The sequence below is a fragment of the Dendrobates tinctorius genome, unplaced genomic scaffold, assembly GCF_039654945.1.
Source record: "Dendrobates tinctorius isolate UK_male_01 unplaced genomic scaffold, ASM3965494v1 ptg000223l, whole genome shotgun sequence".
NCBI lineage: Eukaryota > Metazoa > Chordata > Amphibia > Anura > Dendrobatidae > Dendrobates > Dendrobates tinctorius.
In genome coordinates, this window is record NW_027361890.1 from 5,882,297 (window position 1) to 5,954,385 (window position 72,089).

The following is a 72,089-nucleotide window of genomic DNA, read 5'->3' on the forward strand; positions in this document are numbered from 1 at the left end:
ATGCTTGTCACTATTGACATTATAGTGAGGAGAGAGCATTTATTTAGGGACAGTGTATCTCCAGAATCACAAGCTGGGCACAATATATGAGGGTGTTACAATTTATGGGGGCTCTATACTGTATGGGGACACAATGTATTAAACTGGCATATTTGCAATTCTCCAGATAAAAGCACAGCGTGGATGTTACAAAATAGTCACTGCAGCCGTAGATGAATTCATTGAGAGGTGCAATTTCTACAATGGGGTCACTTTTAGGATTTTTTTCTGCTGCTCTGACACCTTCAGGGCTCTGCAAATGTAACCCGTAAACTACTATAGCAACATCTGTGATCCAAAAGCCAAATAGCGCTCCTTCCTTCTCAGCCCTAATTTGTGATCTAACAGTAGTTTCTGACGACAAGTGCAAAATCAACGTGTTTGGGAGAAACTGCATAATTAATTATGGGGTCTAGGTACACTTATTAATCCTTGTGTGCCTGACAAATTGGCAGCAAGTACAAAAATTACATTTTTATGACTAAAATGTCACATTTCCACGTCTCAATGTTATAAAATTCTGTGAGGCACCTATGGATTCAAAATACTGACTACACCCATAAATGAATTCCTTAAGCAGTGAAGTTTCCAATATGCGATCACCTGGGGGGGGGTTCTGCAGTTCTGGGACCTCAGGTCAGCTAATGGAGCCCATAATCTATTTAAATGAAATCTGCATTGTGAAAGCCAAGTAGCACTCCTTCCCATCCGATCCCTGCCATGTGCTCCAACAGTAGTGTTCATCCACATATGTGGTACTGCCACATTTGGGAGAAACTGCAGAAAAAATTGTGGGGTCAAATTTCTCCCATTACCCCAAATGTAAATTATACATTTGCTGCTAAAACAGCATTTTAGTGGAAAACAATAATTACCGTATTTGTTCTCACATTTTAATGTTATAAAATGTTATGAATCACCTGTAAGTAAAAATGCTCATTACACCCCTAGCTGAATTCCTTGCGGGGTCTAGTTTCCAAAATGGGGTTACTTGTGGGGGGGTCTCTGCATGTCAAGGGCTCTCCAAATGCGACATGGCATTCACAATCTATTCCAGACAAATGGCACTCTTTCCTTTCCTAGCCCTGCCATGTGCCCAAAGAGAAATTTTTGACCACATATGGGGTATCATCGCCTTTGGAAGAAATTGCGTAACAAATTATAGGGTCAGTTTTCACCTATTCATTGTGAAAATTACAAATTTGGGCCTAAAACAACATTTTTGTGAAAAAAATGAAAATTTTCTATATGAAGACCTAATATCAAATTATGTGTAGTACCAGTGAGTTCAAAATGCTCACTATACCACTGGATAAAATCCTTGAGGGGTGTACTTTCCAAAATGGGGTAATTTGTTAGGGGTTTCCACTGCTTAGGCATATCAGGGGCTCTCCAAATGCGACATAATGACCGCAGACCATTCCATCAAAATGCGTTCCAAAGCATCACTCCTTCCTTTCTGAGCCCTGCCATGTGCTCAAACAGTAGTATTCCCTCACATGTGTATTGATATACTCAGAAAAAATTTCACAACAAATTTTTGGCTCCATTTTCTCCTATTACCCATTTGAAAATAAAAAATTGGGGGCTAAAAGTACATTTTTGTGGGAAAAATTAGATTTTTTTTATTTTCATGGCTCTGTTTTATAAACTTCTGTGAAGCACCTGGAGGTTCAAGGTATTCAACACACACCTAGATACATTCCTTCAGGGGTCTAGTTTCCAAATTGGGGTCAGTTGTGGGGGGTTTCCAATGTATAGGCACATCAGGGGCTCTACAAATACGACATTCGGACCGCTTTCAATTTCAGCCATGTTTGCGTTCAAAAAGTCAAATGGTGCTCCTACCCTTTCGAGCCCTGCCGTGCAACCAAACAATGGCTTTCCTCCACATATGTGGTATTGGCGTATTGAGGAGAAATTGCACAATAATTTTTGGGGTCCATGTTCTCCTGTTACCCTTGAGAAAATAAAAAATTAGATTTTTTTATTTTGACAACTTTAGGCTAGTTTCACACTAGCGTTTATGAGCGCAGCGACGGCCTGCGCACGGCCGCCGCTAAGCCCCGCCCCCTGCCGCGCCTCTGCCGGTAGCTCCGCCCACCGGCGCATGACGCTGCATGCGCCCTGCGTCCCCTATCTTTATCACTGGGGGCGCAGGCCGTGCGCAGTATGCGTTTGGCGGCGCATGCGTCCTTTTGACGGTGCGCCGACCTGCGGCAAACGCAACCTGCTGCAGTTTGGTTGCGTCGGCGCACCGTCAAAAAGGCGCATGCACCGCCAAACGCATACTGCGCACGGCCTGCGCCCCCTGTGATAAAGATAGGGGACGCAGGGCACATGCAGCGTCATGCGCCGGTGGGCGGAGCTACCGGTGGGGGCGCGGCAGGGGCGGGGCTTAGCGGCCGTGCGCAGGCCGTCGCTGCGCTCATAAACGCTAGTGTGAAACTAGCCTAACATTGTAAACTACTGTTAAACACCTGGGGGTTCAAGGCGCTCACCACATATCTCAGTAGAAACTGCAAAACTTTTAAATTTTGTTACCCTTGTGAAAATTTCCGAACACCAACAAAAATTGTGTTTAAAAAATGATGCAGATGTAAAGTAGACACGTGGGGAATGTTATTTTTTAACTATTTTTGCATGACAAAACTCTCTTTAAGGGAATAAGAATTAAATGTTTGAAAGTTGTGATATTTTTGCCAAATTTCCGATATTTTCACAAATAAACGCAAGTCATATTGAACAAATTTTTTTTACCTGGTCAGAGCCAAAATTAGCTCGGTCACTAAGGAGATAAATTTCTTTTAACATTGTGATATATGTGTAAGAAGACTACATATATTAACTGCAGTAATAATGCAAATAAGCATGTTGAAACATAGACCATACAGGTCAGATAAAAAACATGGAATCCCTGCAGATTGATGGCTCTGAGTGATGCTCTGCAGTACTAGCAGCCATGGAATAATAGCGGAGGTGTGTTACTTTTTCCAATAAAGGAAGCGATGATCTGTGGCATACTGTATCCATACAATGTTCTTCTGTAGGTCTCCTTGGATATATTTAGCTCTGTTCTGTGAAGGTCTCTTTAGCAATGAATCTGTCAGAGCGACAAAGAAAATGGAGGAGGGGGGTCATTAGCGCCTAGTGCTCGTCACATATAGGAGGGGGTGGAGGTTATTAGGACAATGAATTAGACACTGCATTGGCCTATGTGAATGAGTGGCGTCGTGCCTAGAAGGGCACAAAGCTGGCACTGCATGTAACCCTGCACAAGAAAGATAAGAGAACAGAAAGCAATGCACCAAAATGTCATATGTGCTCCTTTCCCATTTCATTGACAGTATGGCCTATAAAAGCTTCGGAAAGAATAGCTTCCACATACTAAACTATAGCTTCCCCTCCCAACACCTCAGACCTTTCGCACCTGCAACTTCCTTACTTTCCTCTTCTAATCTTCTAACCATGTCCACCAGGGATGATGTGCTTCTAATGAGTGGAACAGACTCTTCGTTCATGCATGCTTGTCAATTAAAGGCTGCCTTGGAAACATGGGGAGCCGCTCAAATAACCGCCCTTCGAAGAGGGTGCAGCGTGAGAAAAGGGGCAAAGGACAACAATGAGATGGAAATTTCAACATGAAAAATACAATTTTTCTCTTTTTCCTTGATACAGTAAATCAAGATTAATGCATGCAGACAATATGAATATTATGCAGCAAGTGGCTGGAGATAATGACTGTAACCTACATTTGAATGCCTGAAAGGTTTTGTCTCATTTTCCAGTTGCAGAAGTGAATCCCTTTATTTCTGAATATTTTGCTATATTAGTCCTTATACAAAATAATTGTAACGTGACTGCCAGGCGCTTAAAAAGAAAACCATTTGGATTAAATAATTGTTTTCCTATAGAAAAATATACAGGCAAGGTTGCGATTATGTTAGAACTTGTGGTATGGCCTTATTATGTGTGAGTCGAATGATACTATTGTATTTAAAATTGTTTACATATGATATGGCTGTAGTTTGGGCAGGATTGGGCTATATTCACATTCACGATGAACATTTAGCATGTGCGTCCAATGGCGGGCCAATGGTTTTGGCTTTCATATACACGAGCCTATGATTTCCAAAGAAAATCCGAAGTGTCCATTTATTTATAGCCTTCATGAATATAGGTGTACAGTGCATAAATGTAGACGTTTCTTACACATTAGCAAATAGCAAAACACCCAGCTTAGTTATGCCCCTCAGCAAGTCCTTGTCTCAGCATGTTCTCATGAGAATTACAATACACTATGAAATTTAGCAAGGCTGAAGACATTAAATAACCTACAAAAACAGAACAATTTTAAAATAAACACCCATAAAATTAATGAGCCTACAGTACGGTAATCTAAATTATGTTTATTAAATCATATAAACGTAAAAATTGCAATTGTTAATGATTGAATTTAAAATCTCTTAAAAACAAATGGAACAGTGGTCACAGCAAAAAAAATTAATAAATATTTGCAATAAACAGGTAACAGTAATGTATGAAATAAATAGATATATAGACAAAGAAATAAAGTGCAAGTGCATCCAAAATAAATCGTTTAAAAATAAATCACCCACCAAACTGAGACATAATGTCATGAAAAACGGACCACCATCCCAACCTTGATGCATGTTTTGCGGTCAGCTTTCTCAAGGGGTTTGAGAATCTGAAGTGTTCTTTAATCATGTCCTTCATAAATATAGGGGTCTCGTACATATATTTAGGCGTTTCTTACATGATAGCCAATACCAGGATACTCAGCTTAGGGCCCCGTCACACAGTGACTCACCAGCGATCCCGACAACGATATCAACGTGTCAGGATCGCTGGTGAGCTGCTACATGATCGCTGGTGAGCTGTCAAACAGACAGCTTCACCAGCGATCAGCACAGCGACGCTGAGCACCCGGCATCACTGTGTACTTTAGTTACCAGCACGCTGATGCAGGGAGCTGGTAACTAAGGTACACATTGGGTTTCTAAGGGGCATGCGTCACTTAGAAACCCGATGGGTACCTTGGTTACCAGCTCCCTGCATCAGCGTGCTGGTAACTAAGGTACACATCGGGTTTCTAGGCACAGCGCGCCCACTTAGAAACCCCATGTGTACCTTAGTTACCAGCTCCTGCTCGCTGGTCTCCCGCCTGTCACACGCAGCAATGCGTGCTGACCAGCGGGAGACCAGCGACCCCAAAAATGTCCAGGGCTTTCCCTCAACGATCAGGGATACCGGAAGGGGGGCCGGTTGCTGATAGCTGTCACACACAGCGATCTCGCTGGTGAGATCGCTGTTGCGTCACAAAACTAGTGACTCAGCAGCGATCTCGCTAGTGAGATTGCTGTGTGTGACGGAGGCTTTAGTCATGCCCCTCAGCAAGTCTTTGTCTCAGTGTGTTCTCTGAAAACCACCACATCCTATGAAATTTGGCAGGCCTGAAGACATTCCATTAATTTCTTCCAGTGCACATCTTAATGAATGGTTCCACAAAATCTTATTGGGGATAATTGATCAAAATTAGTGTGAGAGAAAAGTGGATTTATACACAGCAACCAATTTAATTGTTGCATCTGCATCACAAGACTGTGGGGTCAATTTGTTACTTGACTGTTTCTATTTAAGGAGCCCTATAAAAATTGGATACAGGACCTGCAGGCCCTACTACGGGCATTTTACTCATAGTTAGGCTACATTTGAAAATCCAATTTTATTTTCACATCTATTAAGAATGGGACATTTTCCTAACTAACATATGCCATCTGTTTTAAAGAACTTAGAGGCAAACTATCTGCACTTTTTTTTCCATTGACACTTAGCACTGGGTCAGTTAAAAATGGATGAAAAATAAATGGAAAGCTGAAGTAAAATAGATGTATACCATTTTTCATCCATTTTTATGGATTCCCGTAGACTTAAATGGCTGAGCACAGAAAGGGATTAGAATAGGGCATGCAATGAGTTCAATGGAACAGTCACAAGGATCCGTTAAAAATAAAGTGATGTGTGAATAGTTCTATTAAATTCTATGGGTCAGTGTGCTCTGTATTCAAGAAAGGGCAGAAAACAGAAGAGAAAAATGAATGTGTGAATGTAGCCTTATCCTGTAGCTAATGGAACATGTGTGGTAAGGAAGCAAGTTGTGCCAGAAGAGTGGTAAGGAATATTCTAAAAAGTGCGTGAGGAACAATGGAAGTAATTTTCTATGGATATTCGTAGAATGTCCCATCAATAACAAGAAAAATTGTTGAGAGAAATGTGGCTGGGAGGAGGTTTTCTGGTTCCTGCTAAATTGTCCTTTGGTCAGTTTGGAGAATTAACGGGTTTAATGATAATTCATAATACATGGATTCTATAAGGGTGACCATTACCACCTACACTACAGCAACGTATTACATTGCAATCTCTTTATTGAACATATACTCACATAGGACCCTTATAGAAAAAGCAGAGAGTACCTAGTGATGGATAATGACTTCTGGGGGCACCTAATAATGGATAATGACTTCTGGGGGCACCCAATAATGGAACATGATTCTGGGTGCACCTAAAAATGGATATTAACTTCTGGGGGCACCCAATAATGGATCATGACTTCTGGGGGCACCTAATAATGGATCATGACTTCTGGGGGCACCCAATAATGGATCATGACTTCTGGGGGCACCTAATAATGGATCATGACTTCTGGGGGCACCTAATAATGGAAAATGATTCTGGGTGCACCTAAAAATGGATAATAACTTCTGGGGGCACCCAATAATGGATCATCGCTTCCGGGAAGAGGGTAATTGGAGTCAAATGCAATGAGGTCCAGATCAAAAGACTGAAAGGTCCTCAGAAAAAGGATTGTTAAGATTTCCAAGGAACAAATTACAGGCAGGCAGTGAGTGGGAAATTAGATCAGCATTTTGTTGCGTTTCTTTTAGAGTGAGTATCCTGACAAAATTAGTGCACTGGCGAGCGAGTTAAGTTGGCTATACATATGTAATGAGTGAAAGTCAGTCAAAATAGCCAATATAGCCAGTTTTGGCAAATTATTGTTTTGAAATGGCTAGCGACTGACAAAAATCAAACAAAAATAAGACTGGTCAGGACAGGACAGATTGTTAAGAGCTGAAATTATACGTGTGTGGCATGATCAGCCAACTATGGTCGACCTTTTACCAATTTGTGACCATAGTCTAATACAAGAACACCTAGATTCATACAAATGAACAGAAAGTCCATTTAGTGACAATAGATATAATTGCAGAAAATAGGCAGTCCTTTTATGCAGGACTGATAAAGAAAATAAATGCACTTTCCATGCATATGATGTGCAAACTCACAAATGTTCGCTCAAGCCTAATAGAGCCATGAACATGCACATTTCCCGTCACGAAGCTGTTGGGTGGGTCTAATTGACCGGCTCAGTCTTCATTTATTCAATTGACTCGACCGTAAGCGCCAATCTTAATCAGAAAGTAAAGGTTTTCCTTCTTCTTCCTGCCAGCATCCATTCTTGTTCTCTGTATACAAAGACACCACAGAAGTGTACACACCCTGCAGAACTTGGCTTTGTCAAGGATACCCGTGCAGATTAGTAAGCGGTAGACTGCAGCTTATAGCAGTATGTTGTGCACCTATGGAGCAGATTACTGAATGCTTACAGGCAATGTGACTTCCCTGCTGTGAGCCATCCTGATTTATGATACTTGCTTATGTGGCACCACCATATTCCGAAACGCTTTATATATAGTTATTATTCACTTGTTCCCTGCCCCCAGTAATATACTTACCAGTCTTCTGCTCTATCTGCTGGCGCCGCTCTTGTCCCACACTGCCATCATGTAACCGCACCGCTCGACTAACCGTAAGTCAGAACCAACAGTCACAAGCAGAAGATGGCTGATGGTAAGTATATGACTAGGGAAACTGAAAACAAATGCAAGAGCGCAATAGGGTCGTATCTCTGTTACAAGGATTAAGAATAAAAGTACCTTGTGTGGTTGTGTGAGATACACACTTAAAGAGGTTGTCCGACCCCAAAATCACATTTTTTAAGCTAATCTGTGCTGTATTGTGATATCACACCCCTATACATTTTGTTTTTTGTTTCCCTGTTTCGTTCCACCTGAATTTCACTTCATTCCGTGCATCTAATTTGTTTACCTGTGGTCTACCAAACATGACAGCTCTCTGTGCTTTATTATCTAACCTCACAGCCAGAGCTGGCACCGCCAGACCTCAGTGTCCGGCCTCGCCCTCTGCACACTCATTGGCTGCCAGTAATCTGCCCCTGTGCTGACCTCTGTCATCACTCCAGGATTGGAACTAACAGAGCAGTGATTCTGTGTCCTCATCTGTGGAAAGCAGCACAATCACTGCACTCCACATCACATCCACAGTGTTGACAGAGCCTCACATGTCCCCACATCACATCCACAGTGGTGACAGAGCATCACATGACCCCACATAACATCCACAGTGGTGACGAAGCATCACACATCCCCACAGCACATCCACAGTGGTAATAGAGCGTCACGTCTCAACATCAAATCCACATACACAGTGGTGATAGAGATTCACATGTCTCCACATCACAGTCACAAGGCGGGGCACCCGAATAGTCCACATGGGCTCTAGGCCCAGGACGCCACAATAGCCACGTAATGTTCTAAGAAGAGCAGCTTAGCCATTTGGAGTCTATAGGACAGAAGTATGGTGTCAAGCATTAGGATTGCAGCAGTTCATAGGAAGCAGTCCAGAATAGTACAGGGAGCAGATTGTTCAACATGTGGCAGATAGTTGCATGGGCCGATGCTTTCAGGACTGGGGCGAAACGGGCCAGAGAAACCCCAAGCACAGGAAGTCTGAACAGGGAGAACGCCACGGTACCACCTAAGGCACTATTACCCCGTAATGTACTGAAGGATGTGGAACTATTTACAGGGAAAGGACAGAATGAGAACTGCATGGTACTTGCTGTTGATGTTGTAACTGGCATGAATGTGCTGCCAAGTTGTTCAACTAAAGTTTCACATGTTGCATTTGAACCGGACTGTGTCTCAATTCTTGCGAAACGAAATTTAGAAAGGCGTCAGCCCCACAGTGGAATTCCTGATGGCGCAGTGAGAGAAGACACAGGTATGCTGGTGAAAGAATGCTGTTTTCATGTAAGAGGAGGTCAGAGATCAGATACACCAGAGTGCTCGGCCATGACTACGGTCCTGGACCTCCCTTACATGTATATCTTCATATATCCCACATAATACACCTCAGCTGCTGCAGAACCCGTCTATAGGGATATGTGTATGGAATTGTGTGCGAATGGGTGGATGGATGGATACACACAACACATTATACACACCTATGTAAAAGCCTTTTCCTTCCTGGGTCATTCAATCCAGCTTAGTCATCCCCCTGGTGCCTCACAACAACCCTTTTAAGGAGCTAAGGCTACTTTCACACTTGCTTTTTTTTGCAGCGCGTTTTTCCCGCAAAAAAACGCATTGAAAAAACGCATACAAATGCTGCGTTTTTTTCAAGCATTTTTATGAGCATGCATGAAAAAACGCAGCGTTTTTATGCGTTTGTATGCGTCTTTAGTGCGTTTTTACCGCGTTTGCGGTTTTTTCCAACATTAGGTGGCCCCTCACACTAACCCAAACCATGACTTTACTAACCCTAACCCTTAACCAAACCATACCCTGATCCTAACCCTGACCCTAACCCTTAACCAAACCATACTAACCCTAACCCTTAACTAAACCCTACTAACCCTAACCCAAACCCTAACCCTAAACCCTAGCTAACCCTAAACCTAAACCCCCTTAACTAACCCTAACTCTAACCCAAACCCCTAAATTCCATTGTCTAACTAATGGTAAAAAAAAAACACATGCGCAAAAAAACGCATACATAAGCATGCCAATGCGCACCCATAGACTTATAATGGGTGTCTTGCTGTAAAAAAAACGCATTGCGCGCGCATGCGTTTTTTTGAGGCAAGTCGGACGCCCATAAAATGCAACAGGATCCATTTTGTGCGCCCGAGCGCATACCGCGGAAAAACGCATACAAACGCATGTATATGCGCACATAAGCGCATCCCATGCAAAATATAGGGAAAAAAACGCATGCGTTTTTTAGCGCTAAAATCCAGCGCAAAAAAACGCAAGTGTGAAACCAGCCTAAAAAAAGATACATCAGCTTCCATGAAGAGAGTAGATTATATTGACAGGATTGGAAATATTTCTGCATTCTGGATCACGACACAGATAATATTGAATTAAATTTATAGGTTTACTATCAACGTATTTCAGAGTCCAACAATGCCTTCTTCAGGACAGGACACCCATACAAAAATAACCAGAAGATATATGATTATGCTATCATTGTGGTTTGTAGTATTGCAGAGGGGGTGGTTTTCAAAGTCATACCTCCAATAATCGGAATAATGAAATGTTTACCAAGGCAGAGCATGCCTTTATCCTGCTGAGCTCAGCCACTTTCAAGGAGTTTTCCTGGAAATGCTTTACCTCCCCAAGACCACTTTAAGCGGCTGGCCTCATGCAGCCCATTCTCCGCCATGACAATGTTTTGCAGTAATTGGCCTTTATTTCACCATCATGTGGCCATTGGCCTGCAGTGGGTGAACAGTGCTTCACGGTCAGGCTCTGTTTGGGGAAGCACCCTAAGGCCAGATTCACCTGAGTACTGACCCTGATGTAAGGTCCGGGCACTGGGCTTCTGACCTAGGCACGCAAGTGTCAAGTTCAGGTGGTCAGTAGACCCACAACCAGTCCGTGCATCGTGGTCAGAGTATCAAATCAGATTGACTTATCTCTGTGGGAACAACATGGATGGAGAAGCATATTTGGTTTAAAAAGATCCTAGTGCTTACTGGGCTGTTTCCATATGTGGCATACATGACAGAACTATACATGAATTCCTCAGATCACTTTTCTAAGCAGGTGTTGAGTTGAGTAGGAACTGGCTTCTCTTGGCATGACACACATTGGTCACTGAAATACTCCTTCAAGTAAAATCATTGTAAACCTGAATTTCCAGGCTTTAAAGGGGTTGTACCAAATTTGGAAGCTATCCCCTATCCCCCACCAATTCTGAGAACAGGACTTTAAAGAGACTTGTGTGAATGAAGTGGTGGTCGATCGCGCACACTTCTGATCCATTCATTCTCTATGAAAACACAGCGTTCGGCTGGTCTTCGGCACCCCCATAAATGGAACAGACATGTGCATGATTGACCGTTACTCTATTCACACATGGGTCTTCGGAGTCCCAGTTCTCGGGATCGGTGGGGGTTCCAGCCATCAGGACGTTATTCCCTATTCAAAAGCATAGCAGATTACTTCTAAAGTGAACGCGTCACAACTTTTATATTAATAATTATTGATTAATAATGTTTTAAAAACTGAAAAATGTAAATGTTTTAACATATTTTTTTTTCTGCAGATGCTGGGGGGTGTTTGTTGTATAAGGTGCGCAGTGGCGCTTGTATGTATGCAACCAGCTAGGAGCGGTTAAATCAAAATCCACAGATTGGTCTAGTGAAGTGTAACAATACAATGATTAGTCGCGCTTAGCCACCCGACAATACTTGGCATTACAGATGTAGAATACACATACATTCTAGCCGCAGTGGATACTTTGTGTATATGTTGGAGATAAGGCACAAAGCATCTCGGTGTACTGGGTATTGTGGTACACCTAAGGATATGGGGTACTTAATGGTTAATCTTGGTAATGACCCAATGTCACACTGATTAAAGCTGGTAAGAGTCTCTGCAAGGACCAAACTATATATCCTACGCGTTTTGGAAAATCTACAGTTTCCTTCATCAGGGATGGTCCTTAGATGATGCCCTATAGTTGCCAATACCTAATCCCATGTGGCACGGCATGCTGAGCTATGTATCTAATCTCATATGTCACAGCATGCTGAGCCATGTATCTAATCTCATATGTCACAGCATGCTGAGCCATGTATCTAATCTCATGTGGCACGGCATGCTGAGCCATGTATCTAATCCCATGTGGCACGGCATGCTGAGCCATGTATCTAATCTCATGTCACGGCATGCTGAGCCATGTATCTAATCTCATATGTCACAGCATGCTGAGCCATGTATCTAATCTCATGTGGCACAGCATGCTGAGCCATGTATCTAATCTCATGTGGCACGGCATGCTGAGCCATGTATCTAATCTCATGTGGCACGGCATGCTGAGCCATGTATCTAATCCCATGTGGCACGGCATGCTGAGCCATGTATCTAATCTCATGTCACGGCATGCTGAGCCATGTATCTAATCTCATGTCACAGCATGCTGAGCCATGTATCTAATCTCATGTCACGGCATGCTGAGCCATGTATCTAATCTCATGTCACGGCATGCTGAGCCATGTATCTAATCTCATGTCACAGCATGCTGAGCCATGTATCTAATCTCATATGTCACAGCATGCTGAGCCATGTATCTAATCTCATGTGGCACAGCATGCTGAGCCATGTATCTAATCTTATGTGGCACAGCATGCTGAGCCATGTATCTAATCTCATGTGGCACGGCATGCTGAGCCATGTATCTAATCCCATGTGGCACGGCATGCTGAGCCATGTATCTAATCCCATGTGGCACGGCATGCTGAGCCATGTATCTAATCTCATGTCATGGCATGCTGAGTCATGTATCTAATCTCATGTCACAGCATGCTGAGCCATGTATCTAATCTCATATGTCACAGCATGCTGAGCCATGTATCTAATCTCATGTCACGGCATGCTGAGCCATGTATCTAATCTCATGTCACGGCATGCTGAGCCATGTATCTAATCTCATGTCACAGCATGCTGAGCCATGTATCTAATCTCATATGTCACAGCATGCTGAGCCATGTATCTAATCTCATGTGGCACAGCATGCTGAGCCATGTATCTAATCTCATGTGGCACAGCATGCTGAGCCATGTATCTAATCTCATGTGGCACGGCATGCTGAGCCATGTATCTAATCCCATGTGGCACGGCATGCTGAGCCATGTATCTAATCTCATGTCACGGCATGCTGAGCCATGTATCTAATCTCATGTCACGGCATGCTGAGCCATGTATCTAATCTCATATGTCACAGCATGCTGAGCCATGTATCTAATCTCATGTCACGGCATGCTGAGCCATGTATCTAATCTCATGTCACGGCATGCTGAGCCATGTATCTAATCTCATGTCACAGCATGCTGAGCCATGTATCTAATCTCATATGTCACAGCATGCTGAGCCATGTATCTAATCTCATGTCACAGCATGCTGAGCCATGTATCTAATCTCATGTGGCACAGCATGCTGAGCCATGTATCTAATCTCATGTGGCACAGCATGCTGAGCCATGTATCTAATCCCATGTGGCACGGCCTGCTGAGCTATGTATCTAATCCCATGTGGCACGGCCTGCTGAGCTATGTATCTAATCCCATGTGGCATGGCCTGCTGAGCTATGTATCTAATCTCATGTGGCAGAGCATGCTGAGCTATGTATCTAATCTCATGTGGCACGGCATGCTGAGCCATGTATCTAATCCCATGTGGCACGGCATGCTGAGCCATGTATCTAATCCCATGTGGCACGGCCTGCTGAGCCATGTATCTAATCCCATGTGGCACAGCCTGCTGAGCTATGTATCTAATCCCATGTGGTACGGCATGCTGAGCCATGTATCTAATCCCATGTGGCACGGCCTGCTGAGCCATGTATCTAATCCCATGTGGCACGGCATGCTGAGCCATGTATCTAATCTCATGTGGCACTGCCTGCTGAGCTATGTATCTAATCATGTCATGCGACACAGCCTGCTGAGCTATGTATCTAATCCCATGTGGCACGGCATGCTGAGCCATGTATCTAATCTCATGTCACGGCATGCTGAGCCATGTATCTAATCTCATGTCACAGCATGCTGAGCCATGTATCTAATCTCATGTCACGGCATGCTGAGCCATGTATCTAATCTCATGTGGCACAGCATGCTGAGCCATGTATCTAATCTCATGTGGCACAGCATGCTGAGCCATGTATCTAATCTCATGTGGCACAGCATGCTGAGCCATGTATCTAATCTCATGTGGCACAGCATGCTGAGCCATGTATCTAATCTCATGTGGCACAGCATGCTGAGCCATGTATCTAATCTCATGTGGCACAGCATGCTGAGCCATGTATCTAATCTCATGTGGCACAGCATGCTGAGCCATGTATCTAATCTCATGTGGCACAGCATGCTGAGCCATGTATCTAATCCCATGTGGCACGGCCTGCTGAGCTATGTATCTAATCCCATGTGGCACGGCCTGCTGAGCTATGTATCTAATCCCATGTGGCATGGCCTGCTGAGCTATGTATCTAATCTCATGTGGCAGAGCATGCTGAGCTATGTATCTAATCTCATGTGGCACGGCATGCTGAGCCATGTATCTAATCCCATGTGGCACGGCATGCTGAGCCATGTATCTAATCCCATGTGGCACAGCCTGCTGAGCTATGTATCTAATCCCATGTGGTACGGCATGCTGAGCCATGTATCTAATCCCATGTGGCACGGCCTGCTGAGCCATGTATCTAATCCCATGTGGCACGGCATGCTGAGCCATGTATCTAATCCCATGTGGCACAGCCTGCTGAGCTATGTATCTAATCCCATGTGGTACGGCCTGCTGAGCCATGTATCTAATCCCATGTGGCACGGCCTGCTGAGCCATGTATCTAATCCCATGTGGCACAGCATGCTGAGCCATGTATCTAATCTCATGTGGCACTGCCTGCTGAGCCATGTATCTAATCCCATGTGGCACGGCCTGCTGAGCCATGTATCTAATCCCATGTGGCACGGCCTGCTGAGCTATGTATCTAATCCCATGTGGCACTGCCTGCTGAGCTATGTATCTAATCTCATGTGGCACAGCATGCTGAGCCATGTATCTAATCTCATGTGGCACAGCATGCTGAGCCATGTATCTAATCTCATGTGGCACAGCATGCTGAGCCATGTATCCAATCTCATGTGGCACTGCCTGCTGAGCTATGTATCTAATCTCATGTGGCACTGCCTGCTGAGCTATGTATCTAATCATGTCACGCGACACAATCTGATCATCGAATCTGAACATGTGACAGTGGGTAGCGCAGCACCAGCTAACAGAATGAGCGCTGCCAGCCATCCACGTCAGACTCTCTTTGCAGTTTCCAATGAAATATCTCTGCACTGTGATCCTAAACTTAATTCTCACTTTACTTAACATTTTGCAAACACCCAGAAGGAGGAGGAGTGACACGAAACACATGGAGAAGACCCCGCCCACATTTACTGCAGTCATCATGCGAGCTAACAGTGCACCAGGTTTTCATTGCAATTGTCAACAGCTGCTCCCCCTAGTGTTTAAAAGTGGAAAATATCAAAACTAATTATTTTTGTTTACCAAAATATTAACACTTATTTTTTTCTGTTGTTAGAATAAGTTTTTTATGATACAGTCCCTTAAATCACACATATGGTGAGATGTTGTAAGTCTTTCTATTTAGCAAGGTTTTGGTAATGCAACAATGCTAACAAAATATAGTGAAGCCTAGAAACAATATGGCATTTATATGTGAAGACTTTGAAATCCGCACGCCGTTTAAATATGAAATGTATTCTGGGAATTAACATATAAAATAACTTTGTCATTAAGGGATTAGGAATAAAGCCTATGTCACTCGGGTGCTTTGTGTGTCTGCATATTCCCGCCTCATTACAGGAGCTGATACTCTGCATTTTGCAGCACATGCCCAGCAGCTATTGTTACACCAGTGATGATACGCAGTAGGAATACTGTCTGCAGCGGCTGAGAAATCACAGCTTTGTTACAGCGCTAATCCTAAGGGAGAAATAACCACTGCCCCCGCCATAATGAGCGCGTTCACTAGGGCACGCACGCTGCCTTTACCAGCCGAGACAGCACTAGATTACTAGCGTCTAATAACCCACCAAGTTCAATACCATTGCATTTTATACACGAATCAACTGTTCATTATTAATAAAACACTATAAAGAGAGACCATAGTTAAGGGGAGGTCCATCTAAATAATATTTTTCTGGTTTGTAATGAGAAAAAAACAAAACAACTCAAATAAGTGAAGGTCCGTCAGATTGGACAGTTACCCTATTCAAAAGACCGTAGATCATTGTGCTCGATCACAAGTGGCAGATGTCTCCAAGAGTCAAGTTCGCCAATTTTAAGGCTTGATCGTTGACCAAACTCACAGTCAGCTAAGAATTCGCCAAACTCGCCGATTCCCAAGGGACAGTCCGACTATGATGTGTGTGGGGATTTGTGACTCTCTCCCCAGGAGATAATGTTGGAGGATACAAGAATTTAGCACTTTGATCTCCTGATCTTTCCCTTCTTTCTGAGATAAGATGCTGCTGACAGAAGTGTTCAGCATTGGCTTAAGCCCCCGTTACACATAGCGACATCGCTAGCAATATCGCTGTAACGTCACCGATTTTGTGACGTTAGAGCGATATCGCTGTGTGTGATACTTGCCTCCGACCGGCTCCCCCGCTGCTCATCACTGGTCGCGAGAGAATGTCCTGGACCGTTTCTCGTCGGGCGCTTCCTGCTGTGACGACGAGCGATGCGTGGACGCGGGGCGGGCGTCAGGATCGCCGCGTCTGAAAGGTAAGTAGCGACCCCCGACCCCTGCTATGTCGCTGGTGAGATCTGCCTGTGTGGCAGCTCACTAGCGACCACTTAGCGATGCACCAGCGATCCATATCGTTGTCGGGATCGCTGGTACATCGCTAAGTGTAACGGCACCCTTCTGCTCTTCTCCCCGTATAGATTAGGAAATAAAGAGAACCATTGGCTGACAATGATCTGATACAATAGAATTTCTTTTTAAGAATGTAAACCACCAGACTCAATATGACCCAACCTGAAATAACTAGGAATACACCGAGCTGAATATTTAATGATGGACTTTTTATAAAAATAAGACACACAGAAGTGATTCTCAATATAGTTCCCACTATTCACAGAGAGCGGGCAGAAACCCGATGTCTAATACATCTGATCCCAAATCAGTATATACAAAAACGCGGATATCTGATGTCCTGAAATTGTGCAACGCTCTGCAGACTCCGGATTGTTACAGGAATGAATGACGGCCAATCTTTTACAATGTCTCTATCAGCTCCAGGATTCGCTTTTGCTCGCTCTCCCGGAAATCTGCACTCTTCCCGTCACCGATGTTCTCGGAATATTCTGCAACAGATAAAAACATTTTAACAATTATTAATTAATTGCTACACATCAGAACTCGGGAGTTTTACAGCCACATCTAATAAACCATAATGGCCCAGTAATCGGAGGAGAACTGGTGTTTGTAGGAAATGGCTGTCCCCGGCTAAACAACCCATCTAAAGAGCAATCACTAGTTGAATGAACAAGAAGCTTGTTCGTCGGGTGCAATGATTTTTATGCCGGCAGCTCATCGCCCCATACAAACATATGTTCTACAAACAACATGATATGCTGTGTGCAAGAAATTTTAGGTTAGTAAATGACCACCAATCAGCTTATATAGCCTATCAGCATCAGCGGTTATATACTTCACAAATGATCTGTTGTGTACATATATATTGAGTATATGTACAAGCTGAAATTCTTCAAAAAGTCCACCTCTTCGGGGGACTTTCAGATCTATATTATTCCCTGTACTTTCCTTGAGAAATTCAGCAATATTTAATTTTTGGAACAAATCCACAAAAAAAAAAAAAAAAATGTTTTCTTCTAAGGAAAATGCCCTTTACCTGCATAGTTTATGACATAGTCTGTTAAAGGGGTTGAAGGGGTTGCAGACATTTCTAGCTATAACCTATTGGCAGAGAAAGCTGCAAGTAGTGTGAATGAACTGGTGACCATGTAATTCATGAAACCAAGCTACAAAGAGAGACCCTAATTAACGGTTGCTATAAGGGGGGCCTTTACAATAGGGCACATGGACATAAGTGGAATGAATACGACAAGCTGAAACACTGTTTCATACTCACCCTTCAGTATATGTCGAATGATTTTGATGGAGCTGCCCCTCATAGTCAAAATCTGCATTACTCTCTGTCGTACCTACAGCCAAGGAGATAGGACATAAGTATGAAGGCAGGGAGCACACAGTATAAGCTTCAATCACAAAAGTCAGCATCTAGAAAATCACTGCGGACAATAAAGGAAGGCACCATCCTTTATGTACAAGGTGCACGGGTTTCTCACGTGAATAGGCAATAACTTTGCATTGGAGACAAGCCGTGCAGCATGTCCCCAATGGGCCGGGCGCTGCAGTCACCTGTGGCATACTACTGTTGCAGAGCTCTGCAGTGATGTAGCACAGCAGCTGAAGCAGGAACAGCCCGGCATCCAGTCTGCGCAGGTAAAATTCGTCTTCCAAATCATCATCTAGTATTTCACCACGCCGCACCATGTCCTAGTTAGAGAAAGAAAAAGTGATGAATGGTGGCTCGACAACAGCATACTGTTTTCCCACTTCACAGGATGGGCCATTACTATTGTTGCAAAACTTTAATATCAGATTTTCTTTTTTTCATTAAAAAAATAAATAAATAAATACGGCTTGTTAAGGGTCTGTCACACATAGCGATATCACTAGCAATATCGCTATAACATCACTGGTTTTTGTGACGTTATAGTGATATTGCTAGTGATATCGCTATGTCTGATACTTACCTCCGACCGGCTCCCCCGCTGGTTATCGCTGATCGCGCGAGAACGTCCTGGACTGTTTCTCGTCGTCAGCTTCCTGCTGAGCTTCCTGCTGTGGAGACGAGCGACGCATGGACGCGGGCGGGAGGACGCAGGATCACCTGGTGTGACAGGTAAGTAGCGACCCCCGTCCCCTGCTATGTCGCTGGTGAGATCTGCCTGTGTGGCAGCTCACTAGCGACCACTTAGCGATGTACCAGCGATCCTGACTGCGTCATATCGCTGGTCGGGATCGCTGGTGCATCGCTAAGTGTGACACTACCTTAACCCTGTAAACTTTAATCTGAAATATCAAGAAAGCCCTTAAAGGGATCCTTTCATGTCCCCAACACTATTATCCTGCAGGTAAGAGGTTAATCTGCAGGTTAATAGAGTTATAATGGTGTCTGGCAGCTGCACTGAAAGAGCTGATACTGGGAGAAAATGTACCTTATTCCTCCGGTGAGCCGCCGGCAATCACTTTCAGTTATAGAAGTGTGCACGGAGAGGGTACAGTCACTGCTCAGTACACACTGAGCGGCGGCTGTAAGCATGCTTCTGTACCTGAGGGGTTTAGTTTTAAAATACGTACAATTGTGGGGTATGTGTGACTTTTTGTTTGCTTTTTATTCTAGTTCCGATGCCAGCAGCTGCATTGGAGGGGCAATCACATGTGCCCACTACGTAAGGGAACGAATATTCTCTGCACTGCATGCTCATGGTTGTGGATTTCTCTATAGCAGTGGGCACAGGTTTTAGCCGCTGCAGCCACTCCTGCCTCCTTTGACCTGCTGCTCGGCCGCTGCAGCTCCCGCTTCCATCTTCTGGGACCCTCTCTGTAGTATAAGCCGAAAGGGCCTTTTTACAGCACAAAAAATGTGCTGAAAATCTCAACTTATACTCGAGTATATACGGTAATTCATTTTTTTCCTTAATTTCCCTAAATATTTTTTCTTATTTTGCTGGTGTGAAACACAGAAAATCTGGTCTTACAAAGGGATGGGAGAAGGATTATATAATTGACCTCCCTTTTGTCCTTGCCGCCTGTCGGCTACCCCTCCACGCTAGGTGAAGTCAGAAGGGTGGGAGCATTTAATAGGCTGTATCTTAGCCTGGATCGCCGTCACAACAGCTAAGGCTGCAGTTTCAACCCAGATCAAGAGATCACAAGATTAAATGCAGTCAGGATCATATTCCTCGCCAACTGTTACACCGATGCCTCTACCGTGTGCCAGTCGTTGCACTGGTTGCCTAACCAATATAGAGTTCAATATGAACCTATCACTCTCACCTACAAAGCTCTCCCCGCTTCAACACCATCCTACATCTCTTCCCTCACCTTAGTCTACCACCCTACCCATGCCTTCCGTTCTGACCCAAGATTAACATCCTTAATAATCCAAGCCTCATATTCTTGTCTCCAACACTTCTCGAGTGTTGTGCCAATTCTTTGGAATGCACTAGCCAGGACACTTTGATTAATCCCCAATACCCATAGTTTTAAGCGTGCCCAAAAATGCATTTCTTCAGACTGGCCTATCGCCTCAACATACGTATCTGACTACCACTGTGCTGACCATTCAAAATTTTCTTCAAAACCAGAACCCTAATATCATCTGTTCTCACACCCTCCATGGACTTAATAGCCCCTCTGTGTCTGTACTTTTACACATACTGGTTGGTAACCGGTTCATGCAGCAACAGGAACACCCGATTCTTACACTATGGCTGGTCCAAACAATTAAAGCTATTGTTACCACCCACCTTTCGTGTCTCCCTTTGCCTCATACATTGTAAGCTTGTGAGCAGGACCCTCATTCCTCTTGGTATCTGTTATGATCTATGTGATTATTGTTATGCTGTAATGTCTGTCTGTACAAATCTCCTCTGAAATGTAAAGTTCTGCGGAATATGTCGGCGCTATAGAAATAAAATGTATTATTATGTGAGAATCAAGAGTGAGAGCTGCAGATAGACATGGAGGTGTCACTTTACGCTGTGATATCTGGTGCTGAATTGTGGGAACAGCGGCGATTCTAGTGTAACTGTAAAGCTCACAATATTAGCTTTAAAATGAGTCCTGGATGGCGGCTGTGATATGGCCAATAGTAGCCAGGACGTATCTCATCTCATCTATGGCTTCTGAGCTGTCACCCTACAATGATGTATAAGATATGTGCTTGGCAGGTAAAGGGTTTGCCTGGTTTAGGAGGGCAGTTCTCAAATACCCTATAAAGTATCAATAGAGGAAGGAAGACAAAGTTTAGGACCATCATTTAACAGCAAGACCAGAGATCAGTTACAGAGAGTGTGTCGCTGGCATGTTTGGCATCTGCCGTACAATCAATGCAGCCCTTTACAGCCATTCAGTGTGATGTGAGCACTAAAGTGGCATCGGTTCAGCAGGTGAGGTTTTTCCCCCACCTCCATGGGCACATTAATTGTCCATGGGTTGTCCCTTAGTCGATTGGTATTGGTTAATGCACTGATTTATCACACGCTTTGCCTTTTGAGAGATAAAAATTTAGATATCATTAGATCTTTATAAGGTAAAATAAAAAGCACTGCTAAATAGATTCTCCTCCATTTGCAGGGTGCTGATGACTACACAGCCCCCGTCAGTGGTGGGCAACTAGAAGAGCTGCCTCACAGACTAAACTAATACTATACTTGCCGATCTGCATAGTAGAGGTAGACTGGACGACGTGTCCTATGTGCAACATTAAGTGCCTTTAGAAATGTAGGCCTTCACGATACTAACGTGTTTCTCGCCTTCAATCTTCTTGTCAGCCACCCGCACAGCTTCTAAATACTTGAAATACAGCTCCATAAGGCGGTCCACCTGGTAAATGGTAATGAGGTCCCGAGTCACACAGCAAATCTCCGTATCATACTATGGGGACAAGTCTTTGTGAGCGACACTCACCTTCTCGCTGTCATTCTCGGTGAACTTGTTGAGTAGTCTGGTTCTTTGCTGCCCTTTCAGATTCCGCAGTAATGAAGCCAAGATGGAGCAGATATGTTCTGTATAGTAAAAAAAAGACAAGTTACAATAGAGACGCTGATATCAAAATGTATAGAATGCTTCTTAATGACATACAAGTGATGCTAAACTGCCCATTATGGAATGCAGCACAGGCCCTGAACAAGAGTATCAGGATGTGAGCAGGCCTCCAGCTGCCCTGGTAATCCACCGGTGCCGTGCGATCATGTTGGTAAGGAGCAATGCAAGCCGATGTGTCCGCTCCATTTTAATACGTTGTAAGAGTTTGACAGCGGCATCTATATGGTTAACAGCAGCGATCAGCGCTCAGCTATCTGCTGGTAGACACAGATACCAGCGATGTTATATAGCAGACATCTACTGACAACAGCATGGACAAACATGTGCATCTTTTTATGCCAAGGGGTAAAAGGGGTTGGCAAGTTTCTATTTTCCCCCACAAACAGTGACACTCTTGTGCAGGGCCTGGTATAACAGATCATACCCATGTACGAGAAGAGGACCGAACGGCACTGGCAGACACAGCCCTGCAGCACATGTGGGACGGAATCTAAAGTATTAAGAATTATTTTCCACGTTTTATTTGTTTGCTTAACCAATATAACCGCTACTTCATTTCCCGTTGATTATGGTCAGCACATCTGCTTGCTTATGCCAACTGTTATAGCGTTAGCCAATACTGCCCTTCAGTATGCCAGTAAAGCTGGATATAAACAAGTCATATTTACTGGTGATTTCTTTACACTTAATGGAAGAACTATATCTGCATCACTAAAATAAAAAAATAGCCTTTATATATTTATAGTAATTATACTGCAGTGTGGATCATCTCACAAAAAATGAATGGCAACGTTATCTACATGAAAGCCAAGATGGAGGAGCCAGTGAGAAGGTCAGAGCCGGAACGACAGTGACATTTCCTACTGGGAAAATAACGGCAGCACTCCGGTCCTTAGTTTCCTGAGTCACAAACAGACTAACAGTGTCACATGGGAACACGGTCTAAGATCAACGCATGCTGTGTGCTCCAGGGTAATCAGATGGATTAGTGCAAACTCTGGAAACGACTCCTCGGAACGTCTACAAGGACTTCCTGGGGAAGAGAATAGCTATCCAGCTTGGCATCCGAGAGCAGTATATTTACTGCATACGAGGCGTAATTTACACCCTGCTTATAACCTTGTGCAGTGTCAGTGCTCTCCGAGCCGTGGCGGGCTGCACTGCTGAGGCTCGGAGCCTTGTGGGTGCTTGCGGAGGTGAGCGTGAAGAGCCACAATTCATCATGCAATGCACAGCGCCAGCTCCTTGGCGGCCTCACCCTCGTGTTCCTTCTCGGAAACACCGCTTTTCTTCATCTTTTTGGGCGACTTCATGAAGAGTGGGAAGATGGTCCTGAGGCCGAGGATGTCTACAAACTTGTGGCAGTTGTCACTGCCTTCAGGGCCAATCATGGCGTGGTCCAGCACACGAAGAGCGCTACAGCGGGACATTTTCTTCTCTCTGCAAAGGATCAAGGATTACAGGACATTGTTGCAACTCATCCATGCAGCCTAACATCAGCAATGCATGTTCATAAAGCCGCACATGAATTACACTTCTTGCTTTCAGAAGCCTTTACAATGGGGAGCACCTCACCTAAGCATAAGGTTCATGAGCTGCAGGCCTTCACCTTTCAGGAATCGGTCTCTGTTGCTGCTCAACATTAGGCATGAGCAAAGGGCATCAAACAGGTTTTCCATCATTTCCTGCTCCTCTGCGGTGCTGGGATCATGCCGCTTAAACACCTAAGAGGAAGCAACATGCTCAGCGATACACTATGTTCAATGAACAACTTCACCCAAAATACAAAAACCTAAGAGCTTCCACAAAGGCGTATACAGCAAGAGCCAAAATATCATGCAGGCACTATATCTGGCATGTTTATTATGTAAAAGGAAGAGAAGACGTGTCTTTAAAGGGAATCCATCAGCAGGTTTTTGAAGTGTAATCTGAGAGCAACATGATGTAGAGACCAAGACCCTGATTACAGTGATGTATCACTTACTGAGCAGCTTGCTGTAGAGCTTTGATAAAATCAAGTTTTATTTCCTCAGACCTACGAGTTCTCTGAATGCTGTGCTTTGTATAACCTTACCCACACTACTGTGGCTACTTTCTTATTACACCATGCATAGGCAGAAAGCTGCCAACCAGTGCTGCGGCACGGTTATACAAAGCTCATGAACATGGAGTACTACATGGCAACAGGTTTACTAGTCCTGTAGTGATAACCTGCTGATAAGTGATTTTATTGAAACTGCAACAAGTAGCTAAGTGACATATCGCTGGTATCACGGTCTCTGATCTCAGATTAAGCAGCACAAACCTTGTGACAGATACCCTTTAAGGGTAAGTTCACACAGGACTTTTTTGCCGCTTTTTTTCTGCAGCAAAACCTGATCTTCTTGGCAGGAAAGAAGCTGCGGCAAAAATGCAGGTTTAGGTGCGTTTTTTTCTGCGTTTTTTTTTGTCTCTTTGTCCATGCTATTGTCCACGACTTTTCTGCAGCAAAAACGCTGAAAATAATGACACCTGCATTTTTGGTGCGTTTTTTTCAACACCCATTCAAGTCAATGGGTGAAAAACGCTAAAAAACCAGAGCAAAAACGCTGACAGAAGTGACATGCTCTATGTCCAAAAAACACAGCAGAGCACAAAATCCTGATCACACAAAAAAACAATATGTGTGCATGAGATTTCTGAAATATCATAGGCTTTGATGGTAATGGAAAAAGCAGCTGAAAATAAGCAAAAAAAAAAAAATTAAAAAAAACGCAGCAAAAAAGTCCTGTGTGAACTTACCCTAAATCTGTATTTAGCTGACACCAGAGTGGGCAGGCAAGAAGCTGATGTTCTCAATTGTGAAACGGTCCATACAGATTACGATAATATGTGGAATATCTCAGTACCAGCTCTAAGCAATATACACGGCATTATTCGTGTACCTAAAGAGCAATTCGATTTAAACTGGATTGCAAAGGAAATTTAGCAGAGACTCAAGCTGGAATATCTTCATGGAAATGTATATAGTATATATCTTTAGCACTGATATATCTCTCTATCACATCTGTCTAACCACACCTGTCCAGATGCTAATGAATGTACGATTCCTGATCAAAGCTGTATCCCCACGGGCGCATGCCACACTGGCAATTGGTGGAAAGATAAAAAGGTAGCTATGAGAAAATGATGTGAAGAAGAGCAATAATCAATACTTCAGCAGAGTCTGGGTGGCATGGGGTTTGGCATTAGACAGTATCACAGGCAGGTGCGTAGTAATATTCTCTTGTAAAAGCTGAGACAGCAGTCTACCACCATATGCTCGGAGAGATGCCAAGGTGTAAGCGGGCAGCGAGTGGGAGGCTCTCACCGATAACTGCTGAAGCAGCACGTCTATTCCATCCAGCTCCCCCAGGAGCTCCCGAGTGTCTGAGAGAAAGGAAGATAATGTCAGCAGAGAAGAATAAATCCATCAGCAAAGAGGATCAATACACAGTGACAGGGGGCAAGACGGTGCATGAGACTGAGGAGGGAGGAGAGGAACGGAGAGAGCGTTGTCAGGAGCAGGGGAGGACTGGGGAGAGCGGGAGAGGGGTGTCATGAGTAGGAGAGGACTGGGGAGAGCAGGAGAAAGGTGTCAGGAGTAGGAGAGGACTGAGGAGAGCGTGAGAGGGGTGTCAGGAGTAGGAGAGGACGCTTAAGAGGGATGTCAGGAGCAGGGGAGGACTGGGGAGAGCGAGAGAGGGGTGTCAGGAGGAGGAGAGGACTGGGGAGAGCGGGAGAGGGGTGTCAGGAGTAGGAGAGTACTGGGGAGAGCAGGAGAAAGGTGTCAGGAGTAGGAGAGGACTGGGGAGAGCGTGAGAGGGGTGTCAGGAGTAGGGGAGGACTGGGGAGAGCGGGAGAGGGGTGTCAGGAGTAGGAGAGTACTGGGGAGAGCAGGAGAAAGGTGTCAGGAGTAGGAGAGGACTGGGGAGAGCGTGAGAGGGGTGTCAGGAGTAGGGGAGGACTGGGGAGAGCGGGAGAGGGGTGTCAGGAGTAGGAGAGGACTGGGGAGAGCGGGAGAGGGGTGTCAGGAGTAGGAGAGTACTGGGGAGAGCAGGAGAAAGGTGTCAGGAGTAGGAGAGGACTGGGGAGAGCGTGAGAGGGGTGTCAGGAGTAGGGGAGGACTGGGGAGAGCGGGAGAGGGGTGTCAGGAGTAGGAGAGGACTGGGGAGAGCGGGAGAGAGTTCTTAGGAGTAGGATAGGACAGGAGAGAGCATTGTCAAGAGCAGGGGAGGACTGTGGAGAGCTGGAGCGGGGTGTCAGGAGTAGGAGAGGACTGGGGAGAGCGGGAGAGGGGTGTCAGGAGTAGGAGAGGACTGGGGAGAGCGGGAAAGGGGTGTCAGGAGTAGGAGAGGACTGGGGAGAGCGGGAGAGGGGTGTCAGGAGTAGGAGAGGACTGGGGAGAGGGGCGTCAGGAGTAGGAGAGGCCTGGGGAGAGCAGGAGAAAGGTGTCAGGAGTAGGAGAGGACTGGGGAGAGCGGGAGAGGGGTCTTAAGAGTAGGATAGGACAGGAGAGAGGTGTCAGGAGTAGGAGGACTGGGGAGAGCTGGAGCGGTGTGTCAGGAGTAGGAGAGGACTGGGGAGAGCGGGAGAGGGGTGTCAGGAGTAGGAGAGGACTGGGGAGAGCGGGAGAGGGGTGTCAGGAGTAGGAGAGGACTGGGGTGAGCGGGAGAGGGGTGTCAGGAGTAGGAGAGGACTGGGGAGAGCGGGAGAGGGGTGTCAGGAGTAGGAGAGGACTGGGGAGAGCGGGAGAGGACTGGGGAGAGCGGGAGAGGACTGGGGAGAGCGGGAGAGGACTGGGGAGAGCGGGAGAGGACTGGGGAGAGCGGGAGAGGACTGGGGAGAGCGGGAGAGGACTGGGGAGAGCGGGAGAGGACTGGGGAGAGCGGGAGAGGACTGGGGAGAGCGGGAGAGGACTGGGGAGAGCGGGAGAGGACTGGGGAGAGCGGGAGAGGACTGGGGAGAGCGGGAGAGGACTGGGGAGAGCGGGAGAGGACTGGGGAGAGCGGGAGAGGACTGGGGAGAGCGGGAGAGGACTGGGGAGAGCGGGAGAGGACTGGGGAGAGCGGGAGAGGACTGGGGAGAGCGGGAGAGGACTGGGGAGAGCGGGAGAGGACTGGGGAGAGCGGGAGAGGACTGGGGAGAGCGGGAGAGGACTGGGGAGAGCGGGAGAGGACTGGGGAGAGCGGGAGAGGACTGGGGAGAGCGGGAGAGGACTGGGGAGAGCGGGAGAGGACTGGGGAGAGCGGGAGAGGACTGGGGAGAGCGGGAGAGGACTGGGGAGAGCGGGAGAGGACTGGGGAGAGCGGGAGAGGACTGGGGAGAGCGGGAGAGGACTGGGGAGAGCGGGAGAGGACTGGGGAGAGCGGGAGAGGACTGGGGAGAGCGGGAGAGGACTGGGGAGAGCGGGAGAGGACTGGGGAGAGCGGGAGAGGGGTGTCAGGAGTAGGAGAGGCCTGGGGAGAGCAGGAGAAAGGTGTCAGGAGCAGGGGAGGTCTGGGGAGAGCTGGAGAGAGGGGTCAGGAGTAGGAGAAGACTGGGGAGAGTGGGAGAGGGGTGTCAGGAGTAGGAGAGGCCTGGGGAGAGCAGGAGAGGGGTGTCAGGAGTAGGAGAGGCCTGGGGAGAGCAGGAGAGGGGTGTCAGGAGTAGGAGAGGCCTGGGGAGAGCAGGAGAGGGGTGTCAGGAGTAGGAGAGGCCTGGGGAGAGCAGGAGAGGGGTGTCAGGAGTAGGAGAGGACTGGGGAGAGTGGGAGAGGGTTGTCAGGAGTAGGAGAGGACTGGGGAGAGTGGGAGAGGGTTGTCAGGAGTAGGAGAGGACTGGGGAGAGTGGGAGAGGGTTGTCAGGAGTAGGAGAGGCCTGTCAGGAGTAGGAGAGGACTGGGGAGAGAGGGAAAGGGGTGTCAGGAGTAGGAGAGGACTGGGGAGAGCGGGAGAGGGGTGTCGGGAGTAGGAGAGGACTGGAGAGAGAGGGGGAGGGGTGTCAGGAGTAGGAGAGGACTGAGGAAAGCGGGAGAGGGGGTGTGATGAGTGGGAGAGGACTGGGGAGAACGGGAAAGGGGTGTCAGGAGTAGGAGAGGACTGGGGAAAGGGGTGTCAGGAGTAGGAGAGGACTGGGGAAAGGGGTGTCAGGAGTAGGAGAGGACTGGGGAAAGGGGTGTCAGGAGTAGGAGAGGACTGGGGAAAGGGGTGTCAGGAGTAGGAGAGGACTGGGAAGAGGTGACAGGAGGCGGAGAGGACTGGGAAGAGCGGGAGAGGGGTTTCAGGAGTAGGAGAGGACTGGGGAGAGCGGGAGAGGGGTGTCAGGTGTAGGAGAGGACTGGGGAGAGCAAGAGAGAGGTGTCAGGAGTAGGAGAGGCCTGAGGAGAGCGGGAGAGGGGTGTCAAGAGTAGGAATGGATGTGAGGACGGCTAGGGAACACTTAGGCGCAGTCAGCTGAACAATATATCCAATCCACAAATGACAGAAGGCATAAACAATACAGTAAGACCCTAATCCTCTTACCATCGTTATTCTGGAGAAGAATGGCCAGAATTTCACTGCAGTACAGTTTGTTGGCATCAAACGGTAGCTTGGCCTACATGCCAGAAAAAATTCAGGAATTAGCTTGTTGGCAGTCACAAAACACACAGAGCAGCGAGGAGGGAATATATGAAATTATAATGCAGGAAGAACGCTGGGTATCTACACTACACGGAGACTGCGGCCAGGGAGCATCGCATCCATCACAGCAGCCAATGATTGGCAAATGGGTCGCATGGCTTGTGTTAGATTTATCATTACAGAATACAAGATGCTTGTGACTTTGCTGCCACAAACTTAAAGGGGTATTCCCATCTCCAAGATCCTATTCCAATATATAATAGGTGTAATAATATTAGCAAATCCCTCCAATTAGAAATGTAGTATAGTTCTTCTGATTCCATATGTCTCTTTCCTCATCTGTGGGCCTTGCAGGACCTCAGGAGAAATTGCACAACACATTTTGGGGTCCATTTTCTACTGTTACCCTTGTGAAAGTAAAAAAAAATTGTGGCTAACTTTTTGTGAAAAAAAGCAAAATGTTCATTTTTTCATTCCACAGTCCACTAATTCCCGTGAAGCCCCTGAAGGGTTAATAAACTTCTTGAATATGGTTTTGAACACCTTTGGGGGTGCAGTTTTTATAATGGTGTCACTTTTGGGTATTTTCTGTCATATAGACCCCTCAAAGTGACTTCAAATGTGATGTAGTCACACAAAAAATGGATTTGTAAATTTTTTTGGAAAAATGAGAAATCGCTGGTCAACTTTTAACACTTATATCTTTCTAACAAAAAATATGTTTAAAAAATGATGCAGATGTAACGTAGACAAGTGGGAAATGTTATTTATTAACTACTTTGTGTGGTATAACTGATTTAAGGGCATAACAATTTAAAGTTTGAAAATTGCTAAATTTTCTAACATTATGTCAAATTTTTTATATTTTTACAACTATACACAACTCATATAGACCAAAATTTACTACTAACAAAGTACAATATGTCACAAAAAACAGTCTCAGAATCAGTGGGTGGGATCCATTGAAGAGTTCCAGAGTTATGACTAGAGATGAGCAAATTTGATCAGGTCAGGGCTTATTCGGCGAGCTCTAGCGCTTACTGAATAAGCTGCAGAGGGAACCCGGCTTCCTGGTTTGCGCCGGCTGATCAGCGCCGCAGCTGCATGTGTCGTGGCTGTGAGACAGTCACAGCACATGCATGGAGAGCCCAACACACAGGCCATCCATACACGTGTTGTGACTGTCACAGAGCTGCGAAACATTCAGCTGATCAGCCAGCGCGCTCCAGGAAACCGGGGTTCCCTCTGCAGCTTATTCAGGAAGCGCTAGAGCTCGCCGAATAAGCCCTGACCTGATCAAATTCGTTCATCTCTAGTTACGACCTCAAAGTGATAGTGGTCAGATTTAAAAAAAATTTGGCCTGGTCATAAAGGTGAAAATTAGCTCTAAGGGGTTACTAGGAGAATCGGCACACAGATGAGAATAGGACATGCTCAGTCTAACAGAAAGGAAACGGAGCTGTGTATAAAACGGACGTGTACAAAGAGAAACGTAACGCTATGGGTTTGTGTGTTGTTACCGAGAAAATAAAACGACCAGCACACAGACGTGTCACACGATGTGTCAATGTAGCCTAACAGAGACTTTTACAATACGGAGTTCTGGTAGCAACGATGTATTCTGGAACATGGGCTGTTTCACATGCGTCTATCCCTGCTGTGCCATGGACAGGGTACAGACGGCTTCCATTACAGACCTCCTCCTGCTAAGCATCATGGTCAGAGCGAAGGGGACCCTTCCACATACCTTTAACCTCTTCAGCAGCCACTGCAGCAATCCTTGCTGTGCCGCCTCAGAACATATCTCCGGGCGAAATTCGGTCATGTTTTCAATGATTGCTGAAGGGAGAAGCAGGACGTTACTTAACCCTAGTGTTTCCACCATCTACTTTCTCATTTCTCAATCAAGAACCAAACAAACAGTAATTGGGAACAAACCTATACACAACACACTGCGAGTACCTGCACTCCTACAACTTACCCGGGCTCAGTGTTGTGACATCATTTCCGTTCTGGTAGATGAAAGAGGCCATTACCTCCCTCTCTCATTTGTCTAGTGTCCCCTTCTGGTTAGCTAGATCACAATGGATCATTGGTCAGCCAACCTGTAACATTGCCTAGGAATAGCCATGTAAGCAATTCCCACAACATAACCTTAGGAATGTGTCCAAGATGGGATCACACTGCAGGCGGTGACTGCGGGGCCCATTTCTCTTTGTGTAACCACTTAGACACCCTGGTCAATAGCTACTGACTGTGACACCTATGGGGTAAGCGGCCATGATTGGACTTCCTTTGATTGCTGTAAGTCATCAGTATACCACAGCCATTACCCAGGGCGCACACAGACTTTGTTCCTGATTTCGCTCCCTACACACACACACTTGCAAACAGGAGGTTTTTTCTTCTCAGGAGTTGGAACGTAACTTTAAAGTGAACCTGTCACCCCCCCAGGCGTTATTAAGTAAAAGAGCCACCTTGTGCAGCACTAATGCTGCATTCTGTCAAGGTGGCTCTGTTTCTTAGCTTCTGTTCCACCGCAGAAATAATCGTTTATAAAATTGTTCAAAAATACCTGAAATTTGACAGGGGGGCAGGTCTTTCCCCCTCTGACAGACGCCTCGCATCCATCAGTCATTTTGTATTTGGCGCCGCCTCCTCAGTGTTCTTTTGAAATGCTGGCACCTGCGCTGTACTATAGTTTCATGGGCATGCGCAGTTAACGCTACCCGACGTGCCCGTGCTCTCAGATCACATCCCAGCCTTCATATCGCGCTGCCACAGATCCCACCCCGCAGTCGCTTATGAGTTATTCACACTGCGGGGCTGGGAATCTCAGGCATGCGCAGTAGTTATCTGCGGCTCTCAGTATCTTTTCCATCTGTCCTGACCATGCGATGGACACTGGTACTCTATGATAACTGTACTGTAGGAAGCCGAGCCCCCGAGTCGCCATCACCACAACAGATTTGTATCAGCGGCCGTACCAAGAGTGTTGTGCACGCCATCTGCTTCCTCCTTCGTGGTTTCATCAAGACGCTCCAGATTCTGCACCAGCAGGGCGATCACTTGTCCTTCCACCTGAGGATCAGCAAAGCCATCTCCAGTTTTACAAGCAGTATTGCATTCATCCTGACTGGGATGATTTAGCGAATCCTGCTTTGAGCAGGGGGTTGGACTAGATGGCCCAGGAGGTCCCTTCCAACTCTACGATTCTATGATTCTATGATTCAGTAATGTGCTCCTATAGGGTTACTCACCAAGGCGTCTATAAGGACCTGGGCTCCCTCCTCGCTCTCATGTAAAGTATCTATATCCGTCAGCTCTTGCAGCAAGTCAACCACAGCAATACAAACATGTGGCCCGCTAAGGAAGGAACGTTCTGTGCGGGACATGAATCAGAAAGCGAGGATAAAAGGAAACGACAGTATCCGCCATTGTGTATCACACTTTCTGTATGCATTTCCCACAGTGGACACATCCTCTCTTATAAGTACCCAGGAGGAGCCATTACGTATTCGCTGGAATGGGAGCACATACAGCACTGTAACAAACCACGCACCCGTGAGTCCGGCACCACAAAACTAGAGATTTATCCACTGGAAGTAACCTATTCCGAACGATAGCAAGCAGAGATCTTGAGAACTGTCAGGAATATATACAGAAACCACGATAAAATATTGCATAACATTTCCCCGCACATAGGTTTAATTAACCATAATGCCCCTTTAACTGTGAGGGTGAACATACTGTAGTGCAGCGGTAGCTCACTAATGCAGTAACGAGGCAGTGACCCAGCAAAGTTTAAAGCAAAAGTCTCTTTAACGTGTTTACTTTGCACAATGTTAATGTCCAACTCATAAATGTGCAGCATTAATGTCCAGTTCACATAAACACAGCACACGATATCCTCCGGATCACAGCCGGGCACATATCCTCTTAATTAGTCACTAAACACGCTAGTCCTCCTCTGACCAATTCCCGTGGGTGACTGCACCGCTGTGTTAATGTCTCTTTATTCACAGCATTTCACAGTACACAATATCCTCCAGTTTACAGTCACTTAACACGCTAGTCATCCTCTGACCAGTTGCCACGTCTCCGCTCCCCTCGCTGTTTGGCTCCGCTGGCCTGTGTTGCCTCGCACAGGTGGAGCGCTGCAGAGCCGACTGCTCTGTCCTCCTCCAAACACCAGACTGACACTTACTCTGACCCTGACTCACCCAAACCCTTCACTGCAAGGCTTTTAACAAAGAAACCTGTGGCCTTCAGCCACATGGAAAACCCGGGCCTGGAATGAAACGGACTGCATAACTTCATCCTGCAGTCTGTTTCACAACACAACATCCCAGAGCAGGTTTTCCCTACATTTGCCTTGGACACTTGCATGTCCAAGAGGACACTTGCATGTCCAAGAGTACACTTTTTATTATTTCTAGTCTGCATTGCAGTCACTGCTACGCCCGAGACTGCCATGCACCCCTATGGCCTTCATACGCCTCCATGCACATCCTGGGGAGAACAAACAGCGACCCCTACCTGTGACACAGGTCACTGCCTCACAATACAAGTACATCTATTTTGTCATATCTATTCAGAAACTAAAAGGGAAGGTTTCCCTATAAGCTGCATTAGTAGTGTTAAGAAAAAAACTAAACTGTGCATAACATACCCTGCCCAGGTCCAGTGCCAAGTCTCACCCACTACTCCCCAGTGTCTGTTGATGTCACGTCAACAGTGCAGCAGTCAATGAATTAGCTAAGACGTGGCCTAGGCTTGCGCCGTCTACATAGGATGAGGCACTGAGCTCAAATGTCTGCATCAATGTCTCGTCAGAGCTGTCAACAACGCCACAGTCACTGAGTGCAATGGTTAAGACTCAATGCAGGATCCAAGCAAAGTAAAGCACATTTCAGCTTTTACTGCTAATGAAGCTTATAGGAAAAACTGTTCTGAAAGGGAACAGTCCTTTTATTTAACGGGGTATTCCCATCTCCAAGATCCTATCCCAATATGTAGTAGGTGTAATAATATTAGCAAATGCCTCCAATTAGAAATGTAGTATAGTTCTTCTGATATGCTATGTCCCTTATCATGTAGGCTATTGCAGTAGCTTGGGTGTCCATGGTTACAACCACTCATATAGTGAGTTAGACAGCTCTTAGTGGTTGTAACCATGGATACGTAAGCTACTGCAATGCTCAACATGAGTTAAGCGACATAGAGAATCTGAGGAACTATACTACATTTCTAATTGGAGGTATTTACCATTATTAATACAACGCCTACTAGATATTGGGACAGGATCTTGGAGATGGGAATACCCCTTTAAATAATCCAAATGTTTATACCACCATATTCCATAGTGTTGTACACAGAACAAATCGTCTCCCATCAGTCTCTCTTTCACATGGTCTTACAATCTCTAGCCCACCTTGACAACCACGACACTTTCGCAGGAAGCGATGCTCATGCTATTTTTTTTAAGAGGTGATTATGATGATGAACAATCATTTTCACTCGTAGAAATGGGAAAAAAAAAAAAAAAAAAAGATTTGTGCCAGACCCAACATCCTGCATATTCCAGGTCCACAATAATTCCATGCCCACCATAACACTCAACATTATATTGAAAAGTGAAAGGATATCAGTGTTTTCATGCCCCAGCAATCCCAGCAATGACTGCACCGCATTCAGCTCCACCAGCAAGTGATACAGGTCCGGTATGGTGGCGATCACGTGCATCTCCTGTATGATGTCGTTCAGGTCCAGCTCAGACTCCATGAACCTGCCAGTGCAAAGAGGAAGAGTCTGGTGATCGCAGCCAAGGGCAGCAGGTCCGCAAGGCTCAGTTATATAACACAAAGGTTTGCTCACTTTTCGGGGTTGTCTGGGAATTTAATTCGCAGCTCCTGGTTCTTATAAGATCTCTTCTCAAAAGTCAGAATCATCCTCTTCACTGCACTTTCATCCAGAGGCTCCACCTAACAAGGACAAATATTAGCACCCCTTAAATAGATCTCCTCGAAACACAAAGGGTCCTGCTCTAGAGACATAATTGTGCAGTAATGAAGGTACCTGATGAAATACTAAGTACTTAAAGGGGTATTCTAATTTGGTCACATCGTGTATAGGATTCCTGCTAGGTTGTGTGCCCTATCGCCACGTTGCCCATTGCACACATACAGGGCCAGGCAGATGCGACTGGTGATCTTACAGTCAGCGTTCCTTCCCGGGCAAGTGTAGAGACAGTACCATGATGCTTCACAGTAGCAGTGCTCACACCAAGCCACTCCTACAGCCCACTCCAATAACCAATCAGCTGCTTCTTTATGTGCGGTCTATGCAAATTAGCTGCACGTAAAAAACTTCCAAATATTCAGACCAGAACTTAGAAACATGAAAACCTGTCACATATGACAGAGAAGACAGGTGATTCCATCCTGTTTAGAGAAACGCATCGCTGAAATATTTTATGTCTAATCTGTCTGTATCTTATGAATTGTAGATTTTATTTCTGTACATTATGGGGGCAGCTATTGAGCCTAGCATATTTCAGAGCCTCACAGCAGCCACATGGAGACTTGGAGCTGTCAACTGGTTAAGACTTTTACACGACACAAATCTAGGCATGCTCTGTAATCTGTGCAGAGGACATTGTGCAGGGAGGGCAGAGGAGGTGAATGGAGACAATCAGGTATCCTGTATATAGGTGTTATCTGTCAGTGCAATCTTGCCTGTGATGATAAAGAGATGACTACTATAAAACAGTCTTGGCAAAACAGGAACTATCAGCCTATTAGTGGCCAGAGTGAAAGTGCCAAGATTTTTTTAGTTTAACCTCTTCCTGCATTAGGACATGAAATAACAGTGAAGGGGTTCGCAATTGTGGAGGGGACTCCTTCCACATGCAGGAGATAACAGCTATATTATATGGCCAACTTATGGTACAGCTGTAAACCATTTAAAGAGAACCTGTCACCAGAAAAACGGCTATAAACCTGCAGATATGGGGTTAATCTGCAGGTTAATAATGTTAATAACATGCCTGGCACCTGCACTTAACTGAACACTGTGGGGAGAAAATGAACTTTATTCCCCCGGCAGTGTTCTGGTTTCAGTCACAAGGGGGCACAGATTCCCAGTTCCGTAAAGTGTTAAAACACAATAGTAAAAATATTTATTACGTTTTTTTTTTTTTTTAATTCATTGCAAAACAGTTAAAATATCGGAGTCAAATTATAGTAGTAGGTAACATTTCTATAATGATGTGTTGTTCCCTATACCAAGGGTCTTTGCTGCAGCAATGAAATTCAGGGTTTCGCAGGGGAGGAGACCTTTTCAGGGGGGCACCCGCAATTCTGAAGTTGGGAGTCCCTGACCGCCACTACTCACCTCCTCGTCATCAGCACTACCCACGCCATCAGTTGTTTTCCGCTCATCCTCTTGTTGTGCCTTCTCTTCATCACGGGCCCAGTTCCGACCACCTCTTTCTTTTCTTGGAGGTTTCACCTCATCTGGGTCTTCTTCTCGCCCCCTTTTAGCGCCTCTGTCAGGCTTAGGAGAGAAAAAGGGAAAAAAATGAGCATTAAACAGGATTAAATAGCAAATATGAGCTACAGAGAGACGAACAGGAAAACCTACAGGTCTGTAAGACGGAGGTACCATGTCCTGTCATACAGGTCTGTGCATATGAATGGTCATATATAAAATATACCGAGTCAAAGGATATCTAATGTTATGTTCCCACAATGAGTTTCTGATGATGTATTTTCGCATTTTCTTCCAGTTAAAGTAAAATGAAAGGGATTTATAGATATCTCTGTCCTCTGTGCATTTTACGCTGAATCAACTGACCTGCGGTGCGTGTATGAAATCCACAACATGTCATTTGCTCTTGCAGATATGCTGAGTTTTATGTGCTGAATTTCCTTACGGAATTGAATAAGTGTGGAAAATCTACAGGTAAAAAACGCTTCTCTGTTTTTAGCGAGTTACTGCTTCGGAAAAGCACTCAAAACCCACATAATCCGCACAACTGAATCAATAAAGTTTTGACAAGGCCAAATACCAGGCAGTAGCAACAAGCAATCAGCTTCATTTAAAATATGACACACCAAAAAAAAAGACAAAAAAAGCAGTCAAAAACACAAGGAAAAAATGCTAGGAAACAGATTTAGACTATGTGCACACGCTGCAGATTTTGATGCATTTCCGCAGCGTTTTTGGATGCACGGAATTGCATCAAATATGCAGTGTAGTGCACAGCCAATGTGAAATTGAGATTGGTTGTGCACATGCTGCGGAAAAATACACGCGGATTTGCAGCGTTTTATTTTCCGCAGCATGTCAATTCTTTTTGCGGATGTGCAGCGTTTCAGCACCCATTGACTTCCACCGAGTCAGGCAAATCCACAGCAAAACCACAGGTGTAAAGAGATGTACGGTTTTCCTGCGGAATTGCGTGCGAGAAATGATGCCGATTGGGAGGAGGAAGAGTGTGTGGGCGGAGACTGTGTGTGTGGTGAATATATGCATGTCTGTGTGTCTGCTACAGTGGCAGCTAGCCGATGATGGGACAGTAATAGTCCCATCATCTGACTAGTGTGTTCAAGTGTTAAAAAAAACCAAAAAACAAACACACACATACAGTACATACTCACCATACAGCTAATCCCCGACGCCCTCGATCACCTGTAAAAAAAAATAAAATAATAAAGCAATAGTATACTTCCTGTACTGATTGTCCCACGACGATCTCCCGTGGAGAGCTGTCACATCGGCAGAGGTGACCACTCTCCAGGGGCTTCGGTGATACAATGACTGCAGGTATCCTCCCGCAGTGTATTACTCAAAGGTCAATGGAGATCAGGCTGTCACTTGCGGCACCGCTGTGTGGGAAAATTCTCACGCAGCACTGCCGTAAAGTGAGAGCATGAACTCCAGTGAACCCTCAGTGATACCACTGCAGGAGCCTATAGATGACAGTTCTATAGGGGAGATCATCGTGGGACACTCGGTAGTAAATGGATTATGTCAGAATAGGGAGTATACTGTTGGTTTATTAATTTTTTTTTTTTTTTTTACAGGTGATCAAGGGTGTCGCATGGATTAGCAGAACAATAAAGATGGCAAACTGTTTAGCGGTTTATTTCAATAAAATACTTTATTCTGGCTGTGTGTTTATTTAACCCTTTCACAACTATAGGATTAGTAATGCATAGGTATCTCATTAACGCCTCACCATTACTAAGCCGGGCTTGATGTCACCTTACAATACAAAGGTGACATCAACCCCACAAATATTACCCCATATGCCACCGCTACACGGCAGTGGGAAGAGAGAGGCTAAGTGCCGGAATTGTTGCATCTTAGAGATGCGCCAATTCTGGGGCGGCTGAAAGCTGGTGGTTGTAGCCTGGGGGGGGGCAATATCCATGGCCCCTTCCTAGGATATTAATATCAGCCCACAGCTGTCTGCATAGCCTTTTCTGGCTATTACTTAGGCTATGTGCACACGGTGCGGATTCTGCTGCATTTCCGCAGCGGTTTTGGCCCTGCGGAAACGCAGCAGTTCCGCAGACCAAGTACAGTACAATGAAACCCTATGGGTTTTCAAAAACGCTGTGCTGACGGAGCGTTTTTTTCCGCGCTGTTTTGCTGCGGTTTACAAACCGCAGCATGTCAATTGTTTGGGCGGTTTCCGCAGCGGTTTCACACCTTTAATATAGTAGAGGTGTGAAACCGCAGGGCAAAAACCGCAGGGCAAACCGCAGGTCACTTTACCTGCGGTTCCGCGCGGAAAAACCGCAGGTGAATCTGCAGCTTGTGCACTTAGCCTTATAGGGGGACCCAACGTAGTTTTTTTTTTTGGGGGGGAGGGGGGTCCCCCTATTTTAATAGCCAGTAAAGGCTAAATATACAGCTGAGGGCTAAAATTCATAAGCCTGGGAAGATCCATGGGTATTAACCCCTTCTTAGGCTATAAACATCGACCTCCAGTCGCTGGCTTTCCCTCTCTGGCACAGAAAATTGTGCGGGAGCCCACACCATTTTTTTTTCTAAGTTTTTTAGAATAAACAGATATTGCGTCTAGGGCCGGGGTCACACTTGCAAGAAACTCGCACAAGTCTCGCACCTCAATAACCGACACTGCTGCCGGCACTTGGGACTGGAGTGTGCGGCTGCATGTATTTCTATGCAGTTGAACGCTCCGATCCGAGTGCTGGCGGCAGTGCCGGGTATTGAGGTGTAAGACTCATGCAAGTTTCTCACAAGTGTGACCCTGGCCCAACACAGATTTTGTGTGTGTGTATGTGTGTCTTTATTTAACTCTTTATGTACCATTTTATTATGTTTATTACTAAATATCGGGCTTGGATTATCTATCCATCTATAGATGAATCGATCTACAGGTAGGTAGATAGATTACGTATGGATATCTATCTGTAGATCTATCTGTGTGTGTAAAAGAGTATGGAGTATATAAAAGAGGTTGGACAAGGAAATAACATCACAACTTTTTCTTGTTAAACAATATATCTTTATTTAGCTTGCAAAAACGCATACAAATCTGCATGAAAATCTGCATAAAAAAGTGGGGATTATCTACAGGCAGAATCTGTGCAGAAAATTCCACAGGCAAATCTACAACGTGTGCACATACCCATACCTAATAGGTGCAGAAAATCTGCAAAATCAAATACTTATGGTGGGAACATAGCCTTATACAACCATAGCATTGCTATGCCTGGCACATATAGCTCCGGTATGGAGACAAGACAAACATCAAACAGTTCGATAAAGCAGCAAAGAAAAGCCACTTAATATTCAACTCGGCCCGAATAACAAAGCTGAACGCTAAATGCGAGCAATCAAATGTGCGGTGTGGGGTTACAGAGCAAGACCAAGCTTGTTCTGGATGCAAATGGTAATTTGCCAATTAATAATTCATGGCCCTCATTAGACAGTCACTAATCTTGGCCTGCCAGCTTACACTGGCGCGCAGATGAAGTACTGGGATTTGGTGTAAGTGGATCCCCTCTGTCCGCTCATCTCCCTGCTCAGAGGCTAGTTTATAGGGTTTAATTAAAATTATTAATTACACGAAAAGACCAATCTTATCTTCTGGAGACAGATTTGGAGGCTGTGCGGAGCAGATGATATGCCAATGCTCAGACTTTCTGGGTCCATACGCCCTGCCCGTGTATGGCTAGACCACCATTTACTGATAAAGGGTCTGCAATAATCCCAGAAAGGTTAATGTTTCATCCTATAATTTCCATGATCCGCTTTCGCCGCCCCGAGTGTGATTATTTGAGCGGTAGACTGGTTCAGATACTGAAGTGTCCACTATGTGCTGCACCGCACGCCACAAATAAAAGGAAAACTGCTCTTTAACACCTTCTCCCTTTATGTAAAGGATGCTACTTTCTACTGTCATGTTCTCAGGCTGCTGCACCAATGTGACAATGAATGCTCGGCTTGACGACGCACTAAACCTGAAAGTTCCCATTAACTACATCCTCTTGAGTCGTACACCCAAGTCCCGAAGATATGGGGGGGGGGGGAATGTCAGGTGGGATCAACATACAGGAGCGCCGCTTTAACTCAGGGTTTACCATCTGTCCCTGCAGTGGCATAGATGAGGTGAAAATCTGTCTGGATATTTTATGCCAGAATTTCATAGTTCGGGTAAGAAAAATGATCTGATCTGATGTAGTGTCAGTAAATGAAGGCATAAATCGCTACGATATGCCACCACTTACCAACCCTTGGGACCTTCCCTAATCCTGAGAATGAAAGCGAGTTGGCATAGTGTTGCGTCCTCCTCGCCATTTCTTCCCTGCGAGACCATTTCCACCCATAAGCCGCAAAACGGTGATCTCAGAGGTCAGATCCCTAGCGATCATACAGTGAAGGCATAAACTAATATTAGGGCTAGGAATATTGCCTCTAAGGAAAACATCCCCGCATACAGAGTCGGACGGAGCCTGGACATCAGCCCACAAAATCCACAGTGGATACTGACACAAGTGGCAGTACCAGAAGACTTTGTGCAAGAGGCCTGATGCCTTCAATGAGGCTAGAAATCCAGATCTAATGTCTGACAAAGCAACGAGATTCAAGTAGGGCTACGCTAACCATCATTTGGTCAGAAAGACGTGGGCTGCATCAGATTTTAATTTTTTTCTCAACATTATTGGTTTTTCTTCAGATAATTACTAGCATTTTTTATTTATGAAGGGATTACATTTCTAGCGCAGAATAGGAAAGTGTCCTTAATATTTAACCCCTTAGGCATCGAGAAAGTCTTTGAACTTTCATTTTTTCCCTCCCCTTCTTCCGAGAGCCGCAACTTTTACTATTTTCCCAACTGACAAAACCATGTGAGGGCTGGGTTTTTTTTTGTGGGCCTAGTTGTATTTTTTAATTATATCGTAGGTTTTTATCATACTATATATAGGAAAATAGGAAAAAAATATTCCCAGAAAAATTATGGAGGGAAAAACCCCAGCAACTACACAATTGTTTTTTGGATTTCTTTTTCTCTTCTTCATTCTACAGTAAAAATGACCTGGAAATGTGATTCTTAAGGTCAGTACAAATACAGTGATACCAAACTTCATAAAAAAAATAAAAAAGAAATTTGCTTGATTTGTCATTTTCCAAAACGTGGAAGAGGTTTTTGCATGTGACCTGATGAGTTTTTTATACTATTTTAGGGAAGATAAAACTCTTTGATCTGCATTTTTGTGGCGTTGCGGCAGCCAAAAACCTGTAATTCTAGCAGCTCAAATTTTTTCCACTTTTTTACAGATCTGGTTAATTAATTTTATATTTTGATAGACTGAATAAATATGTATAGTTTTTTTTACATATCTTTTTTGTTAACTGGAAAACAGTGTAGATTCAAATTTTTATAAACTTTCTTTACTTTTTACTTTGTTAGTCCCTTTAGGGGACTTGTACCTGCAATTGTTTGATCGCTTCTACTTTATACAACAATAGCGCAGTATTGCTGCATATAGTAAAACTCACGGCTTTCTACAATCACATAAGTGATCACATGACCGGCACGGGGGCGTTCAACCGGCCCCCGACTTTCATGGCAACCGATCGGTTCCCTGCGATTGCGTCACAGGAAATCCGATAGCCATCTGAACTAACATCTGGGTTGGATCACGGAGCGTAGAAGCCGCTAACAGCAATTCACTGCAGCATTTAAGACGTTAAGGCTATGTGCACACGTTGCGGATTTTGATGCGTTTCTGCAGTTTTTGGATGCGCGGAATTGCATCCAATCCACAGTGTAGTACAGTACCAATGATAGTCAATGGAAATTTGAGAACTGATGTGCACATGCTGCGGAAAAATCCGTGTGGATTCGCTGCGTTTTTTTTCCACAGCATGTCAATTCTTTGAGTGGATTTGCAGCGCTTCCGCACCCACTGACTATACATTGAGTAAGACAAATACGCACATCAAAAAACGCATGACAATCTGCACGCATTTTGGCCTGCTTTTTGTGCCAAGAGGTGCAGATTCTGTGCGGAAAATTCCACAGGTCAATCTGCAACATGTGCACATACCCTAATAGCAGTGATTGACGGGAACGCCAATCGCTGCCCTTATAGTCAGATGTCAGCTATGTATTACAGCCAGTATCTACCTGTGTGGAGCTGGCTATGCCTCTGTGTCACAAGCTCCATGATGGATATAGCCGACATGTGGCATTAAGAGGTTAAAGGAATTCTCTGCTGAAAACAAGTTATCACCTATCCACTGGAAGGACAACTTATTAACCAGTGGGGGTCGGACTGCTGGGACCCGCACCAGTGGGTAGAATGGAGCAGCAGTGCACACGTTCATCTGACCCTATGGGGCTGCCCAACGCTGCGGTGAGCTTTTTGCCCACACAGAGAATGAATGGCACAGCGGTCGACCAAGTGCACTGCTGCCACTCTAGTCTCACAGAGATATAGATACCCCCCACCCCAAAGATTGAGATTCTGTAAGTCAGTAGCTGCTTTCCCAATGATAAAAGTTGATTAAACAGTGAGAAGAGCTCATTCTATGGGGTTTGGGCTCAGTAAATTTTTCACTACATCCGGCGCCATTTTATTGAAGTCCTTCACACAGGACGCTGACTCACTGCACACGCGCAGCCCACACAATGACAGTAGCGGCGTGGAATTTTGAAAAGGAGGCAGATCACTGAATAATTAGTGGCCTGTACAAGAGGAAGAGAACGCCGGTGAGAACCAGAAGAAGACCCTGCCCCCCCCAATGTTACACACAGAAGAAGTCATTTTATAAAAATGTCACAAGGTATTCGTCAGCCACTGAGCGGATCCCTTCACATCAGGTATCATATTAATCCCCATCACAGAGCTATTATGGGGCTAAAACCTGCTGACCGATTCTCTTTGAAACCTCAAACCTCCCCAACAATGGAGGAAAAAACTAAGAAGTGAAATAGATGTTAAAACACCACTCCAGCGCTTTTTTTATGTCAGTGCTGGAGTGCTGCCACTAATGTCCGTTCCCTGCTCCTAGCCTTATACTTACCAGCCGCTGTCTTCTGCTCTTGCTTGCTCTGCTCCGGTCTCATGCCGCCATCTGGTGAACACAACTTCTGTCTGACCAGAAGACACAGGTATCAGTCACCCACTCTCAGTCTATGACAGCCACGATCTGGCCTCAGTCAGGCTCCCATAGACTTACATTGAATAGAGACCTGTGGGTCACTGAGCATACACTGGAGCGATCCGGCAGGTCACAACCTGCAGAACGACCAACCAGGCCCGCCAGCCTTCATCTCCATGTGATGGACGTCCTGATCATCAGGAGGGCACCACTGGAGCATATGATCTTTCACCCGGGATGTCGGTCCAATAAGACAATCTATTTAGAGAGGGGCTGATATTTATTGGGGGCTACGTTAGCTACGGCTGTAGAGGAGTGGCCTTTATGATGAATCTGATGTCCATTTTGTCTCTCTAATTAGAAGAAAGGTGATTGAGTTGTATCAGTATGATTGCTCTGCAGTGCATAATGAGGACAGCTTAGGCGCTCACTGGTTAATTATTCTTGTTATATGTTGTAGCCAGGGTTGTGGAGTCGGTAAGCCAAACCTGCGACTCCGACTCCTCAATTTCCCTTACACCGACTCCAACTCCGACATATATTGCTTATATTTAAGTGAAAAAATTATTGTAGTGCAATGTGAACATCAGACATTTAATCATTTTTATGATACAATAATCAAGATGTTTAGAACATAATATATATTTATTGGAATACAACTTTAGAACACAAAAAACTGTAATAAATTGTAAATATGTAATACACTATGTAATATCGATTACATATATACAGTACAGACCACAAGTTTGGACACACCTTCTCATTCAGAGTTTTCTTTTATTTCAAGACTATGAAAATTGTAGATTCACTCTGAAGGCACCAAAACTATTAATTAACACATGTGGAATTATATAATTAACAAAAAAGTGTGAAACAACTGAAAATATGTCTTATATTCTAGGTTCTTCAAAGAAGCCACCTTTTGCTTTGATTACTGCTTTGCACACTCTTGGCATTCTCTTGATGAGCTTCAAGAGGTAATCACCGGAAATGGTCTTCCAACAGTCTTGAAGGAGTTCCCAGAGATGCTTAGCACTTGTTGGCCCTCTTGCCTTCACTCTGCGGTACAGCTCACCCCAAACCATCTCGATTGGGTTCAGGTCTGGTGACTGGAGGCCAGGTCATCTGGCGTAGCACCCCATCACTCTCCTTCTTGGTCAAATAGCCCTTACACAGCCTGGAGGTGTGTTTGAGGCCATTGTCCTGCTGAAAAATAAATGATGGTCCAACTAAACGCAAACCGGATGGAATAGCATGCCGCTGCAAGATGCTGTGGTAGCCATGCTGGTTCAGCATGCCTTCAATTTTGAATAAATCCCCAACAGTGTCACCAGCAAAGCACCCCCACACTATCACACCTCCTCCTCCATGCTTCACGGTGGGAACCAGGCATGTAGAGTCCATCCGTTCACCTTTTCTGCGTCGCACAAAGACACGGTGGTTGGAACCAAAGATCTCAAATTTGGACTCATCAGACCAAAGCACAGATTTCCACTGGTCTAATGTCCATTCCTTGTGTTCTCTATCCCAAACAAGTCTCTTCTGCTTGTTGCCTGTCCTTAGCAGTGGTTTCCTAGCAGCTATTTTACCATGAAGGCCTGCTGCACAAAGTCTCCTCTTAACAGTTGTTGTAGAGATGTGTCTGCTGCTAGAACTCTGTGTGCCATTGACCTGGTCTCTAATCTGAGCTGCTGTTAACCTGCGATTTCTGAGGCTGGTGACTCGGATGAACTTATCCTCCGCAGCAGAGGTGACTCTTGGTCTTCCTTTCCTGGGGCGGTCCTTATGTGAGCCAGTTTCTTTGTAGCGCTTGATGGTTTTTGCCACTGCACTTGGGGACACTTTCAAAGTTTTCCCAATTTTTCGGACTGACTGACCTTCATTTCTTAAAGTAATGATGGCCACTCATTTTTCTTTACTTAGCTGCTTTTTTCTTGCCATAATACAAATTCTAACAGTCTATTCAGTAGGACTATCAGCTGTGTATCCACCAGACTTCTGCACAACACAACTGATGGTCCCAACCCCATTTATAAGGCAAGAAATCCCATTTATTAAACCTGACAGGGCACACCTGTGAAGTGAAAACCATTTCCGGTGACTACCTCTTGAAGCTCATCAAGAGAATGCCAAGAGTGTGCAAAGCAGTAATCAAAGCAAAAGGTGGCTACTTTCAAGTACCTAGAATATAAGACATATTTTCAGTTGTGTCACACTTTTTTGTTAATTATATAATTCCACATGTGTTAATTCATAGTTTTGATGACTTCTGAGTGAATCTACAATTTTCATAGTAATGAAAATAAAGAAAACTCTTTGAATGAGGCGTGTCCAAACTTCTGATCTGTACTGTGTGGATATATATATATATCACTATGACTTATCTCAGCTAAGACAAAGCCTAGATCCTCAGGCTACATCCACACCATGGGTGTAGCCAGGATCAAACCTGGGTGGGGCAGAAACTCATACTGCACACCTCAGCTGCTGCAGAACCTCATACTTCACACCCCTACACTTGAAAATAAAGCCTGCACCTTAAGAAGATGTGGTGATGAATGCAGTCTATTTATTCCAACTATCAACTGATGTTACTGAAGACGAGCAATGCCTGTCCTGGGCGTCCTTTTGGGCAGCTATGAAATGTACCTGACTGGTGCTAAAAAAAAAAAAAAGGAGTGTTAGTCTGTGTGCTATCCGGCTTTCATTTTTTTTTGGTACAGATAAGATATAGACAGATATGGATATATAGATAGAGCAGATTTCTATTCTGCTTTTGCTATTGAAAACATTATCTATGAGCTCAAAAACCTTTCAGGTGATGCATTTTTTAAAAAGCTGATCGGCTTTTGCAGCTGAAAAACATATCCTCAAAAAACGCAGGAAAAACGCCGTGTGTGAATGTAGCCTTAGATCAGGAATATAACAGCCATTTATAGGACGTTTCATAACTTTCCCAAATTCCTATGAAAAAATATTCAGCACATTCTGCATTGAACTACTGTACCCAATTTATTATATATTTTAGGAGTCGGAGTTGGTCCATTTTATACCAACTCCGACTCCACCAAAATCAGCACCGACTCCACAGCCCTGGTTGTTGTAGCCCCCGTTTAGTCACGTGAAGCGGTGGTGGTCCTGGTCCTAAGGCGCCAAGTGCTAGGCAATCAGCCCATAGACTTTCTATAGGGGCCGCACATCTCTCCAGGATGGAACGAGCACTTCTGCCCCTTGGGTCACGAGATCTTGAGAGACCTCTTCTGGTAAATCAAAAGATCGTGACCCTGCAAGATCAGACATACCGGGCATAGTGCGCGACACTACAGGCAGCCTGGTTTCTAATAAAGGGGAGGGCAGAGATTTGGACACATTTATCAAGTGACATAAACGTAATAAAGCAGTAATTGCATTAGGCTATGTGCACACGCTGTGGAATGGGGTGCGGATTTGGCCGTGCGGATTTTGTAAAATCTGTAGGTAAATCTATGGGTCAAAAGACCTGCGGTTTTACCTGCGGATTGGCCTGCGGTTTTTCATCTCCACAATGGAGGAGATGGCAAACCGCAGCGGAATCCGCAGAAAGAATTGACATGTCAATTTTTTCTGCGGTTTCAAAACCGCAGGAAAACAATGCGGGAAAATCTGCACCGTCTACACTGTGGTTTTTTATTCCCATAGGAATAATGGTACTGTACACCGCAGCAGAATCCGCAGCGTGTGCACACACCCTAAAAGGGATAGTTCCTCTAGGAGAAGCCGCCTGTCACATGGATCACACTAGCGCCCATTCATTCACTGGCACCATGTGACATCACAGCGATCGGGGTCACTGCGGGGTCGGCACTAGGCAGCGCCCACCTGCTATGTATACACTAATATATATATATTGCATACACATACCAGCATACATACACAGGGTGGGGAACATGACTACTGTGCCAGCTGGTTACATACTGTGATGTGAATGCACACACACATATAATAACCTGCTGCTAGGTACTGTGTGCAGAGATCATCCATCAGCGCACACACTACAAGTCCCAGCAGGCAGTGATTACATACACGTCCATAATGTCCGGCACATACCGCAGATAACCCCGGTTCTGTACCTGATACCGCAACAACTCCCCAACATCCATGGCCGAAGCAAGTCCTCAGCGGCTCCGGGGAGGGATGACGTCACAGGAAGGGGCGGCGCCTCCCCACAATGCAGCGCTCCTGCCAGGAAGAAGCAGCAGAGCTCTGCACAGCAGCACACGTGGGTTGTTGTAACTGAGAAGTGAGGAAGAGTACAGGAGGAGAGAGATGTGTATAGATGAGAGGAGCTGCAGAACAATGTGTATACATGAGAGGAGCTGCAGAACGATGTGTATAGAGGAGCTGAATGATGGAACTGTAAAGATCAAAGGTGTAAGGAGCTGCAGGATTGGGCTGTGTATACAGCTCTGGCAAAAATTAGGAGACCACTGCACAGTTTTATAAAAATCAGCTTCTCTACATGTCTGACAGCCATTCCAGTGCCAGTTGAATTCCAACCAGAGGACACCTCATACTACTTAATGTGCTTCTGATTAGGTGATCACCTAAACCAAATCTTAGTTAATGAAGGAAAGTATAAAATACCCTGCTGTGGTGTTCACAATCCTGTTGCAATAGGACAAGCTGGATGGCAAAACAAGTGCTAGTAATATCCCTAAAGTAATAGGAATGAAAAAATAACTTTTAACCATGCCAAAGAAGTTGATAAGAAAAGTCTTGAGTGAGGAAAAGAAGGGCTCAATTCTGGCTTCACTAGTAGAGGGATACAGTGAGCATCATACTCCCTCCATCCTTAAAAGTTCTAAGTCGGCAGTCCATTACAACAAGGTCAAGCAGCAGACATTGGGGACAACAAAGCTACAGACCGGCAGAGGGCGAAAACGACTGCACTGACCGGGATAACCGTCATCTTATTTGAATGTCACTCAGCAACCACAGTATAACATCAACTGACCTACAAACGGAATGGCAAATGGCAGCTGGGGTGAAGTGCACGGCAAGAACAGTTCGTAACAGGCTCCCAGAGGCAGGGCTCAAGTCATGTAAAGCTACAAAAAAGCCTTTCATCAATGAGAAGCAAAGGAGAACCAGGTAGAAGTTTGCCAAAGAAGAGGCAGTGTGCCCACGTAAGCGTTTTGGAAGCGTTTGTCCCCGTCAAAATGCTTAAAAAACGCATACAAGAAGCATCTCATTCATTTTAAATGAATTCTGCACTTTTTGTGCACATTGATGCGTTTTTTTCTGCGAAAAAAACGCTTTGCGGTAAAAAATGCAGCATGCTCATTCATTTTGCGGAAAAGTCCGCGTATTTAGCTATTTTCTGTGGCTCGGAAAAAAATGCATAAAAAACGTGTGGTTTTTGTGCAGAAAACGTGCGCGTTTTCTGGGAATAAGTTCGGTTTTGAAGCAGAAATTTTTTGCATACGTGGGCCCATAGCCTAAGGATTGGCCCATAGAGGACTGGACTAGGGTAATTTCTGATGAGTCTAATTTTCAGCTTTGCCCAACACCTGATCGTCTAATGGTTAGACGGAGACCTGGAGAGGTGTACAAGCCACAGTGTCTTACACCCACTATGAAATTTGGTGGAGGATCGGTGATGATCTGGGGATGCTTCAGCAAGGCTGGAATTGGGCAGGTTAATCTTTGCGAAGGACGTATGAATCAAGCTGCGTACAAGGTTATCCTGGAAAAACAGTTGATTCTGTTAACCAACTCTAAGCTAACTTTAAGCATGCCATCATACATCCACTGCTTAAAAAACCATCCCTTGGCCAAAACTGTGCCGCTAACTAAAGACCTGTCTCTAATCTTCCCTTCATCTCTAAACTCCTGGAACGCCTGGTCCACTCCCATCTTATCCGCTATCTCTTTGATAACTCTCTTCTTGACCCTCTCCAATCCGGTTTCTGCTCTTTACACTCTACTGAAACTGCCCTCACTAAAGTCTCTAATGATCTACTAACAGCTATATCAAATGGTCATTACGCCATGCTAATTCTCTTGGATCTCTCTGCAGCATTCAACACTCTGGATCATCAGCTCCTCCTCACTATGCTCCGTTCCATTGGCCTCAAGGACACCGTTCTCTCCTGGTTCTCCTATCTCTCTGACCGCTCCTTTAGTGTATCTTTTGCCGGTTCCTCCTCCTCTCACCTTCCCCTTACTGTTGGGGTTCCTCAAGGATCGGTTCTAGGCCCCCTCCACTTCTCCTTGTACACTGCCCCTATTGGTCAAACAATCAGTAGATTTGGTTTACAGTACCATCTCTATGCTGATGACACCCAATTATACGCTTCTTCTCCTGACATCACGCCAGCCTTTCTAGAAAACACCGGCGATTGTCTAAACGCTGTGTCTAACATCATGTCCTCACTATATCTGAAACTGAACCTGTCAAAGACTGAACTACTTGTGTTTCCTCCCTCTACTAATGTACCTCTACCTGACATTGCTATTTCTGTGTGTGTTTCCACTATTACTCCCCAGCAACATGCCCTCTGTCTTGGGGTCATACTTGACTCCTGAGTTTTCCTTTGCCCCCCCACATTCGATTACTGGCTCGCTCTTGTCATCTGCACCTCAAAAACATTTCTAGAGGGGCGGGGTCTGCGTGCTGAAGATGGAGGGAGTGTGATTCCAGAGCTCCAGTGACTCCAGACTTATATCGGCATTCAGCGGCTTCCTCGACCGCCGTGCAGTGCACCGCCGGCTTCCTAACACCCCCGGGCACATGATGACCCGTGGTAGAACACAGAGAAAGGCTTCTCCTCCGCACCTGCCTGACTTCTTTCTGAGGACTCAGACTGCACACGCAGCAGGGAAAATGGCAGCAGCTTCCCCTCCCACAGGATCATCTCGTTCCTCCCACAACTCCCAGGGCTCAGAGAGAGGTGAGACCTCAGCAGATACACATCACAGTAACTCTGCACCTATGACTAGGGGAGACATGAGGGATTTCCTGGCATCTATAGGCACTTCTTTAAGGGAGGACATGCAGGACATGTTAAAGGAGATAAGAGGAGAAGTTAATTCTTTAGGAACACGTACAGACCACTTAGAAAACAAGATGTCTGAGTATGTTTCTGTTATCAACGCTCTTGTGGCTGAGAATCAAGCCATGAAAGGTAGATTGGCAGGGGCATTTAATAAAATACACGATCTGGAGGACAGATCTAGAAGAAATAATCTTCGTATAAGAGGCATCCCAGAGACTATAGGAGATAAAGATCTGGCCCCCTTCCTCCAAAACTATATGCAATCTGTCCTGCCATCGCTCTCCCCAAGGGACCTGTTAGTTGACAGGGTCCACAGGACGCCCAAACCCAAGCACTTGGATTCGTCTCTCCCCAGGGACACTCTTGCAAGGATACACCTGTATACTACTAAAGAGACCTTTCTGAGACAAATAAGAAAGCCTCCTGAGCTTCCTTCTGAGTTTCAGGCACTGCAAGTTTTCCCAGATCTGTCGGCTGCTACGCTGTCTAAGAGGTGGGAATATGCCCACGTCTGCAGAGCCTTGAGGGAGGTCTCCGTGAAATATCGGTGGGGTTTCAATCCTGTGAGGCTCTTCATCACTCATGATGGAAGTACAGTCGTCTGTTCCTCTCCTAAGCAAACGGAGGAGAAGCTCACGAGCTGGAAGATCCTTTTTTCACCGAGACAAGCTGACACGGGTCGGAAGGTGGCTTCGGAGTGGTCTATGGCTTGACTGTACTGCATGGTATGAGTCTGGATAACTGGACTCTCCTGCTACGCTTCCTAGTGGGCCTTGGTTCGTGAACTTTTCACTTCCACCCCCCTCGTAGATCCTTGATCTGCGGATCGTCCGAACTGTTCTGGATGTTTATACGAGTTGCTCTCGTATATTTGACTATGTTTTTGTTTCTTATCTTTTTCTTTTTTACTTTTCCTTTATTTTTTTGTCTGTTCTCTTTTTTATTTTCTTTTTGGCATCCTTTCGGGTCAATACTCTGGCCCATCTGTAAGTATATCTGCTCCCATTTTTTCTTTTAGGTTTTTTCCTCCCAAATACCCAGGCATCTATGTGTTACAATGGACTCTCAGTGTATTTGTAGACGTGTTGGTTCTAACATGCTATATGTGACTATATTAAGTGTGCAGTTCCATTCTGCCGGCAGCACTGTGAACTTCTCGTATCAGTATTATGAGTATACAAATTTTATCCTTGAATGTTAGGGGCCTAAATTCCCCTGAAAAACGCTCTATGATGTGGAGGGAGGTGGGGAGGTCACGGGCGGATGTTGTCTGCCTTCAAGAAACACATCTATTGGAAGCCGATAATTTCAGGCTTCGACACCCTCACTTCCCCCACATGTTTTTTGCTAATGGTCAGACCAAAAAGGCTGGTGTGTGCATTATGGTGAAACGTACAATAGCATTTCAATTGTTATCACAATATGCTGACTCCGTAGGTAGATGCTTGACAGTCACTTGCCTGCTAAATGGAGAGGTGCACACGTTGACAAATGTATATGCTCCCAATGAAGGCCAACACAAATTTTTGAGAACTACTTTTAATGATATCTCTTTAAAAGCGAAGGGTAGCAATATCATATGTGGTGATTTCAATCTCCCCATGAATGCGGACCTTGACTGCTCTTCAGGAAGGAAGAGAACTAGGAGGGGTTTGAACCTCCTATCCCATGAATTTCACCTGCATGATTTTTGGAGATACTCACACGCATCGGAAAGAGATTATACTTTTTATTCTCCTAGGCACTCCACATACTCCCATATCGACTATTAATAGATAGTGCGACCCTAAGCAGGTGTCTAAATGCCACTATTGGCCTAATTGCCTGGTCTGACCACGCTCCTGTCTCTCTGACCCTTGCTCTTGCCCAGAAAAACCTCCAAAAAATTTTTTGGGGATCAAAAGACAAAGCTGACACCAAGGTAGCAACAGAAAAAAAGATCCCTAAAACTTCACTTTTAATCAATATATAAAAACTAGACAATCCCAGTTCATATGGACTAGGGTAATAAACAACACCAGACACAGAATAATAAATACTTAGGGCCACTAAACTCGCCCTAATAAGCCCTGGCAATCCCTGCCTGGCCGCGGAGGTTGGCACCCTAATTGTAGACGATAGTGGCGCCCCCGCTCAACGTCGGTGACCCTAATACACCCTAAAAAACCCTAGTCCACGGCGAGGATACACAGAAAAACACAACCACACAATAAACACCCGAAAAAACCCCTGGTGGAGAGACTGTATAACGTCTCTAAGATAATTAACTTATCTCGTACTAGAATCATGGGCAAATAAACCCACCCTAGATAGTATCTCGTAGTAAAAAATACTGATATATAGCAGCTTTTGTTAACTTATCTCGTAATGAAAAAGACTTATGCTGCAAAAAGGGATAGACCAGATATACCCCCAAAAAAAGGGGAAAAAAAGAAAAGACGTTTATACAGTGAAAAATGCACCCACAATAATGCACACAGCACTTCAGGTTAAATAACCACAAAAAATTGTATCCACCAGATGGAAATTAGTGGCATAAAAATGATATATATAAAACGCTTAGTGGACATAATAGTCCTACATATAGACAATAGCGTTGTAAGATTAATACTTATCAGCCATCCAAAAATATGAGGCCCAGCCAAACAATAGGTCTATCAGCATTATAAGATTGATACTTATCAGCCATCAGGAGATATGAGGCCCAGCCCGACGCGTTTCCCCCTCCTAGATACCGAGGGTTCATGAGGGGCAGAGAGAAAAAGGGGATTCCATCACCCCGGCTGAAAGATCAGTACAATGTGCGGCGTCTTTTCCGTGTCTCTGAGGATCATATTTACCGCGTTCTAGCTGTGACATCACTTCCGGTGACGCGCCGTGATCACGTGTGGTACACGCGGTAATCTCATTGGAGGGGATTTAGAAAAATGAAACACCAAAGACGTCACTTCCGCAATGATCACACATAGCGGGGAAGAGTTTTGATGGACACCATCCTGCCTCCTAGCAAACAGCGTCACTTCCGGACTTATACCCCGGAACTTGCGCATTCTATACATAGCGGTCGGTTTACCATCACATCAAAACATAAGGGGGGATCATGCAGCAGTTCATAATTTTAGATAATCGCTACAAAATATAATATAATCATATATCCTTACGGAAAATACTAATAATAGAGAAATTCTAGGACATCACCACAAAATGTAATCAGGATATCGATTAGAGAAATATATGAAGGTATCGCTTATGGATAGAAGAACGAACTATAGCATTAGTCTTCATAACAGAGCCCTAAAGAGACCTCTATGTATCCAAAAGAAAAAATGATAAATAGATAACAAAATAGCACAATAGATACACAAAATAGCATACTAGATTTGTCGAGTACCATCCTATAGAAAACTGGTAAAATTCAGCTGCTCATTTAAACCATTAGGGCTTTGTGATTCAAGCCAGAAAATCCAACGCGTCTCACGTTGTAGGATTTTCTTGTCCCAATCTCCCTGTCTTGCCACGGGTTGAACTCTCTCAATAACACAGAAACCAATCTGCTTCTCGTTCCCACCATGAACCAAGTTAACATGGCGTGCTAATGGTGTATCTCTTTTATGTCTGATGTCTCCCAGATGTTCACCAATACGTATGCGGAGCTCACGTTTAGTTTTGCCCACATAGTCTCGGGGACAGGAACACTTGCATAGATAGACGACCCCTGCAGTTTTGCAGTTCGCAAATGAATTCATCTTGTATATCCTTTTCATGTAGGCACTAGTAAAGGTTTTCGAAGGTATAACATACTTGCAGAAACTACAATGTCCACATCTAAACGTTCCAACCTGCCTGTTTGTTAGCCATGTTCCCTCCTTCTTATGGGGTTCAAGATGACTCTTTACCACTATATCTCTGATAGATTTACCCCTTCTATAAGTCACTGAAGGTCTAGAGGGAATTAACTCTCTAATATCCTGATCGGTCCTGAGAATAGCCCAATGTTTCTTTAGAACCTCCATTACTCTCCCTGACTGATCATCAAACATGCCTATTAACCTAACTAGGCTGTCGGGGCTTTTCTTCTCTCTCGGGACCAATAATGATGATCTCCTTGTCCGTTTTGCCAGATTATAGGCTGGCTGAATAGTGTTAATGGGGTAACCCCTATCCCTGAATCTACCCCATAGATCACCTGATTGTTCCTCAAAGTCACCCCAGTCGGAGCAGTTCCTCCTAAGTCTGAGAAACTGCCCCCTGGGGATACCACGTTTCAGGGGGGGAGGATGATGACTCTCCCACCTTAAAATACTATTCGTTGATGTGGGTTTACGATACAGGGATGTTTTCAAAGATCCATCTCCTTCAATGGATATTGTAATATCCAAGAAAGTGATGCTATCTCCCCCAATCTCATGTGTAAAAAACAAGCCCATCTCATTCTTGCTAAGATAGTCCACAAAGGACTTGAAAGACTCCTGATCTCCTGCCCATAGGACGAGAATGTCATCAATGTAACGTCCCCAAAACACAATGTTAGGGGACCAGACGACATCCTCGTCCCTGAACACCACAGTATCCTCCCACCAGCCCAGGAGCAAATTAGCATACGTGGGGGCACAAGGGCTCCCCATCGCAGTGCCCCTGAGCTGGTGGAAGTATCTGCCATTAAACAAGAAATAATTATGGCAAAGTACAAACTCCAGAAGCTGTAACAAAAATTCATTGTGTGCACCCAAATGAATCCCCCTACCTTTAAGGAAATAGTCGACTGCTTTTAGACCTTCAGTATGTCCAATACTACTGTAAAGCGCCTCCACATCAATTGATGCTAGAATAGTACCTGGGTCTACTATGATCCCCTCTAATTTATTTAGGAGATCCATAGTGTCTCTAAGGTAGGAGGGAAGGGCCAGCACAAAGGGTCTCAACAATTTGTCCAAGTAGACACTGGAGTTTTGACACAGGGCATCAATCCCAGAGACAATTGGTCTCCCTTTTAATGGGTCAATACCCTTATGATCTTTGGTAATGCATAAAATGTTGCAATAGCTGGCCATTTTGGCAACATAAAGTCAAATTCATTTTTTGAGACTAACTTTGTTTCAAGGGCTTTCCTCAGAATCTTAGACAGTCCACAGCTAAAGTCCTTTGTTGGATCTACTTTCAAATTCTCTTAAGTCGATTGATCCGACAAAATAGAGAGACACATCTCAATGTATTTATCCCTTTCAAGGATAACTGTATTGCCTTCCTTATCTGAAGGCTTCAATATAATCTGCTTGTTGTTCATCAACCCTTCCAGGGCCTTTCTCTCACAATAGGAGAGATTGGGTTGTGTCTGTTCAGCTTTAGGATTGATATTCCGAATCTCCTGAGACTAGCTGCAAAAAGATGTCAGTACACCCAATCTCTCCTATCGGAGGTGTCCTTTTACTCTTTAATTTCAGATCTGAAAATGGTCCGGCCCCAATTTCCCGTTGCCCTTCCTCCGCCAGATTGGTTAGAAGAACATCAGGAAATTCATCCAGTGTTATACCTAGTTGCTGACACTTAGCCCTGTCACCCATAGCAAAAATCTTTTTCCATTTCAATTTCCGTATAAACAAATTAATATCTTTTATCCATTCAAATGGATCAAATTTAGTGGTTGGTACAAAGGAAAGTCCTCTACTCAGGACATCAATCTCCACATTCGTAAGAGCATAAGAGGATAGATTAATAATCTGGTTGTTATACCCTCTCTTCATCCCTACTTGGTACGTTCCCTTAGTTTGTAGGGAGCTAAACCCTTCGTTTCTAAAGTCCTTTGTGGACTATCTTAACAAGAATGAGATGGGCTTGTTTTTTACACATGAGATTGGGGGAGATAGCATCACTTTCTTGGATATTACAATATCCATTGAAGGAGATGGATCTTTGAAAACATCCCTGTATCGTAAACCCACATCAACGAATAGTCTTTTAAGGTGGGAGAGTCATCATCCTCCCCCCCTGAAACGTAGTATCCCCAGGGGGCAGTTTCTCAGACTTAGGAGGAACTGCTCCGACTGGGGTGACTTTGAGGAACAATCAGGTGATCTATGGGGTAGATTCAGGGGTTACCCCATTAACACTATTCAGCCAGCCTATAATCTGGCAAAACGGACAAGGAGATCATCATTATTGGTCCCAAGAGAGAAGAAAAGCCCCGACAGCCTAGTTAGGTTAATAGGCATGTTTGATGATCAGTCAGGGAGAGTAATGGAGATTCTAAAGAAACATTGGGCTATTCTCAGGACCGATCAGGATATTAGAGAGTTAATTCCCTCTAGACCTTCAGTGACTTATAGAAGGGGTAAATCTATCAGAGATATAGTGGTAAAGAGTCATCTTGAACCCCATAAGAAGGAGGGAACATGGCTAACAAACAGGCAGGTTGGAACGTTTAGATGTGGACATTGTAGTTTCTGCAAGTATGTTATACCTTCGAAAACCTTTACTAGTGCCTACATGAAAAGGATATACAAGCTGAATTCATTTGCGAACTGCAAAACTGCAGGGGTCGTCTATCTATGCAAGTGTTCCTGTCCCCGAGACTATGTGGGCAAAACTAAACGTGAGCTCCGCATACGTATTGGTGAACATCTGGGGGACATCAGACATAAAAGAGATACACCATTAGCACGCCATGTTAACTTGGTTCATGGTGGGGACGAGAAGCAGATTGGTTTCTGTGTTATTGAGAGAGTTCAACCCGTGGCAAGACAGGGAGATTGGGACAAGAAAAGCCTACAATGTGAGACGCGTTGGATTTTCTGGCTTGAATCACAAAGCCCTAATGGTTTAAATGAGCAGCTGAATTTTACCAGTTTTCTATAGGATGGTACTCGACAAATCTAGTATGCTATTTTGTGTATCTATTGTGCTATTTTGTTATCTATTTATCATTTTTTCTTTTGGATACATAGAGGTCTCTTTAGGGCTCTGTTATGAAGACTAATGCTATAGTTCGTTCTTCTATCCATAAGCGATACCTTCATATATTTCTCTAGTCGATATCCTGATTACATTTTGTGGTGATGTCCTAGAATTTCTCTATTATTAGTATTTTCCGTAAGGATATATGATTATAATATTATATTTTGTAGCGATTATCTAAAATTATGAACTGCTGCATGATTCCCCCTTATGTTTTGATGTGATGGTAAACCGCTATGTATAGAATGCGCAAGTTCCGGGGTATAAGTCTGGAAGTGACGCTGTTTGCTAGGAGGCAGGATGGTGTCCATCAAAACTCTTCCCCGCTATGTGTGATCATTGCGGAAGTGACGTCTTTGGTGTTTCATTTTTCTAAATCCCCTCCAATGAGATTACCGCGTATACCACACGTGATCACGGCGCGTCACTGGAAGTGATGTCACAGCTAGAACGCGGTAAATATGATCCTCAGAGACACGGAAAAGACGCCGCACATTGTACTGATCTTTCGGCCGGGGTGATGGAATCCCCTTTTTCTCTCTGCCCCTCATGAACCCTCGGTATCTAGGAAGGGGAAACGCGTCGGGCTGGGCCTCATATCTCCTGATGGCTGATAAGTATCAATCTTATAACGCTGATAGACCTATTGTTTGGCTGGGCCTCATATTTTTGGATGGCTGATAAGTATTAATCTTACAACGCTATTGTCTATATGTAGGACTATTATGTCCACTAAGCGTTTTATATATATCATTTTTGTGCCACTAATTTCCATCTGGTGGATACAATTTTTTGTGGTTATTTAACCTGAAGTGCTGTGTGCATTATTGTGGGTGCATTTTTTACTGTATAAACGTCTTTTCTTTTTTCCCCTTTTTTTGGGGGTATATCTGGTCTATCCCTTTTTGCAGCATAAGTCTTTTTCATTACGAGATAAGTTAACAAAAGCTGCTATATATCAGTATTTTTTACTATGAGATACTATCTAGGGTGGGTTTATTTGCCCATGATTCTAGTACGAGATAAGTTAATTATCTTAGAGACGTTATACAGTCTCTCCACCAGGGGTTTTTTCGGGTGTTTATTGTGTGGTTGTGTTTTTCTGTGTATCCTCGCCGTGGACAAGGGTTTTTTAGGGTGTATTAGGGTCACCGACGTTGAGCGGGGGCGCCACTATCGTCTACAATTAGGGTGCCAACCTCCGTGGCCAGGCAGGGATTGCCAGGGCTTATTAGGGCGAGTTTAGTGGCCCTAAGTATTTATTATTCTGTGTCTGGTGTTGTTTATTACCCTAGTCCATATGAACTGGGATTGTCTAGTTTTTATATATTGATTAAAAGTGAAGTTTTAGGGATCTTTTTTTCTGTTGCTACCTTGGTGTCTCCCTTGCTCTTGCCCACCAGGCTGACCCTGCGTTCAGGTGGCGTCTTCATGACTCATTGCTGCTGAGGGCGGAGGTGGTTGATAAGGTTTCCTCGGAGCTGGAGGGCTACTTTCAAATAAACGATAATGGGGAGGTCTCTGATGAGACCCTTTGGTCTGCTCACAAAGTGGTGGTTAGGGGGGTTCTCCTACAACAAGCTTCATATTTAAAGAGGAAAAGAGAAGCCAGTAGAGAGGCTCTGCTCTCCCGTTTACATTATTTAGATGCTATTAATAAGGCTGCACATACGCCCTCCGTCTCTGAGGAGATCTCCCAAATTAGATTTAAATTAAGGGAAAATTTCCTATACAAATATGCATACAATATGAGGAAACTTAAAACTAACTTATATGCTACCGGGGACAGGGCGAGAGCGCTTCTAGCTCGCAGAGTTCGTAAACGGGAGGTCATGTCACGAATTGACCATATAATGGATGAGCAAGGTAGAGCCCTTAGGAACCCACGGGACATAGTGCAAGCCTTTGCTCAATATTACACTGCCCTCTATAATTTAAAAGATGATGCCTCCACCCCTCAACCTGACCAAACATCTATTGATGCATACTTAGATTCTGTTAATTTGCCATGTATTACTATTGACCAATTAAATTATTTAAATGCCCCCTTCGCGGCTGCAGAAATTCAGCAGGCGATTAAACAAACTAAACTTCATAAAGCCCCAGGCCCGGATGGCTTAACGAATGATTATTATAGGACCTTTTCTCAGCAATTAACACCATATCTACAGCGTTTGTTCACACACTGGAGAGACGCTGGCACTGTGATGGCCCCTAATTTAGAGGCCACTATTTCCACTATACCAAAATCGGGGAAATCACTCACACATCCCGGAGATTTCAGACCCACTGCTTTGTTAAATTCAGATGTCAAACTGTTTACTAAAATCATAGCATCTAGACTGAAACTAATTATACCGACTATAGTGTCACTAGATCAGGTGGGTTTCGTTGCAGGACGGGAGACGAAGGATGGCATACAACGTATGTTGAATTTGATTAAAATATCTGAGCTGTCTGGCCAACCCAGTGCATTCCTGTCACTTGATGCTGAAAAAGCTTTTGACAGGGTGCACTGGGGATATTTAAGAGCAGTCCTGAAGAAATTTGGACTGTTGGGCCCTATATTGTCTGCAATCGGTGTCATGTACTCGACCCCCTGCGCCGGGGTTTTGACGTCTGGCTTCTTGTCCGGCCCGTTCCAGATCACGAACGGTACGAGACAGGGGTGCCCGCTCTCGCCTATTGTCTTTGCGTTGTGCATGGAGCCGCTTGCCGAGCGAATTAGAATGTCGGCGGGCATTTCTGGGATTAGGGTTGGACAGGTGGAGCACAAAGTCGGTCTATACGCCGATGATGTCATTCTATCCTGTGTAAATTTAGAATCTTCATTTTCTGCGATTATTTGTGAACTTGGGGAATTTAGCAAGGTCTCATACTATAAACTGAACCCCACAAAATCCCTGTTGTTTCCGGTGGCGGTTCCTTGTGCGGCAAAGACAAGGCTGGAGGCCATTTTTCCATTTAAGTGGATGAGAGATTGATTGATTGATTCAGGAGCATACTCAGCTTCTCACTTTTGCTGGGGGCTTGCTATAGTTCAGATCTCCAGGACCCCTGAAGCAGGTGGATTTTCAGTGTATTTATAGATTTCTATGCTTATAAATTCCAATTTATTGACATGCAATACAACAATTAGTTTTTTGGTCTCGTCTAATGTGGTGTATTCTGCATAGCTGTTTTCACTTTAATATTAATGAGTTAGTCTAGATTCCCTGTATTTTTAATATTGGCGACAATGATGATATATTATGGAACATTTTACAAAACATGTCAATTTTTCCTACAGACTGTAGATGCAGCCTTATACATTCAGTCAATGATGGCATACCTGGAGTTGAAGTATGGAAGTATCTGTATACAAGCTATAAGAACGACTACAGATCCCACCAACTTAGTGTTCCTACTGGATCCATTTGCTGTTCACAGCAAATTGCCGCAAGACAGACATCACTAAAGGGATTGGCATCTGTAATACCTTCTTAACCAATGCCGACATCAGTAGTCAAACGCTTTCACTTTGTCTGTGGCTGCCGCGCTTTCTATGACTGCTGCGTCATTGTCCTAGTTCAGCCCTGTGTGCAGGACATTACTGCAGTCATAAACGACAGCATTATAACTAGGTTCTGCAAATGATATTGTCTGGTTTATGCTGCCTGAAACTGTTATTATGACTTTGCTCCCATAATTGATGCAATGAACTTCTCATTGTATGAAAGAGAGACTTCACTATGATCTTATGTTCCAGAATCACTGTGCACTTATAGACTCCGATATGAACACTTTTACATTACATAGCGACATTTAACAAACTACTTTAACTTTGTCCCCATCCTTTTCTGTCTGTTGGTGCAGCTTGTACTCATGTTACAGGGGTTTTACAAGATAAGATAAATGCTACACACATGTGGCACCAGTGCTAAAATAATTACAGGCGACATCCTCCCTCAGATTTTATATGTTATTCAAGCCCTTGCAATTTGGGTTCCTTTGTGCTTCTTCAGGAGTCTTGCTTCGGTCCAAACCAAGTTTATGTGGTCTGGTAAACTCCCCCTGCATCCGTAGCTCTATACTCTACAATTCTAAGTCCTCTTGGGGTATAGCCTTGTCTGGTTTGAGGTCTTATTATATAGCATCTCCTCTCTAGGATACTGGAATGGTGTACGGAAAGCTTGGGTCGAGGTTGAGCAAGGCTTTACAATTATTCCTCTGTTACCCCTTGGATAGACCTGGCTATGATTATGGAACTTAAAACACTCCCCACGATGGAGGGCTACCCTTGCCTGCTGTACTCACCCATGTTTCCTATTTTGGCCTATCCACTTTCTCCACTGGACTTGGAGGACAAGGTCTCTTCCTGCTGGCTAAAGAATGGTTGTTTTGGAGTATTCCACTTTGGGGCCGAACATACTTTGCCCTAGAGGGAACACTTCCTTGGCCTATCTGCCCCTCCCCACTGGGAATTTGGAGAGTGGGACAGCTTTTCCACTTTCTATACCCTCTCCCATCTAGCCAGTTTTACAATAGCAACAAAACAGTTTTCGAAGCAACTTGCCCTTTTCATACTCTCCGGATGAAGCCCCATGACCAAACCAATATCAGGGTCAATCTAATAAACTGGATCTCATGCTGTTAAAGGACCAGTGGCAATAACCTTAATTCCCCTATAATAATAAGTGCCCACTTTAAATTTACTAATGTCCTGAGTCTCCCCCCTGTACAGCTCCCCTCTGCATAGTATCTTGCTCTCTTATACATAGTGTAATGTCCCCTCACTGTATAATACCACCCACACAGTATACTAACCCTTAGTAACACCCAAACTGTTTGATGGCTTCAACACTGTATAATGGCCCCCTCTCCATTATCCCCACACTGTATGATGCCCCCCAGATATGATGCCCCCCATATAGCCTCTATATAGTACCAGATAGTCCTCAATATAGTATAACGCACTCCCCATAGGCCTCTATATAGTATAATGCACTCCTCATAGGGCCCTATAGTATATTGCACTCCCCATAGGCAGACTCTATATAGTATAATGTTTAAAACAATTGCTGTTCAATAATCATTGTAGGGTAAATATATAATTATTCACAAATTGCCAAAAGACAAATAATCCCTAACTAAAGACCATAAAATATAACTTTTAATGATACTATTAAAGGAACACTATTAAAATCTGCTTTAGTCAGTATATATCTGTGGACACTAAAATATTGTTCATTAGACTAACCACCTCAATGTGCTCACTGTCTTAGTAAACAATGCCTCTTTTATGGGTTAGGATAGTTTGGTGTGGCCGCTACCTATATCCTATTACTGGGTACACCCCATTAACACACTGACTAGCGCTCTTAAAACTTGCTCCTAAGCCTACCCAACATTTTTCACCATATGGACTGGCGTCATCAGGGGATTGAGGCTTTAATGATATATAGTATAAAGAACTTCCCATAGGCAGACTCTTTTTATTATTATGCACACCCATAGGCAGACTATATGGTATAATGCACCCCCATATCCAGACTCTATATACATTTATATAATGCACTCCCATAGGCCTGTATAGCATAATGCACCCCCATAAAAAAAATACAATACTCACCTCTCCTCCTCGTTACCCCGCTGCTCCGAGCACCTGCTCATCTTAGGACAGCGGGTGCCGAGTAGTGACGTCATCGCGACCCCTGTCAGTGTCTGCGTCACCGCCCCCCACCTGCTCAGGGGCCCCATAGCGGCCGGGTGGCAGAGCAAGAAGATTGAGTCTCCCTACTCTGCCTCAGAGTGTAACTGTATGGGCGAGCTGTGCACACCAATACAGTTACAGTAGAGTAGCTCCGGGTGGTCCCCTCAGAGCACGGGGCCTGGGGTAACTGCCCCTTCAGCCCCACTGTAGCTATGCTACTGAGTGTATGTGATTAAACAATATTGGAAATATAAAGTAGATGCATTTGTTCGATCAATCATTTTTTATCATTAGAGTATAATGTAATAAATGAAACAGGTAGAGAACAGGAGGGAATAGTATTGCATCAGTAACGGAATCATTACTTCTCCAATTTCCTAACGCATATCAGAAATCAGCACTCTCTAATTTTTAATGGAGTGATGAAACCAACCTCCCTTGGAGCAGAAACCTCTAAAGTCAAATGACCTTCACAGACCTCCTGCCAAGCCAGGATTTGCATCAAATCACTGAGCTGTATGAAGACTGGTGCGCATATACATTTCTAAATGGCATTTTTACAATTTTTAGATTTTTGACTATCATATTTCCATGTAAATATTATTATTTCCAATTAAATGATGCTAGTGAAGTGTAAAAATAATAAGGTCATGCAATGCATATGTAAATAGTGCCATACAGTGCTCATTAAAATAATGCCACAAATGCCCCATATGAGCATATGAGTAGTATCTCTGCTTAGAGGGTGATTCATGTGATCTCCACCCACTGATGACCTAGCTAAAGGATAGGCCATTAATCTCTTCATTCTGGACAACCCCTTTAATTGCATTTGCCTCCTTACCAGACTGGGCTTTTTGAGGTTTAAAGGGAACATGTCACCAGTAGTGTTGAGCGATACCGTCCGATACTTAAAAGTATCGTATCGGATGGTATCGGCCGATCTAAAAAAAATATCGGGTATCGCCGATTCCGATACCGGAAGTCCCATTCAAGTCTATGGGACTTCCGGTATCGGAATAAGAAAAACCCTATTTTTGCCTTGTACAGCCTCTCTGGGGTCTGTACGGGCCTTTCGGGGGGCTGTGCTGGCCTGCCGGGGGGTCTGTACAGCCTCTCTGGGGTCTATACGGGCCTTTCGGGGGGCTGTGCCGGCCTGCTGGGGGGTCTGTGCAGGCTCCGGTGGTCTGTGCCGGCCTGCCGGGGGGCTGTGCCGGCCTGCCGGGGGGTCTGTGCAGGCTCCGGTGGTCTGTGCCGGCCTGCCGGGGGGCTGTGCCGGCCTGCCGGTGGTCTGTGCAGGCTCCGGTGGTCTGTGCCGGCCTGCCGGGGGGCTGTGCCGGCCTGCCGGTGGTCTGTGCAGGCTCCAGGGGGCCGTGCCGGCCTGCCGGGGGGGCTGTGCCGGCCTGCCGGTGGTCTGTGCAGGCTCCGGTAGTCTGTGCAGGCATCATCCGATGGGACTACAAGTCCCATCGGGCGATGCCTGCTACCATGACAGTGATTGACACATTAGCTAATGATGGGACAGTAGTAGTCCCATCATCCGGCTAATGTGTTGAATGTAAAAAAAAAAAAAAAAAAATTTACATGCTACATACATACAACATACATACAACATGCAAACTACATATATACTACATGTAACATACATACTACATACATGCTACATACTACATGCATGCTACATACTACATACATGCTACATACATACTACATACATAATACATATATACTACATGCATGCAATATACATACAACATATATACTACATGCATGCAACATACATTCTACATATATACTACATGCAACATGCATACTACATACATGCTACATACATGCTACATACATACTACATACATAATACATATATACTACATGCATGCAACATACATACAACATATATACTACATGCATGCAACATGCATACTACATATATACTATATATACTACATGTAACATAGATGCTACATATATACTACATGCTACATACATGCAACATACACACTACATGCTACATACATGCAACATACTACATGCATACTACATACATACTACATACATGCTACATACATACTACATACATGCTACATACATACTACATACACTACATGCATGCAACATACATACTACATATATACCACATGCATGCAACATGCATACTACATATATACTGCATATATACTACATGCATGCAACATACATATATACTACATACAATACATACATATAGACATACAGTACATATAACATAGAGTACATACTCACCGTCACTTGTCACTTTGATCCCTGAAGCCATTGTCGCCTGAGGAATAAATATCAAAATAAAAAAACACCAATATACTTACCCCGATCCGCAGAAGTCCACGAGGGTCCCACGTCCATCTTGCGTGGAGAACAGCAGCATCAGCTGATGCTACCGTTCTCTACCAGCTCCAGGAATACAATGACGGAAGGTAGGTATCCTTCCGAACTGTATTCCTCCACCACTTTAAAAAAAAAAAAGTCCCTAGTCTCACTTTATGCCATTGCTGCGTGGGAAATTCCCACAGACAGCGCATCATGATGACGTCATTTCGGCAGCCAATCAGAGCCACAAAAGTGGCTCATTGCATTTTGGACTTCCGATTCCGGTATCCGATACGAAAAAAGTATCGGTACTCGGTATCGGAATTCCGATATGGCAAATATCGGCCGATACCCGATACTTGCGGTATCGGAAAGCTCAACACTAGTCACCAGAAAAAAATGCTATTAAACTCCAGATATGGGGTTAACTTGCAAGTTAATAGCATTATTAACCTGCCCGACGCCTGCACTTAGCCGAGCACTGTGGGGAGAAAATTACCTCATATGCCCGTGTATAAGCTGAGTTATTCAGCACATTTTTTTTGTGCTGAAAACGCCTCCCTCGGCTTATACACGAGTCATTGTCCCAGAACCCGGCGGGGGAGGGGGAGTGGCAGAGCAGTGGGTCACAGGAGGAGCTGCGGCTGAAATTGTGCCCCCTGCTAAAGAGAAATGAATATTCACTGCACTGAAAATGAATATCCATTTCTCTTATAGCGCACACAGTTACAGCTGCAGCCACCAGCTTCCAGCAGCTTTAAAAAAAAACACCTACTTACCTTCCCTGCACGCCCTCGCAGCATCTTGTTCTGGCTACCAGCAACTCCTACGGCCGCATGATCGCGTGTGAGTGGAGAGAGGTGAATATTCATTGCCTTAATGAGTGGGGACATGTGCTCGGCCCGCTGCAGGAACTGCTGGCACCAGAACAAGATGCTGCAAAGGAGCACAGGGAAGGTAAGTAGGAGGGTTTTTTTATGCTTTTCTCATGTGGGGCCATTCATACAAGGATAGGGATCAGGAACCATGTATACAAGGTTAGGGATGAGGACCCATGCATACAAGGATAGGGATGAGGAGCCATGCATACAAGGATAGGGATGAGGAGCCATTCATACAAGTACAGGGATGAGAAGGCCGTGCATACCAGGATGGGGATGCGGGGACAATGCCTACCCGGATTATACTCGAGTCAATACGTTTTCTCAGTTTTTTGTGGCAAAATTAGGTGCCTCGGCTTATACTGGGTTGACTTATACATGAGTATATACGGGGAACTTTATTACCCCGCAGCGTTCTGGTTTGAGTCATAGGGGCAGCGCTGGTTCAGTCTCCTCTCTGAGACTGCAGAGTGGCGGCTGTAACCGCGACCCCCGACCCTGACTGAAAGCCGGCCCTAGTGTTAATGTTGCGAGTGTCAGGACCGGGGGTGCGGTTAAGACCTCTGCTTTGTATTTTCACAGCGGTGACAGAACCGGACCCTCCCTCATGACTGAAACTGGAAAACTGCCGAGAGAATAAAGAACATTTTTTCCCTGCAGCATTCGGCAAAGTGCGAACAGGTTCATAACGCTATTAACCTGCAGATTAAACCCCATATCAGCAGGTTAATAGCGTTTTTTCTGGTGACAGGTGTTAGGCGTCAGGTTTCTGCGTCTGCTCTGCAGGAATCCAGAGCATCACATTCTGTGGTCTCCTGCTGTCTTTCTACTGCAGAGGAGATTGCTTTGCAGCAGACCGCTCCAAAGACTAAGTCCCTCTGTGCTCCTACTGGGCATGCACACTAGACGATCTCCCATTGGAGATCGGGAGTCATGTGTCCAGGTCCTGTTCCAGATCTTATTGGTCCATCTCGGAGATCTGGAAGGTCCCGCACGGCTATAAAAAGTGCGCATGGCCGTTCCGCCATGTGCTAGTATAGACTATACTGCTATGTGTGAATGGTGATGGATGTATGATTTTGGTGACTGACTTATTATGAAACCCCTTCCCTCTGATATTACGCAAGTGGTTAGGGAACTAGTTCAGTAGTCTGCGCCAGTCTGTGGCAAGCCTTAGGCCACTGTGCAGACCGCACCTCTGCGCTAGCGTCCGACATAGCGCCTGCTTTGTAGCTGTGTCGTCCAGCGGCAGTGTCCTGCGCCGCGCTGCAGTTGCAGCCCTTCTTGGCGTTCGCAGTAGCGACGCCGAACACACGGTAGGTCTAGACGGACGCAGCCCCTCTGTCTTAGTTCCTTCTCCTGTGACCTTCTACCGTGTGTGCATTTACCTGAGGCCTGTGACTCTAACAGGCTGAGCCTTTTGTATGTTTTTGTTGCGGCGCCTCTCTGTGTGAACAGAGCCCGCTCTGCGCACTTCGGGTGAAATTGAACCCGTGCGCATTATATCGCCATATTGCTCGTCTGCCATTACTCAGCAGCGGTTGTAACACCTACTGCACGGTGGATCCCGAGCAGCGAACGCACTTTATTATTATTTTTATTTAGTGCGTTCCGCCGTTCCTAACATTATACTAGCGCCAGGGTCTAGCTAGTGATGGCAGATCAGCAGCAACTCCTTCAGTGCATTCGCCAGCTAGAGGGCCGGTTGGCTACTCTTGAGAGTGTTATCACAGCGGCGAAGTCTTCGGAGGCTGCTGTACAGGCGGTTTCTTGTATGTCCACGTCCTCCCACGCGCCGACAGTTACCCGCCTCCCGTTGCCCGATAAAGTTTCTGGCGATGGCGCATCCTGTAGGGGTTTCGTCAGCCAGTGCTCTATCCAGCTGGAGTTACTGGCTGCACGATTCCCTACGGAGCGGGCCAAGGTGGGGTTTATTGTTTCCCTTCTGTCGGGCAAGGCGTTGGAGTGGGCTACGCCACTTTGGGAGCGTGGTGACCCAGAGGTTCGGACCGCTGCTCAGTTTTTAACAGCTATTAAGCAGGTCTTCCTGGGACCACGGGTCATGCATGACACCTCTCTACAGCTACTGGCTTTGGCTCAGGGATCCCTCTCGGTTAGTCAGTGTGCCGTTCGTTTTCGGACACTGGCTTCCGAGCTGGAGTGGTCTGACAAAGCCCTCATCCCTGTGTTTTGGAGAGGTTTAGCTGAGCATGTTAAGGATGCTCTTTCTACCAGAGAGGTTCCTGCAAGTCTGGAGGAGCTGATTGCCATTGCCACCCGTATTGATCTCCGTTTTTCGGAGCACGGGCTGGAGCGTGCTCAATCCAGACGGAAGGTTACTCCGGCTCCCAACCTCTTTGAACCTCTGGAATCACCCGAGCCAGAGTGTTCACTCCCAGAGCCCATGGAGGTGTCTTGCTCCAGTCTCGAGGCGCGTCCGGCACTAAGCTCCACTTGCAGCTGCCACTGTCAGCACTCTGTTTACCAGGATAACGGGGCCCCGCAATGGCCAAACTCTGTGCCACCGGTCAAGACCTTTGTCCCCCCTCGCCTTCGGCCGAAGGTTCTCACGTGGGCACACGCGTCCAGGGCAGGTGGTCACTGTGGCTACATGCAGACCACAAAACTCCTGGCAGGGTCGTATTGGTGGCCGCACAGGGCTCGGGACATTAAAAAATATATTCAGGCATGCGCCTCGTGTGCTCAGGTAAGCTTTCTTAAACAGAGAGTGGAGACATCCGCCGACACACCGCGGTGTCCCACTTCAACTTATGCTCCGGGCGGTTTTTCCGCTCCCGTGGTCTCCCACGTGTCCCTTCTTAAACCTGGCGATCTTGCCACCTCTGATACCTTCCACGTGTCCCGGTTTTCCGTATCACCTACCGGGACACCAGACTTGCCTTCAGATGAGTCTGAGGCCTATGCCTCTGATGGGCACAGGGTGGTGGATTGGAAGGCTCAGAGAGGAGGGGGCCCTAGGAGGGGGGGTAATGTTAGGCGTCAGGTTTCTGCGTCTGCTCTGCAGGAATCCAGGGCATCACATTCTGCGGTCTCCTGCTGTCTTTCTACTGCAGAGAAGATTGCTTTGCAGCAGACCGCTCCAAAGACTAAGTCCCTCTGTGCTCCTACTGGGCATGCACACTAGACGATCTCCCATTGGAGATCGGGAGTCATGTGTCCAGGTCCTGTTCTAGATCTCATTGGTCCATCTCGGAGATCTGGAAGGTCCCGCACGGCTATAAAAAGTGCGCATGGCCGTTCCGCCATGCGCTAATATAGACTATACTGCTATGTGTGAATGGTGATGGATGTATGATTCTGGTGACTGACTTATTATGAAACCCCTTCCCTCTGATATTACGCATGTGGTTAGGGAATTAGTTCAGTAGTCTGCGCCAGTCTGTGGCAAGCCTTAGGCCACTGTACACACCGCACCTCTGCTCTAGCGTCCGACATAGCGCCTGCTTTGTAGCTGTGTCATCCAGCGGCTGTGTCCTGCGCCATGCTGTAGTTGCAGCCCTTCTTGGCGTTCGCAGTAGCGACGCCACACACACGGTAGGTCTAGACGGACGCAGCCCCTCTATGTTAGTTCCTGCTCCTGTTACCTTATACCGTGTGTGCATTTACCTGAGGCCTGTGACTCTAACAGGCTCAGCCTTTTGTATGTTTTTGTTGCGGCGCCTCTCTGTGTGAACAGAGCCCGCTCTGCGCAGTTCGGGTGAAGTTGAACCCATGCGCATTATATCGCCATATTGCTCATCTGCCATTACTCAGCAGCAGTTGTAACATCTACTTCCTCCTGGATCCCGAGCGGTGAATGCACTTTATTATTATTTTTATTTAGTGCGTTCCGCCGTTCCTAACAACAGGTAACTTTTCAATCACCACTGTCCGTTCATGTTACGTTCTGAAAATGCACCTGATACTATTAACCTGACGGTATGGCACCAGGACTAATAGGTAATCATTGGCCAGGACAAGTTATACCTCCACACCCTAACTTCCTCACCCTGTAAACGGTGTGTAAGAGGGTGAAGAGGAAGAAGAGCGCAAAAGGGGTTACCTCTCCTGCATCGTGTCCGGAACCACCTAATCAGACAGCAGGGTTGCTGGGGGGAAGACTTTCTGACCTGGACCGACCGGACCATGTGACCGTGGTGGGCAGTGACCGGAAAGAAGGGAGGATGGACAGGAAACTATGCAGCGTCAGGGCGGGAAAGGAGCACGCGCAGGACAGAGAGCAGCCTGCCACACCGCACACCCAGGGAGAGAGAGTTCCCCGTCTGAGGACTGAATCTGAATGACAAAGTGTTGTGGGCGCCGTATGTGAGTACATGGACCCAGTAGCTGTGACCAGAGGGGAACCGCAGTGACGAGCCGAAGCCCCTGATTGTGGTGAAGAGACTTAACAGCGTGCGCAGCATAGCTCCTGCGGAGAGACAGACGGGGTAGTACACAGAGACTCAGAGCAGGGAGACCCAGGTTCCTCATCAGCTCCCAGCATCCTGCTTTAACCCCTGGAGGTCCCAACTTCAATTTGAGCAGAGACTGTAGAGACTGCACGCGCCACTGTTGCCGGTGCCGTCGTGGGAGAAGTAGACCCTTCAATCAAGCTTTCTCTGGACTGATAAGTTGTAATTATCTGAGTTTAACCATTTTAACGCTGCATAACTGTTTAACTGCTTTCTTCAGCTCCATTGTTCTGTTTTACTCTGTCACATTTAACCCCATACTGCTCCTCCCTGCGTGGAGAGAAAAATCCCTGTAAATAAACCTTTAACTCTTGGTCTGTCTCGGATCTGTGGCGACATCCTCCATACCTGCAGGTTATTGCAAGTGGCGTAGATGGCAGGATGTCGCACAACGGCGTGGAGGTGGCAGACGAAGCAGTTGGGGGAGGCCCCAGGCCTAGCGTCTCCCTGGGAGCCATGTTAAATAATTTGCCAAAATTCTCTGGGAACAAAGTTATATTGTGGAGTTGGATGGAGTGCATCCGAGAGATGATGCGGATGCATCCCATGACACTGGCTCGGGAGGCAAAGATAGCAGTGATGGCCCTAGAGGGGGAGGCACGGGATTCTGTTATGCTTAGATCCCCCCAGGCAAGAGACACCCTGGATAAAGTTCTACTTATACTTGAGGAGACACATGGGGACCTCACTGACGTAGGGGAGCTGCGCATGCGACTGTTCCACCGGGTTCAAAGAGAGGGGGAAACCGTGATGCAGTTTATGAATGCCCTGCAGGAACTCCATTCTGCCATCGTCCGGAAGGATGGCATAGGCGTAGGGCCGATTGACGTGCTGCAAGACCAGCTGGTGACGGGCTTGAGTGACGTGATAATGAAGCAGGCCCTACGAGAGCGCATGCGGGTAATGCCAGGCATGACTTTCTCTGAGGTCGGGAGTGAGGCACGCACGCGCGAGTAGGAGCAGGGAGTGATAGTGTCGGTGGAGAAGGTACGGAGCGGGAAGGTAGCTGCCACAACGGCCGCTGCCACCCAATGGGTGGAAAACTTGAGGAAGGAGATTAAACAGAGCCGTGAAGAATTGGCTGAATCCAAGAAAACCCCTGTCGCAGTGTCCAGTTCATCGGTGCGAGACAGAGAGACCGCCCCCCACAGTGAGACTAGTGTCACCCGGCGAAGAGGACCACCCACATGTTACAACTGCGGAGAACTTGGCCATATTGCTCGGTGGTGCACCCAGCGGAGCCGACCTTCCCAGTGTCAGCCGTTAAACTAGATGGCTCTGAGCACGGGGGGCGCTGCCTGGAGCCTGAAAATTTGAGGCGTATCGAAAGTCCCACCAGCCTCATTTTCACATGTCCCTTGGTCTGGGCCAAGATGAACGGATGAGCAATACGTTGCCTAGTAGACACTGACTCTCAGGTCACCACTATGCCTGAGGGATATTTCCGCCGACACTTCACAGAGGCGATGCGGCCAGAATGGGGGCCGGTGATTAAGCTCACGGCGGCT

At 45.4% G+C, this 72,089-nt stretch overlaps 1 protein-coding gene across 1 annotated transcript; it reads right to left on the reverse strand.

The window, feature by feature from the left end:
• Positions 1-17,078: 17,078 nt before the first annotated feature.
• CTNNBL1 (catenin beta like 1) lies at positions 17,079-47,473 on the reverse strand. The gene is made up of 16 exons (XM_073555275.1): positions 47,315-47,473; positions 35,952-36,113; positions 34,434-34,540; positions 34,205-34,344; positions 31,817-31,914; positions 31,544-31,637; positions 30,304-30,395; positions 28,458-28,530; positions 25,286-25,344; positions 23,512-23,660; positions 23,195-23,376; positions 21,799-21,896; positions 21,634-21,714; positions 18,460-18,597; positions 18,170-18,242; positions 17,079-17,381 (listed from the first exon to the last, which is right to left on the reverse strand). The coding sequence occupies exons 1-16, from the start codon at positions 47,342-47,344 to the stop codon at positions 17,293-17,295; spliced, it is 1,665 nt and encodes a 554-aa protein (XP_073411376.1). The 5' UTR covers positions 47,345-47,473; the 3' UTR covers positions 17,079-17,292.
• Between the last annotated feature and the right edge of the window lie 24,616 nt (positions 47,474-72,089).

What these genes read in the sequence shown, in the direction of transcription:
- CTNNBL1 (XM_073555275.1), bottom strand. Translation starts at nt 47,344, where the DNA reads ATGGATGTTGGGGAGTTGTTGCGGTATCAG. An exon ending in GGGAGTTGTTGCGGTATCAG is followed by an intron (nt 36,114 to 47,314) that starts GTACAGAACCGG and finishes TTCTCTCCTAAG; the next exon opens with CCTGACAGAGGCGCTAAAAG. An exon ending in TTCCGAGAAGGAACACGAGG is followed by an intron (nt 21,897 to 23,194) that starts GTGAGGCCGCCA and finishes TTTACTATACAG; the next exon opens with AACATATCTGCTCCATCTTG.